Source organism: Elephas maximus, chromosome 9 (assembly GCF_024166365.1).
Source record: "Elephas maximus indicus isolate mEleMax1 chromosome 9, mEleMax1 primary haplotype, whole genome shotgun sequence".
NCBI lineage: Eukaryota > Metazoa > Chordata > Mammalia > Proboscidea > Elephantidae > Elephas > Elephas maximus.
This window is the reverse complement of record NC_064827.1, coordinates 98,416,232-98,488,320: the sequence shown is the minus strand read 5'-3', so window position 1 is coordinate 98,488,320 and position 72,089 is coordinate 98,416,232. Positions and strand designations below refer to the sequence as shown.

At 40.0% G+C, this 72,089-nt stretch overlaps 1 non-coding gene across 1 annotated transcript; it reads right to left on the bottom strand.

Moving 5' to 3' along the window:
• Positions 1 to 29,937: 29,937 nt before the first annotated feature.
• LOC126083468 (U6 spliceosomal RNA) lies at positions 29,938 to 30,043 on the bottom strand. The gene has a single exon (XR_007518814.1). It is a non-coding gene; the product is annotated as a U6 spliceosomal RNA (small nuclear RNA).
• Between the last annotated feature and the right edge of the window lie 42,046 nt (positions 30,044 to 72,089).

The window sequence follows — 72,089 nt, the reverse complement described above, 5'->3', positions numbered from 1 at the left end:
AATGAGACTGAAAGGGTGCAGCCTCAGTACCCCTCATTCTAGAAACAGAAGCAGGCTAAAATCTCCTCCTTGTGTTGGCTTCTCTGTACCTTACATTCTCACTTTTTGGTATTTGTTCACGCACTAGGGATTATTTTGTTGTTCTATACTTAATGCAAAAATGTAACATTAGTGATGTTTTTATAGCCGATTAATGAAGCAATTTGGGTAGGGTTCACTTTACAGAAATCCAGTGAGTGTTGCTGGGAGTTGCTGTTATGAACTAGTAAGACTGTGACACCAAGAAGTGAGAGATGACTTTAGCTTGGGTGAGGGAGAATCAGGGAAGTTTCTAGAGCAGGTGATGCTTAAACTAAGATTTTGCTGAATGATTGTGAGTGCAGACGTATGTTCTAAGCTGAGTTAAGAAACTTTAGAGGAAAGGTAAATATTTCAGGATGGGTTCTGTGGTGGGAAAAGGGAAGGGCTGTTTCAATATTGGATGAAGATGGTGGGTAGGTGGGTGGGGTGAGGGTGAGTGTGGGATAAAGGTGGGAACTTGAACATTTTCTGTGGGTTACAGGGAACCATCAGAACCTGGCCAGTTTTTTTCATTTTAGTCAGTTTACCATAGTGGCTCTGTGGAAGTGAACTAGAGGGAAAAGGTCAGTTAGGAGGCTTCCAATTCAAGTCAAAGGGGCTGTAGTCATTCACCTCTTAATATGAATTTATACATATGCATTGCTTCCCTGCAAAACCCTAGCTGACATTAGCAGAAAGGAGATGAGAGTTTTACTGAGGCAGTGAGAGGACCGCAAGACATTTTGGAGCAGTGAATACTGCTAGGGAGTTGAAGTTTGGAGGATGGGTGTGCCTCATTGCAGAGGGGCCAAGGCTGGCAGTGTTCAGCCACTGAGCATATAAAGTTGGGACACGGAGGCAGAGACAGAATTAAAGAAAGAATGGAAGGGGCAAAGACCACCCATGTCATGAGTCTACCTGGAGTGGGCATCTGTCATAGTGATGAGTAGGCCAATATGAGATTGTCAAATAATCTCAGAATCCAGGGTTACAAAGGTGTGATGTCTCCTGAACATTTGTTCTTGTATCTATCAGCATGTCCAGGAATGAGTACAAACGATGAAGAGAACAAATAGTTTGGAGATTAAGTAATCTAGCATTTTGTGGCAGTCCCCATGGTGTATTTAGTGGAAGCAAGAGACAGTAGTTTACAATTGCAAGGCATTAAAGCTGCTGTCCCAGAAAGCCTGAGTTCCAGCAGTGGATAAATGAGCTAGCAGGTTGGAAAGGTCACAAAGAGAAGTTAACCTGTAGCACGGAAAACTCAAAAATGACTTGCTACATCCTTTGTCATGGGTCTAATTTGTTTAAAATCAAACCCATCTGTCCATTTCACACTCCTTGTTCCACTTCCTTTCTGCAGTCTACGGTGGATTACTCCATTACTTTAAAAACTGGCTGCACTTACAATAAGCTAATAACTTATTTTGTGGTTAACCGTGTCAAGATATTCTGAAACACGACCAACCTTTATTCTCTCTCTCACTCTCTCTCTGTCCCTCTCAAGAATGAAACTATCAGGGTGGCACATTGACCAGGAAAATCCTGTAAGTCTCCTTTGTAAAACATACTGTTTACAGGCTCTGAAATGATACAGGTCAGGGGAAAAGGTTCCTGTCACTCTGCTAGGCCTTCTTCTTCTCAAAATAAGCTGCAAACCCCTATTTGCCTCCCACGTGTCATACATTACAAAGGACATCTTGGCTGAACTGATTCCATTTATGATCTCCAAATCTTAATTTCAAATGAAGCTTGCTCCTTTTCAGGAAAGAATTATCTTCTATGCAATAAACTAGCGTCCCATAAGGCAATCATTGGAGATGCATCAATTTCCTTAAGGTCTCCTAACCCATTAAGATATGTACAGTATTTCTGGTGAACTGATGGATCATTGGAAACACTGGGATGGCATGCGAGATATAATTCAGAGAAATGCACTTGGTGTTGTTGGCCAGTCCATTCACAGGAACGTTTGGTGATTGGGAAAATATTTTAATTTTTTTGGCTTCATTCTTTGCCAGACCATACAAACTAGTAACAGTCGTTACTTTTGGTTTGTTGAACCTAATTCTGAAGTCTGAGCAGCAATGGAATTCATGATTCTGGCATTGCTATTGATTAAGAAACAATTGGCTGGCATTTAAACCCATTTGGATTTGTACAATCTATGGGTATTACCATTATTTTCCTTGTGGAGTGTAAGCTATTGGTAGATGTTAGCTTGCATTCACTCCTGTTGCATTCTGAAGGGCTAAGCATTTTGGAAATATTATATTTATTAAATTAGATATTAAAATGGCCAGTGGTTTAAAGCTGAGGAATGAGCGTGGAAGGATCACAGCATTACGCTCACAGTAATTTTACATTTTTCATTACTGAGGTAATTAAAAAATTCCTCGGGGCTGAATTAGAGTGAAATTTTATGTATCCTTATACTAAGCATAAACTAATTCTTTTTCCCACTGGACAGTGTTAATTTAAGTAGGAAATATTTTTAATTCTATCTCATTTATCATCTTATGAAAAATTGCAAACATTATGAATTTTATTCAGCATTTCTTTCTAAATACTTTTAGATTCAGAAGCTGATATGCAGTTAGTTTGAAAGATGAAGGATACAGTTTTTTGTTTTGTCTCGTCAGTGATGTTTACTAGTTCATTCCAAACTCTTGGGTGTTCCCGAAAAGTTCAAGGGTCTGACCTGCTTGTATTTAAGTTCTACATAGGTCATTAAAACATGAAAATGTGCCCATAATTTTTTCTTTTAATTTTAAGATGGAAGAATATATAAAATGCTGTGTGCTCTTGGACAAGCCCTTAACTTATCTTTATCTATGAAAGGAATATAAAAAGCTAAATATTCTCCCTTAGCTAATCGCTGCTCTCGAAGTAGCATATGAAACACTCAGTGAAGATCTTTAGCTCATTCAAGCCACAAGGGTGCCATTTTATGTATTATTGTTCCAGTAGTATTAAATTCAGGGTTCACTTTTCAGTTACTTATGGAAAGAGAGACATGAACGTAGCATACAAGAAGTGGTACAGAATCTGATTAAAAACTATTATGTCTAGAAGTGACAAGAAGAAACTGAGGTGTCCACTTATGGAGCAATAACATTCTATAATGGCTCACCCTTTGGGAAATTATGCCCGTGAGAAATGCAATGATAGAGAAAGGGAGGGGGGGGGGTGGCGAGAGAACACTATACCCAGTACTTCTGCTGAATTCGTGTGGTACCTTGAAACCTGGGAGAGGGTTTGCACTTCATGTGTCAGGGGTTGGCTTGGGCAGAGGGGAACAGAACACCCATTGCTGTGGTGAGTTCAAGGATTTCAGGGCTGTTCAAGGAAATGAGAAAGCAGTGTTGCAAAACAAGCTATTTGTTGGGCGGTGCTTGGACATGGCTGTGTGAGAAGGAACATTCCTCCCAGCAGGCGACTTTTCAGAGACAATGACATGGGGGCCATCACACAGAAGGGGAAGTGAGTAAGGGAAATGCTAGGAGAGAGAGGGGACTTGAAAAGGGGAGATCGCTCAGCAGCGAGGTCACTCAGCAGCGAGGTCACTTAGCAGCAAGTCATTCAGCGGCAAGGTGGAACATCTGAGTTGGGAGCTCTGAAGGGCAGCAGTGCTTGGGAGTCTTTTATAGCTACAGAGCTTGTCTTACCTATGGCTAGCAGATGTTGGGTGCAGTTTTGTGAAGTATGCAAAGCAGACAGGCTCTAAATGGCTATAAACATGCTTATTTGGAGTATTTTAAAGCAATTGGATGTGTAAACATCTGAGTTTGGCATCAGCGGGCTTTGGGCTAATGGTTCTAGCCTTTTGTGAAAAAATAAACAACATAGGAGCCAACACATAGAGACCATCTTTGGCTCAATTATATAACAATTGCCAACCTGTAAGGGGGAGGAGAGGAAAGGCTGCTGTTTCTTGTAAGCATCCCATGTGGACCCACCAGCCTCTCTGTGGGAGACAGATGCCGCAGTCTGCTTTGGTAAAGATTTAAAGCCTTTGAAACCCTATGGGGGCAGTTCTACTCTGTCCTAAAACGCAGAAAAGGGTGGAAATCCACTCAGTGGCAACGGGTTTGGTTTCTGGGAAATCTTCACGGAAGTAGACTGCCACACCTTTCTCCTGAGAAGTGGCCTGCCGGTGGTTTGAACTGCCAACTTTATGGTTAGCAGCCAAGCTCTTAGCCACTGTGCCACCAGAGCGCCTTCAAAATGATAGCAGAGGCTACATAATCCTTCTTGCTACTTATTCTGGCACAGAGAAATTGGGTGGAAAGAGGTGTTTCCGCCTCACTTTTTATTAATCTGTGAAGATTAGGTGTTCTCAGCCTTCCGGAGTTTTTTCGTTTGTTAATTTATTGTTTTTATTTTCATTATCCCAGGCTTCCTTATGTTCTTCTTCTTCTTCTTTTTTTTTTTTGATTCCCTATATTGTTTTTTTTATATTCTTGGAAACCCTGGTGGCATAGTGGTTAAGAGCTACAGCTGCTAGCCAAACGGTTGGCAGTTCGAATCCATCAGCTGCTCCTTGGAAACCTTATGGGGCAGTTCTACACTGTCCTACAGGGTCCCTATGAGTTGGAATCTACTCAGTGGCAACGGGTCTAGTTTTTGGTTTGGTGGTCCGAATGGTTAGGAACTCAGCAGCTAAGTTAAAGGGAGAAAGACTTAACGATCTGCATCTATAACAACGATCTGCTTCTGTAAAGACTATAGTCAAGAAAATCCTATGGGGCAGTGCTACTCTGTCACATGGGGTCGCTATTAGTCAGAATCGACTCAATGGCACCTAACAACAACAACTTCTCAAATAGAAACATTTTAGGAAAGCTGAGTTGACTCTGAATTGCTGCTGCTTTTAACAACAACAAAAAATTTTTTTTATTCACCTGTGCTGTTTGACTGAGCAGTTCCGCCCCCCTCTTCAGTTCACTTTTGCAGGCAGTCTGTTTGCCTTCCTTCCACGGTAGCGTTCAGGCAACTGCGGCTGCAACGCGTTGCCATTTATCTGTTTACACGCCTGTCTACTCCACTAGACTGTGAAATCCCCAAGCACCAGGGATCCTGTCTTATTCGTCTTTGTAGCCCCAGAACTTACCTGGCCTGGCGCAGAGTAGGACTTTTAGAAATGAAGCTAATTAAAAAAAGAGAGAGAGAAAAAAAAAAAAAAAAAAGCTTGCGTTGATAACAATGACTAGGTTTTTCTTTAATCAGATTATTTTCCTTCTAATTTTTCTTGTCTATCCTTTTTTTTAATCCTTTCTAGATCTTTTAGTTTGAGCATGTATTATTTACATAACAAAAAAGATTTCAATAAAGATAAGAATGTTTTCTATTTAAGTCTATGCAAACATTTCCACTGTTATATTAAGGTGATTGGAAACTCTGGTGGCCTAGTGGTGAAGAGCTACAGTTGCTAATGAAAAGGTCTGCAGTTTGAATCTACCAGGCGCTCCTTGGAAACTCCATGGGGCAGTTCTACTCTGTCCTATAGGGTTGCTATGAGTCCAAATGGACTGGACAGCAATGGGTTTGATTAAGCCGATTTTTTTTTTAACCCTTTAGGCAAAGAATAAAGCAAGGTTTCAAGCATGTTTTGTAAACCTTTATATATACATATATTTTAATTGTAAGTATATAGGTAACAAAACATTTGCCATTTCAACATTTTTTACATGTACAATTCAGTGGCATTAATTATGTTTATCATGTTGTTCAATCTACCATTGTCTTTTGTATACAGCCCATGGACCTACCAGGTATAAGAAATAGCCTCTGTTTGCTGTTCAAAGGGCTGAGACATATTGCGCAGCACCTGGCGCCCTCTTCATTCCTTGTTGCCTCATCTTCCCAACCTTCCCACCCCATCAAACAGGACCACCTTAGCCCTAACTCTGTACAGCAAAAATTACGGAATGCTATTAATTTCTGGTAAGCCATTTAGTAGACATTTAAGTCACTAACATCTATCCCATCCCCTTTTTTTACTGCAATTTCCGGGGAAAAGGCCACTGAGTGATATGAAGCCATAACAAATTCAGAAGGAAGGGAATATGAAATTCAGCGAACAGCGTGAATGATTTGCTGTTAGCATGGGGCCCAATAGCACTACAAAGCTAGACACTCTGTCGATCTAGATTGCCCAGTTAGGTGGCAGAGATGCAATTTGTCTTTTCTGAAGCTGCCTGCTGCTTGCTAGCTCCATCTCCTGTCACAGCCTGTTAGCTCCCCAAGAAAATTGGTGGGAAATTGCCTGCAGATTGGAGGAAATTGCATCTCCAGGCCCTGGAAAAAATGCAGGATAGCACAACACTGACCCTCCCAGAGCAGCTATTAATACAGCAAAAACTGACCTTTGACTCGCTGGGAAACGACTTGGCTATTTGCTGAATAAAGAGTGTATTATATGTGGCTGAAGGAGGGTGCCGGGGATTATCCTGGTGAGGCCCGCAGCCAACCTGCTTTTGAAAGCTTAAATATTACTCAGAGGATTTTTTTTTTTTTTTCTTTCCCGTTTTGGTTTATTTGTTTGTTTTAGGTGGAGAGGGTTTGGGTGTTGTGACTCTGCAGGGAACCCACGGTCCAGTTAGCTTGTTTTTGAAAGCACCTTTTCCCTGAGTTAAAAAGAAAAAAAAGACTTTATCTCCAGGAAATGCTCGAGAACCTCAAAGGCAAAAATCCAGGAAGTGAATCTTGCAAAGACGAGATGAAAAAACAAAGAGGAGCAGATTCCAGCCTTGCTTCCTTTCCCCCTCTGCTCTACTGTGTTTACACCTGGGGCCTTTTTATCCCTCGTCTCCTAATTGCATTTTACACTTCCGTCTATTTCTACTCTCTTCTGAATTATTTTCTTTATAGATCATCCCCAGAAGTTCAGACATCAAGATAATTCAGTATTCCACAGGGGTACATACTGGGCATATTTCGAGCATCATTAACTTTACGTTACAAAAAAAAAATGAAGACCCTGACGTGGTGTTTACCGGCTGGCATTTCTACATAGAGGTATCTGAGCTCCCATTGACAAGGGATATTTCTGGAAAGGAAGGATGGCAGGTTAGCTGCTCCTCAGTGGGTAGGGTGCCTTTAGCTGAGCTGCATCCTAGCATTGTCCCCTGTGGACCCACCCTCCTCCCCATGACTGGGTCATTCATTCTCAGTGCCCTTGGGAACAAATCCCAAATGAGATGGTGGGGTACAGATCATTACTGCTATAAAACAATAAGATTTAAGCCATGTTGACAAGGAGAAAACCCACTCAGGGAAAAATAAATCCTAACAGTAGCTCCAGATTTATATATGACAGGAAGCATTGCCCATCTATTCATACTGTCATAATTTAAGATAAAAATTGCTCTTAGTTTTGATACAACAGCTCTTCTTCCCTTATGAACTTCAGGGTCACCCCCTTTATTATTTGCACAGATTAAAAAATAGCTGAATGAGATACCTCTCAGCTTTGACGGAGTCAAAGACCTGTTGCCGTTTTACACTTGGTTCTTGCTTCTAGAGAGAAAAACGTTGGACTTTATACAGTATCAGAGAGTACTGAATTCTGCTTGGGAATTTCTGAGCTTATATATGTGTTCTGGAGACCTGGTGGTGTAGTGGTTAAGAGTTTGGCTGCTAACCCAAAGCTTGGCATTTCGAATCCACTAGCTCCTCCTCAGAAACCCTATGGGGCAGTTCTACTCTGTCCTGTAGGGTTGCTATAAGTTGGAATCAACTTGCTGGCAATAGGTTTTTTTTTCTTTTTTTAATAGAGCCAGTGAATGAGTCCTGGTGGCACAGTGGTTAAAAGCTCGGCTGCTAACCCAAAGGCTGACAGCTTGAATCTACCAACTGCTCCTTCAAAACCCTATAGGGTGGTTCTACTCTGTCCTGTAGGTTCCCTGTGAGTCGGAATCCACTCAGTGGCAATGGATTTGGTATACATGAGTACTTGATTACTGTATAACTATTAAAAAAACCAAAGGACCCCAAAACTTCTGTTGGCACAGGACAGGAACCATCCCCGAAGACAACTCATCAGACATGAAAGGGACTGGACAGTGGGTAGGAGAGAGATGCTGATGAAGAGCGAGCTAATTATATCAGGTGGACACTTGAGACTGTGTTGGCATCTCCTGCCCGGAGGGGGGATGGGAGGATAGAGAGAGTTGGAAGCTGGCAAAAATGTCACGAAAGGAGAGTCTGGAAGGGCTGACTCATTAGGGGGAGAGCAAGTGGGTGTACGGAGTAAGATGTATATAAACTTATATGTGACAGTCTGACTTGATTTGTAAACGTTCACTTGAAGCTCAATAAAAGTTAATTAAAACAAAAAAAAAAAACCCAAAGGAGTTTAACACATGGCACCTGGAGATATACTGACTGCCAGGGTGAGTGGAGCTGGTTGGATGGGGCAACCATGCTGTGGTCAGGACATTGAGTGGTAGAAGGCCCATCCCAGGAAGACTGCTAGGCATTGGACTTTAGGTATAGAGTTGGTCTATACAACCTATGGAGCTCTGGGGGTACAATGATTAAGAGCTCAGCTGGTAACCAAAAGGTTGGCAGTTCAACTCCATCAGCTGCTCATTGGAAACCCTGTGGGGCAGTTCTCCTCTGTCCTATAGGGTTGCTATGAGTTGGAATTGAATTGACCACAATAAACTTTCTTTTTTTTAATAAGCCATGTTATAAAATATGGAAAGGAATATCAAAGGACATCTCATTAACCTCTGAAATACTACGCTAAGGGAAAGAACTCAAAAACAAAAGGTCACATAGTGTATGATTCTACTTATATGTAATATCCAGAATATGTAAAGCCATAGAGAAGGAAAGTAGATTAATGGTTGCTAGGGGGTGGAGGAAGGAGAGAATAGGGAGCGACTGCTTAATGGATATGACGCCTCCTTTTAGGGTGATGAAAATGTTTTGCAATATCACAGAAGTGGTGGTGGCACAACATTGTGAATGTACTTAAACGCCACTGAATTGTTAATTGTGAAATGGTTGATGCCATGTGAATTTTACCTCAATTAAAAACAAGAGAGATATAGTTAAATTTATGAATAGAGGAATAAATGTAAGAAGATAGAATTACTTAAAATTTAAAATGGCGACTCTAGCCCAGGCAGTATAACTCTTGCCACAGTGCAAACCACCTTCTAATCATTCTCACCTGCTTTTATTTCCTCTTTGGTCTTTGGCTGTGATGATGATTTGAGAAATGACTAGAAATTCTGACATGCCAGCACTGTAACTCTACAGCTCCAAAGGCCAATGCTAGGGTTGGTTTTGGATTTTTCAGTTTTCAGATGATTTATGAACAGCATTTTTCCTACAAGGTCCTTCAAAATCCAGTTCAGGTGCCATGTCTTTTCTGAACTTTCCAATTCTTCCAGCTGAAAGAGATCTCGGCCTTCTCTGAACAAATGGCATTTATCGGCACTTTTAGGGCTCTATTCACTTCTTATCTTAGATTATGTTTATTTTTCAGACACACTTTACTACTTGAGGCCAGAATCATATCCTCCTCACCTTTGTGTCCTGCCAGACCGCAGGGCAATATGTGCTCAGTAAACATTTGTGCTTTTGCTCCTGTTTTCCTCTCTATCTGAAATGTGCTCTGTAGGAGAATTTCACAGCAGCCTTTTGCCTCCTACTTAGAGCTGTTGGGTTTTCTTTGAAGGACCCACCCTTCTCTGTTCTCAGTCTCTGTGATTTGGGCTGACTCCACCGCTCTAACTATCTCCATGGGCAAGCTCATCAGAATAGTTCAAATCTTAAGACTCTTCCCACAGAGGTTGCTGATCTGGCCCATGTAAACCTGGAGTTGTGGTGACCATTTTGCCATGGCATGGGAACAGGCTGCCTAGGAATAAAATCAACATGAAGAAAAGTGGAGCTGAGCCATGGAGAGAGACTGGTTCCATGAATATTGTTTGGAGACCAGGGTCCTCCAGCCAGGAGCCGAATTTGTCCTGAGACTTCTCAGTTTCATGAGCCAATCATTCCCTCTTCTTGGCTTAAGCCAGTTTGAGCTGGGTTTCTGCCACTTGTAATTGGAGGACTCCTGTCTGATATACTCTCTGTATCTTCTCACCATGTCCAGTCCATCCTTCAATGCTTGGAGAAGGTCAGATGTCCTCTCAGAAGACTTCACTTCTCTCTATTCTTTATCTCATTCACACTATTATTTGTTCATTCCACCTTCAACAGAAATTTATTAAGGATTAGAACAGAAGTAGATACATAAAAGAATAAGATTGTTTTTGCTTCTAGGGAGTGATTTTTGTGGAAAACCTTACGGCTTAGACAATTTCACATAATTTTTATCTCCTTTAGTCCTTTTTTTTTAATCCTTACTTTAGTCTCGTAAAACGTGTAGTTGTTATGAGTTGGATTGTGTCCCCCAAAAATTCAGTGTTGTAAATCCTCACTCTTTTACCAGTGGATATAATCCCATTTGGGAACAGTGATCTGTTATGTTAATGAGGACATGCAGTGTAGGGTTGTCTTCAGCCAATCACTTTCTGATATACAAAAGAGCAGATCAGGCAAAGAAGCAAGCAAGAACAGGGAAAAGATTGATGGAAAGTGCAGATCACCAAGGAACTGAGGAAGAGAAGCTGAAAGATAAGGATTTCCCTCCAGAGTGGACACAGAGAGCTTTCCCCTAGAGCTGACACACTGAATTCGTGAGAAAATATGTTTGTTCATTAAAGCAACCCACTTTTGATATTTCTGTTTTAGCAGCACCAAGAAACTAAGACTATAGTACTACCTGCTGTTATAGATAGGAAAACTGAGGATCAAAGAGGATCAGAGGTTATAAAATAAATATTTTTGGCTGTGTATATGTGATAAGAATTGAGGAAAACACAAAGTTTGGCAGAGGACCTTGCCAGGGACCCGTGAGACTGAGAATCCCTGAACCCTAGCTTCATCTGCTTTAAAAATGCTATTTGTCTTAGTCATCTAGTGCTGCTGTAACAGAAATACCACAACTGGATGGCTTTAACAAAGAGAAGTTTCTTTTCTCATGGTAAAGTAGGCTAAAAGTCCAAATTCAGGGTGTCAGCTCCAGGGGAAGGCTTTCTCGCTCCTGTCGGCCTTCTCATCAGTCTTCCCCCAGATTAGGAGCTGCTCTGTGCAGGGACCCCGAGTCCAAAGGACATGGTCTGCTCCTGGTGCTTCTTTCTTGATGGTATGAGGTCCCCCTGTCTCTCTGCTCGCTTCTATCTTTTATATCTCAAGTGATTGCCTCAAGACACAATCCAACCCTGTAGGTTGAGTCCTGCCTCACTAACACAACTGCCGCCCATCTTCCCTCATTAATATCATAAAGCCAGGATTGACAAAATATAGGAAAATCACACAATACCAGGAATCATGGCCTAGCCCAACTGACATACACATTTTTTGGGGGGGATATAATTCAGTCCGTTACACTATTTCAAAACTGTTGTGCTGTGTAGAGGCGACCAAGGATGCAGACAAAATGTAGGGAAAGTATTATGGAGGTACAGCAGACAGCTAAAAATTAGGTCATTGTTTCAAGGCATTATGTGGTGCTGTGATAGTTCCCATTTAAAAAAAATTACAACGTGTTGTGACTTTTTTTGCTTCTAAATAAGTATTTACTAAGCACTCCTTTTATTAAAAAAATCCCCCCTGAACTCCCCAAAATAGAAGAAATATGGAAACACTTCAGGCCTCACAAAATCTTTATTTGCCCCTGCTGAGAATGACTATCAAATGGCTTTTGTTAGGTAATTTCCCGAAACACTTGTGAAATTCAGCTCATAATATTTCATATCCTTCTGGAGACAGATCCACTTTCACTTTTCCTCAGGGACAGGGGACGTGACATGTCTGTGTTTGCAAATTCCAAAGTGATAAGATTCCTCCTGCTTTCTAATTGTGTAGCAGTTTCTTTGGGCTCTGACTCAGAGTCTGGTAACCAGTTGTCATCACGCTAATTCAGACTCACGGTGACCCCGTGTGTGTCAGAGTAGAACTGTGCCCCATAGAGTTTTCAGTGGCTGATTTCCAGGATTTTCTTCTGAGGTGCCTCTGGGTGGACTCAAACCTGCAACCTTTCAGTTAGCAGCCAAGTGTGTCAGCCTTTTGCACCACCCAGGGACTCCCAGGGTCTGGTGGTACAGGACTGTTTTTTTTTTTTTTTTTGCCAATGAGCAGTCTACAAGGCAAGACACTCTGGCTTAGCATAAAATAATGAAATTGTGTATTGCAACAGAGTACTCTTAACTATAATTTATGCACACATAGGCCCAAGCCCAGGAAAAAAATTGCTTTACCCAAGTTCATGGGATAATGAATATCAGAGCTGTAATTACAATTTTCTGACTCCCCAACTCTACATGCAGTGTGCACAAAACAAAACAAAACAAACAAACAAAAGCCCAACAACAACGAAAAACGACAGTGAACACAGATGGGCTTCTAACCACCCCTGTCCCCCCGGTAATGAAAGCATCACTCTTTACTGCTGGAATCATTAAGCAAATATTTAGTGGTCAGAAACCCACCCAGACTTTAAATAACATCAGTCAAATCCCAGTCCTCTGGGAGATGTGGATTTTGCAATTTTATTTTATTCTTTAATGTAATTCCTTGGTTTGTGTATGTGTCTGTGTGGCCGGGGGTGGGGAGGGGAGGAGAAGATAGTTCTTATTTTTTATGATTTAAAGCATTATGCCTATCGAAAAGCCCCGTGGCCTATCAAGGCCATGCTTCTGATGCTCAAAAAGGACAAGGTCAGGAGAACATTTTATCTTTCTTGATTGCTCTCCCCCCAGCCTGAATTTTCCTCCTTCCTTATGGAATTAGACCCTTTAAGTAAACTGCAAACAGCTCCCCCCGTGTGAAGCAATGTGTAGCCTACCATCCTGTCTGACACGATCATTGACATTTCTTGTGTAAATAACAGCAGTGGATTCAGCACTTTCAAGAATGGGAGTTGGAAAAATAATGAACTATTCTTTCTAGATGAAACATACTGTACTCTCCAGAAATTAGAAGAGTCCAAGGAGTGAAAGAAGAACAAATTAATACATAACTCTTACATTATTTTCATTATAACCCATCCCTTCCACTTTCCACTACTGATTTCCTTACTCAGCTATACTTTTTTTTTTTCCTGTAGCGCTGACATCCCCTTTGAACCAACTATAGACTTTATTTATTGAGACTACTGTTATTATCTGTCTCTGCTTGCTAGAATGTAAGTTCTAAGGGGGCAGGGGTCTTTATCTAGGTACATCCCAAACACCTAAAATAGCAGCTGGCACATAAAAAAACCAAACCAGTTGCAGTAATATTGATTCCAACTCATGGTGACCTCATGTGTGTCAGAGTAGAACTCTGTTCCATAAGGTTTTTGGTGGCTGACTTTTTAGAAGTGTATCACCAGGCTTTTCTTCACAGGCACTGCTGGGTAGACTTGAACCTCCAACCATTCGGTTAGCAGTGCACTGCTTAACTGTTTGCACCACGCAGGCACATAACAGGCAGTCAGGAAATAGTTGTTGAATGAATGTACATATGTACTGTGTGTCAGTACCTGGAGAGCAAAAAGTGAACATGATACTATACAGTCCACTGAGAAGTTTAATTACTTTATCCATAGACCAAAATTCTAGAGTGTTGGCATTATATCTTTATGCCATTTTTATTCTTACTATCAAAACCTTGATTTGTTTTCAGTGGCAATTGGTGGAGTGAAAAGAGTCCATTTTTCTTGCAGCTTTTCTCTCAGTTCTGGCCAGTGAGACATAATTAAAATTCTATTAAGGACATTTAGAAAATTTTGCTTTCCTCATACAGGCATCCACTCTTCCCCTTCATCGCCTTTTTTCTTTTTCCTGTCTAGAATGTGGATGTGATGGCTGGAGATACAGCTGCCATATTGAGACACTGAGGATGAAAGGAAAATGCTAATGATGGCAGAGTGAAAAGCTAGCAGTGGTTAGAACAGGATGGTCTACTCCTGGACTTGTTATATGAGAAAAATAAAACTCTTTGCTTAATTAAGCCATTTTATATGGCTCATCATTACACTGAACTGAAAACAACCCTATAAAATATACCCATATCAATTCATGACTTAGCTAAATACATTTAATATTTTTTACTCTTCCAATCTTTCAGAAATTTAAGCCCACTGGATACATTCTACATTTTGGATGCTTTACTAACATGGACCCAAGAATCTCAGAAATAGAGAGGAGAAAGAAAGAAGTCCAGAGTGCTACAAGAAATAATTTTAACAAACATATCTGTTGTAACTGTTATTAGGTGCTGTTGAATCAGCCCCTGACTCACAGTGACCCAGTGTACAATGCAACAAAACACTGCCTGGTCCTGTGCCATCCCCATGATCAGCTGCAGATCAGACGGTTGTGATCCATAGAGTTTTTATAGGTTGATTTTCAGAAGTTGATTGTTAGGCCCTTCTTCCTAGTTCATCTTAGCCTGGAGGTAAAACCAGTCCAGCATCATAGCCACAAGTAACCCTCCACTGACAGATGAGTTCACTTAAAATGCTAAATGACAAAATATATCTACTACATCTGTTCTTGAAAAAGCAGCCCCTTTCTAGCAGATGCTTGTTTTGTTTTGTTTCACCCTTCTGGTGGCACTAGATAAGATTCATTGCTGTCCATGTTCCGAGACTAAGTATAAAACCAAAACCAAACCCACTGCCATCGAGTCGATTCTGACTCATAGCGACCCTATAAGTATAAATGAACAAACAAACAAACCCCGTTGCCTTCTGATTCATAGGGACCCTATAGGATAGAATAGAAGTGCCCCATAGGGTTTCCAAGGAGCACCTGGTGGATTCAAACTGCCAACCTTTTGATTAGCAGCCATGGCTCTTAACCACTAGGCCACCAGGGTTTCCAAGTATAGGTACTGAATTTCAGTTAATAGTGCTGACTCATCTGGAAATCTTTTGTGCTAATATAGTGGTTGCCGTGACTCACACACAGGTATGTGAGTGTGTGTGAGCATGTGAGAGTGTGTGAGAGCCTGCTTGTGGTGGTTGTTAGGTGCTGTCAAGTCGGTTCCGACTCACAGCGACCCCATGTACCACAGAAGGAAATCCTGCCTGGTCCTCTGCCCACAGGGCAGGGAAATCACACATGCCCCTTATTGTGGGTTCAGATTTGGTGCTGCGATTTTTGTTATTGTTGTTTTTAATGTAAAGTTAAATTCTATAAAGGGAAATTTACAATCTCTTTCTGCCGAGAACATTCAGCAGCATTAGCTATGTGTGTATCCGTGTCTAAGGTGCTACCTTTTAGAAAATGTCTCTTTTAAAACTTTTAAAAATTTAAGACCACAATTTCCCACGCTTTGGTCAGAAAACTTAAAAAAAGAAAAAAAGGCTTAAGCAAGACATTGCATCAAAAGGAAACATTCAGTTATTTCCTTGTTTCTCTAGCTTTGTAAGAGAGCCCTGCCACTATAATTTTTTGAGGAAACTTGTGTTCTAAGGGGCAAAATGAAAGGAAACAAAGAAGAAACAATAAGGCTACTTCAGTTCTAACCAGTTTCATTTATCCCAGGAACTTCATGTTCCCCTAGAAAAAGAATTTTAATTTAATTACGATTTGTATGATTTCTTGCTCTTGGCTTCTTATTTAAAAAATATATATATATATGAGAAATTAACTCCTAATTTGAAATATATTTTTTAGTCTAGTTGTATGTTTTAATGAAAAACTAAAACCAAACCAATCAAACCAATTTATTCCATAATGACTCAAAATTCCTTACTGAAAGGTTAGATGCCTAAGGAGCAAATACTACCTTAATTCTCTCTTGTGGAATCATCTTAATATCTGAAGATAATGGCAGAGCTGCCAGCTACTTCCCCAATATTCACTCTTCAATTTTTCCTTATCAGTAGAACCCTGGGACTCAGAGTAAAGACTACTTTTCCCAGCATTCAATACAGCTATGTGTGGTTATTTATCTAAGTTCTGGCCAGTGGGATGTAAGCAGAATTGATACGTACAACTTCTGAGAAATGGAGGTGGCTTGTCTTTCTCGCTTTTCTCCTTCATTCATAGAATGTGGATGTGATGGCTGGAGATGGAGCAGCCACTTTTGACTAAGAGTTGAAATTGTAAACGGAGGTCATGCAGCAGAGCAACAATGTAGAAGGAGCCCAGTCCTCAGCATTGTGGAGCACCATGCTAACTCTGGGTCACTTATCTCAAGACTTTTACATTAGGGAGGAATCAATTTCCATCTCATTTATGCCAATAATTTTTTTAGGTTTTCTTTCACACATGACTAAACCTAATCCTAACAAATACAGAGCAGCTTCTTTATGCTGGATTCTGCAGTTGCAATCTGAATTTTTTTTTTTTAATTTTTTATTAGATGTCTTTGGCCTCCTGCTCCTGTTTGAGGTCATTAGACAAAACGGAGTCTAAGTTCTTTTACCACTGAGAAAAATAAATGCTCTTTCTAAGTTTTTCAAGTAGGAGTTCTTTTATTAAGGATCTTTTGGTACTAAATGCTCAGCCTTTGTTTTCCCCTTACTCCTAAAAGATAATTTCTCTGGCTATAAAATTAAGATTGACAGTTCATTTCTCTCAGCACTTTGAGATATTATTCTTCTCTTTTCTATTGTCCATTATTGTGAATTTAAGAAACCAGCAATCAAATTGTCATTGCTTCGTAGGTCATCTCTGGAGAGTCTTGAGATTGTCTCTTTGTCTTTGATGTTCTATAGTTTCATTATAGATGTGTTCAGGGGTAGATAGCTTTTTTTTTTTTTTAATTGAAGTGAAATTCCTATAACATAAATTAGTCATTTTAAATGCCATTTTCAGTGGCATTTAGTACATTTGTAATGTTGTGCAACTTCCGCCCCATATTAGTTTCAAGATATTTTTATCACTTCAAAATACAACCGTGTACCCATTAAGCAGTTACTCCCCATTCCTCCCCAGCCCCTGGCAACCACCAAACTGCTTTTTGTTTCTATGGCCTTATCTATTCTGGATATTTCACATAAATAGATTCATACCAGAAGGGACTTTTTGTCTGGCTTCCTTTGTTTAGCATAATTTTTCCAGGGTTCATCCACATTGTAGCATGTGTCAGTACTTCACATTCCTGTATATGACCAAATGATATTCCACTGCAGGTACATTTCATAATTTGTTTATCCATTCCTCTGTTGTTGACATTTGTTTTTTCCCCCACCTTTTGGCTATTGTGAATGTTGCTGCTGTGAACATTTGTGTACAAGGATTTGTTTAAATACCTGTTTTCAATTGTTTTGGATATATACCTAGGAGCAAAATTGCTAGTCATAGGGTAATTCTATGTGTAACCTTTTGAGGAACTGCCAAACTTTCTCAAGCAGCTGAACCATTTTACGTTCCTACCAGGAATGTGCAAGGGTTTCAATTTCTTCACATCCTTGCCAACATCTGTTCTTTTCTGTTTATTTATTTAATAATCATCCTTATGGGTGTGAAGTGCTAAATCATTGTGGTTTTGATCTGCACTGGAAAATTGCTTTTTTATTTATTCTGCTTTGAATTCCTGAATCTGGGAATTGTTTAAAAAAAAAATTCAGTTATTATCTCTAAACATTACCATACACCCATTCTCTTTATTATCTACTTATAGAACTCCAAATAGACTTGTATTAGAGCTTTTAATTTCTGTGTCTTTTCATCTCTTTTGCATATGCTTCATCTCTCTGAGACTCTATGATGCACTTTGAGTAATCTTTTGAGGTTTGTATTAATTCCCTCTTCAGCTATGTCTTACTAAATAGCTAACCTATCTCTTGGATTTCTAAATTTAACTACTTCATTTTTTTTTAATTTCTAAAAGCTCTAATTGCTTCTTTTCCAAATTTCCCTGGTCAATTTTATTAATGTTTCATCACTATAGTGTCATTACCTTCTTTTTTATTTAAAAATAAGGTACATAATTTATATTCCGATACACTAATATCTGCAGTGTTTGTACATATATATGTTTTTTTCCTGGTGACATTTGCTGATGGTGTCTTGAGTCCCCATGGGTTTGGTGAGTTTAAATTTTTAATTCATGTTTGAACATTTGTGGGAGTTTCTAATGACCTGGGTTTAAAGCACGTTCTTTCCAAGGTCAGAGTGAGCTTCTGCAAGGAGCTTAGAGGCTAGCAATCTGGTACCACTTGAAGAAATTTGTTCTCAGTGTGTATTTTCTAAGGAACCACACAGACAGTGGGAATTCTGACGTCAAACCCTCTAAAGTGGGGCTTGTGGTTAGAAATTCTCAAGAAGAAGGTTTAAATTTTTTTCTACTTCACCCAAATTCAAGGCCAAAGCCAAGTGAGTCATACATGCCTAACATCTCCCTCTGTGAAGTGTGTGGAATGTTTTCTTCCCCCACCCTCTGCAAGTGTATATATTTGGGGGACCCAGTTTATGCCAAAGCTCTTCAATCTGACCTGTTCCCTCGCTTGTGCCTCAAGTTTTACTCGGTGCAGTCCAGTGGAAAAATGAGCTGTAGGCCTCTTGAGGATACTTAGATAGCCCTAAGACACATGTTTTCTCTATTCTTGCTTCCCTTCGTAGATTCATACTTTTCAGCTCTGGTCTCCAATTCGTTCCTATATTTTCTTGCCAGCCAAGCCATGCATTCAAATGACATTTTAAATATTTAATTCACCATTTTAGTTATGCCTGGAGGGACTAGTTTGCCATGTTGCTAGAAATAGAATTCTAGATTCTGTTGTGTTTCATCTTTCCCTCCAAAGAAGGTGCTTGCTTGATCACTCTGTATTCATCAATGTTAGTTCTTTTACTATGCCGTCATTCCTTATGTTGGACCCAGAGTTGTGGGGTTCCCTGCATTTCTTGCCTTTATTTCTCCTTTCCTTTCTTCCTTTGTAACTGTTTATTTTTTGCTCCTCTTCTTTCTCTCCTTTTAGGAAATCCTGAACCCGAGAGCCCAAGACACCAGTGGGGTTTAAGAGAGAAGTAAAAGAACCACGGTCCACTGCTCCAGGCAAGCATACATTGTGATATCTCAGTTTACAGTCATTTGTATTATAAGGTATACTGTGGTGGACAGCTTTGTGCAGATTAAAAGGTAAAGTTTACTCAATACACATCCATTAAGCACCTACTGTATACCGGCGACCAGGACCCAAGATAAATAAGGCATAGTCCCTGTGCCTGAAGCCCTTACAATTCAGAGAAGCTCACACATCAGTCCAGTCACTAAGTATTGGCCTCCTCCTAAGCATACGTCTCTCACTTGGCTTCAGGGAGTGAAAAAGGAGATTGCAGGAAGGAAGGATAGCCAGAAGGCCTGTCAGTGAAGCAGATGAGCTCATTATCACCCTGGACTCTCACCAGACGTAAAATATGATGGCATGGTTTCCTAGGCTTTGTCTCATTCATTCAGACAGCAAACATTTATTGAGTGCCTACTGTATGTCAGGCACTGTACTGGGCACTGGGGCTCCATGGATGTGGAAAGTCCTGCCCCTCAGTAGCTGGTTGTGAGGAGCTGTTGCATAGGGTGTTGAGTGCTGTGACAGAAAGGAGCATGGGTGCCTAGTGAACATAGGGGAGGGGCAGACTTGGAAGATTTTCTAGAGGAGTCTGTCATGAAACAATCTCTTCATGGAAGTCCCTCTTTAAGAGACACCAAGTGAGCTAATACTGTATTTAGGGAGTGAATGATTTAAGCACTCCAGTCCCTAGAAGTAGAGTTTTTTTTTTAGGGAAAAAACATCATATAATTATTGCTTAACTTACACATGTATGAAATCTTTTTAGCCTCAAAAAATTCATAGAACACTTTTCTTATGACAGTGTGGTTAAACTCTCATATCCAAGGAGAATGGGAAGAATTATCTCCTTTTGATTAGATTGGTAAACTGATCAAGGTACCCAAAATTCAAGAAATAGACCCCCAGTAAGTCAACATTGACATCAATCTCAAAGGATAAAAACACCTCCTGTGGTTCTTTTGGAGGGCCTGGGGGTGCAGTGGTTAAGAGCTTGGCTGCTAACCAAAAGGTCAGCAGTTCAGATCCACCAGCCATTCCTTGGAAACCCTATGGGGCAGTTCTGCTCTGTCCTATGGGGTTGTTATGAGTTGGAATCAACTCTACAGCAACAGGTTTTTTTTTTTTTTTCCAGGTCGTTCCTTTACTGTCACAGCTTGGTGACCTTAAATAACCCTTTGCCAAAGAGTTGGCACAGGCCATTACAAAAAACATATATTGCACTTCAGTATTTGAACACATCCTAATTGGGATGGGGTAAAATAATGACCTAGAGATAAGATTGTTTCTATAGGCAGGCTCATTTTCCAATTACCACAATCTAAAGTGGAAATAATTGCTTGGTTAACATCCAGTCTATTAGGATCATGCTTTGCAGTAGTGTCCTGAGACTTGTAAATTTTTATTAGTCCAAAAGTGCACAGAGAGAAAACCAACAAGTGATAGAACTGCAAGCTGATGGGCTTTTTTCAGTGTTTGCTGCCTCTTTTCATGGGTAAACCAGTTGCCTAGAACAGGGCCCAGCAGAAGACACACTGAATGTGTTCTTGGTTGTAGATCACAGCTGAACAAACTGCTCTGGAGTGTGAAGGGTCAGTGCAGTGTAAACAGAAATCAGCAGTGACCTATGGAGTTGTCTCAAGACATAATAAATATCGTCTTCATGCTCCCTCCTGCCTTTTGCTGATTCAGGTATTCTCCAGCACCGTGGGCCGCAGCTCCCAAGCAATATTTCAAACCCAGCAGACCATTGTATTTGGAGCAGAGTTTCTAACCATGCTTTTAATTTTGGCAAAATAGTTTTTAGCTCCTTCTGAAAATGTCATCTTACATGTGGAGCCCCATTAAGAAGGGATAAAACCCTTTTTAGAACACTGCGTTAACTTGGACTACCATTACTTCTGCTATTCTGGAAGGATTTCTCCTAGGTGTAGGGGATAAATAAATACAGAGTTCATTTTTTTAGTCCAGAATAGAATTTTGTGGCAGAGTAATTGTTTCCTCTCCTCGAAGTTCCCCAATGACATTTAGTCCTTCTGTACTGCTTTAATCAAGTTGTACCCAGGCCAGTATTACCTTTTGCCAAAGCAGGGTTGGGTCTAGATTTACCCCTTTCCTTTCTCTGGGTCGGCCACAAATCAGTCAGGAGAGCCTGGACGAGTGCGGGCTCATGTTGGTGAAAAGATCCTCTCAGATTCAGCTCTACTGTTGGTTGACTCACACCCACTTTGGAGATACTGTAAGGCAGAGCTGCTTACTTGGCGACTGGATCTGGTGAGAGTATAATGTACTCTATGTTCTCTGTACATTCCAGAGCAGAGGAGAAATAGGTTTAGCAAGTTGTATGGCTATATCTGAGAACGTTTTCCAATTTCTATCATATGCAAGATTCCTATAGATTTGCTTGTCCAGTGCGGTAACCTTGCATTAGGACTGAAGCCACTCATAGACTAATGATGTTTGATACTCTGTTGATAAACGTAAGTGTAGAAGGGTAATAGAGGGGGACACTTCTGTCTACTTCCGCCATCTCAAGCCAAACTGAATAGAAGGCTTAACCCATAACCTACAATGACTTAATCCACATGGTCAAGTTTTTACATTTTCCTTACATAGTAAACCATTTTCAGTGACTTCATTAGAGTCAGTGTTTCTTCTTTTCTCTTCTTGTAGTTAACATTTGGTTTGCCAATTTCAAGCCATTCAAGAAGAGGAGAGATCGGATGCTTAAGATTATACAGTTAAAAGTCAATGATATTTGGCCTACACAACCAAATGGGATAAAATAAACTGAAGACTGATAGAGCCAAAAGTTAGAACTTGTTAACTGAGGTCTATGCTAGTTAGATAGATGGTTGATTTTACTTGGAAGTCAAGTGGTAATGAAAGATAAATCTAATATTATCAGCAACATTGAGGAGAAGATTGGGCTGTGATGTCAAAGGAATGGTCCAAACCCACCTGTGTGTGGCATCATTTTAAATCTCAACAAAAGTTCCCAGTGAAATAAAACAGCAACAGCAACCACAAACTGAAGTAGTGAGCTAGACTACATTAGTTGTTATCCTCTTCAACCTAGAGGTCTGTGACAACTCAGGGGAGGAAATCCGATGAGAACAAAATTGAAAGATAAAAACAATGAGAACCCAAAGAATCCTGGCTTAGAGAACTATGTGCATATATTGATATTGTAGCAACTTTCCATCTTGCATTAGATGCAGTTAAAAAGGAAAAACAAGGGCTCATACAACGAGCTAAAAATAATTTCAAGGCCTTTCATCAGTCATTTTACCCAACGCCCACTTCATTTCCAAACTCATCATTTTGCTTTGCAAATAAGAGTGTTCTTAGCCTACTTTGCTTACTGTTTCTAGTCTAGCCCTAATATCTACTCTGTATTTGTGAAACTTTCCATACTTACCTCCTATTACTTCACTTTTTGTTGCTGTTAGTTGCCTTGAGTCAGCCGCCAACTCAAGGCAATCCTATGTCTAACGGAACAAAGCACTGCTCGATCCAGTGCCATCCCCATGATAGGTTGCAGATAGGAACATGGTGATCCATAGGATTTTCTTTGGCTGATTTTTGGAAGTAGATCACCAGGCCTTTCTCCCTAGTCCATTTTACCCTGCAAGCTCTGCTAAAACCTGTTCGGCATCATAGCAACACCCAAGCTTCCACTGACAGATGGGTAGTGGCTGTGCATGAGATACATTGGCCAGAAATCTAACCTGGTTCTCTTACATGGAGGGTGAGAATTCTACCACTGAACCACCAATGCCATCTCACTTCTTCACAGCACTGCTTAAATCTTGCACCTGGCTAAAATTTTACCCAATTTAGAAGACTTAAGTTATTCATCAACTCAAAAGGAAACTAACCTCTCTGTGGACATGTCCACATGATCTTTGTTGGCACGCGCACTTTGCAAGGACAATAACCAGGCTTTTTGAAAGCTTGTTTGGTTTCTTCTCTTGTGTTGTGACCCATTGGTGTGTTCAATAAATGTTGAATGGATGGGAATTACTTTCTAGTGCATGCGTTTATTGGCACTTGTAGTCCAGTGGGGCAAGATCTATCTCTTTTAGCAGTGCTCAGTTGTTTTCTTTTTGAATGCATTTCAGATCAGGCCAGAATTATTGGTTGTCTCTGAGAATAGTTTGCAGCTTGCTAAACAAGGAAGCCACATGATTGCATTATGGTATTGTAACCATGTCCTGGGTTTACAAACCAAGGAAATTCCACTTACGTTGTTCAAATTCTACTTTCTTTTTCATTTTCTGCTTTCTTCCTTCCTTCCCTCCTTCTTTCCTTCCTCCCATCTTCCGTTCCTCCCATCAAGCCTCCCTCCCTCCCTTCTTTGCTCCATCCCTTCCTTCCTTTTTTCTTCCTTTCTACAAAGCTTTTTTGTGAGGCTCAAATACTCGTAACAGGATCAACAGGGGTGAAGGGCTGTCTTTTTCAGCCCAGCAAAGCTGGAAAAATGCAACTCCAGAAACCTTGCCTCATAGCTTAATTGAGGAAAGTGTCAACAAGCATGAGATGAATAAGGGTTGGCCCACTCTCTGCCCGGTGATCGCGTTGGCCCCACCAGCGGGAACACCGCGTTTCCCTGCTTCAGGCTTTCAATTCTCTCTATAGCTTAATGGCTAGCAGCCTTTTTATGAGACAGCTGGATAACAATGTGCCTTTATGACAGCCTGACTCTTTTTTTCCCCCTTTTAAATCTCAAACTCTACTGTATAAAACATGCTGTCTCTTATCGCTCCATCAACAAGACCTGAATAGCCAAGGCAAGTGCCCCTACAGCACTGGCTTATTTCCTTGAAAAAAAAGATTTTTTTTTTTTTCCACAGTGAAAGAATAAGGGGAAAAGACAGTCCGGTGTGTAAAAGGCCTCTGTGTGAGGTCCTTGGCAAGATAATCTCATTCAAAAGATCTGGGTGACTGGAATTTCCCTTGCTCCCCTCTCCCGTAGACAGTGCCCCTGCCCGCCCCCCAACATCCTTCTAATACAAATCCTTAAGCATTAAGTCAGGCGGAAAATGAGTCTACTCTACATTTATCTTCTTGAATGGCAGTCAACTCCCGCTTAATCTTTCAACATATATTTGTTCAATGGATCAACAGATTGTGCAAGCAGCATGACGGTTGGGTTTAGAAATGTGTCTGCTCTTGTTTGGTTTGTGCTGAACCATTGACCATTTTGTTTGTGAATCTATCATAAATTATATCTGTGAGTTACCCAGCACCAGGCCTGGGGACAGAGGAGAGTGCTCACACAGGCAGAAAAACTTTGTTCATCATTGTTATTTTCCAGCATTGAGAAGGTGAACTTGCTTTATTTCGTGAAGACATTCTTTTATAAATCTTTTAAAACTATAAAACCTCAAATTCAATTCCTTCCTCTTTTCCCAAAGGTATCTCTTGTATATTCTTCAGATAGCCTTTCCCCCTTAAAATAAAAGCAGATTTTCAGGGTAATAATAAAATTGTATAAAATGTGAATAAAAAGATTATGAATTAAAAGCTTTATGACTCTCTTAATGTCCTCTATGGCCGTCTTAGTTCAAACCACTGTTCTTTAAAAATTAGGGGAAGAGTCTATTTGGGTCTTAGAAGATTGAGGAGTTAATCAGTCAAGTCATGACACAACTGATTTGACCTTCTATTTTTAAAAACTGAATGGTCGTTTTTTTTCACTGAATGTTCAGGTTATCATTCAACGGACCAACCTACTTAATGACCATCTACTGCACTAAAGGCGATAGGGAGAATATAAAAATGCAAAGACAATTTTTTTTTTTCCCTCAATCACTTAAATTGATTTGAAGGTGTAAAACACTTAATTTTTTTAGGAAGTATTGTGAGGATTCCTAAATAAAAACAACATGACAAACGTAATCATTGTCATCAAATTGTACCTGTAAAAAACGTTGAATCTGCATGGTTTTAATATATATTTTTAGCACAATAAAACAAAAAAAATTGATAATATTCATCCAGTGTTAAAAAAAACCACACACAACTAATGAGTGGGACAGAAAAAGTGTGTTATAGTAGCTTAGTTAATGTATAAGAAGGAGTAGTTTAGTGGAAGTTGTAGTTATTTATTTATTTGAATACTGTTCAACAATTTTAGCTGAACACTTAGTATTTTTTAAGCCCCTGGGCATACAATTCAAAGTGAGATTTACTGATTTACTCTCTATTCTTTGGACGCTTAAGATTGAAATTGGAAGAGAGGAAGTCGGGATGTAGACGAGGAAGGAAAACTGATGCCAGCCAAGTCCAAGTTCTGTCTAAGTCATGTCCTAGTCAGGAACAGCGAGACTTCACTTTTTGGTTCTCATGTATACGTTTTGTGTGTCAAATTGGAGACTTATTAGTTAAACTGACATTTCCGTATATCTTGAATGCCACATTCTTGCATCTCAAAAAGGGAACATAATCACCACTTTGAAATAATCAAGGCAGAATTTTACGTAGACCAGAAAATAACACATCATTTTTTAAAGCCCATTGTTGATGTTGCAGTCTAAACTATTCAGTCACCCCTATGCATCTGTTTTTTACTGAGTCCCTATAACGACTTGGTCAGCAGCTCAGGAAGGTGTTATCCACATTAAAGAGATAAGGAAACAGCAAGTACTGGGAGGCAAGTGCTCATAGTCACGGAGCTAGTTACCGGGAGATCTGACGTCAGCATCTAGTTCTTCTGATTCCCAGCTCTGAGTTTTTTCTTCTTCTACATTCAGCTTCCTCTGATTAAGCTTCACAATGAAGGGTAAAAACCCTGATTTGAAAACACATTTATTGATTCTTTTGTTCTGCTGGGAAACATTAATGAGTATTTTTCTTTAACCCAAAGTAGGTTTTCATATTTATAGGTGAACCCATTTGCAGGTGCCAAGACAAATTATTTGCAAATGGGGATAGCTCGTATGGTGATTCAGAACCAACTGATGCCTCCACGAACTTTGAATGTGGAATAATAGTAATAAATAAGTCACTTAACATCTAGTAAGCAAAATACCAACAAAAATCCTTTAGAGGATACTGGATTGAAAGACATTCAAGCTTTGGAGTGTTTCCTTCGTTTTGATGGCATTAAAAGCCACAGAAATGTTGCAGTCCGAGTCCCCAAATTAGTAGTGATGGTTCCCTTGGTTGCAGAAAGAGAAACTCACTCAAGCCAGCCCAAGGAAGAGTTCTTATAAGGTTGTAGTGGGTAGGCCAGGAAACAGGAAATAAATGGGCCTCACAGGCCCTGTAGCTGGTGAGACATGGGAAACATGGCCTTTCTTTGGTTTCTCTCTGTCTAAGGGCCCACAGGGTCATTTTATCTCTGATGCTCTGTATGTGTCTACTCTGTTCCTTTCATTCTGCATCAGGCACTGCTTGCCTAGGCTACATCCCAGACCCTCTCAATAAGTCCTTTATTTCCCTTTGCTAATTGGCAATGTTGCTCTGTGTCTCTTTCTTTAAATTCCGGAGAGAAGGGATCTGATCAACTTATCTTCTTGCACAAGTTTATAGGTCACAGATGTTTGATTAATGTAGGGCTAGGTAAATTTTGGTTAGGTATCCACCTCAGCCCAGTCATCTGAGGGCCCCAAGGTACTGCACATCGCTATGGTTAAAAAGACTGGAAACCCTGGTGGCATAGTAGTTAAGAGCTACGGCTGCTAACCAAAGAGTCGGCAGTTCAAAACTACCAGGCACTCCTTGGAAACCCAATGGGGCAGTTCTGCTCCATCCTATAGGGTCACTATGAGTTGGAATCCACTTGACGGCAAGGAGTTATTTTCTTTTTTTTTTAATGGTCAAAAGATTAGTTGCTAACCAAAAGGTTGGCAGTTCAAGTCCACCAGCTGCTCCTTGGCAACTCTGTGGGGCAGTTTTGCTCTGTCCTATAGGGTCACTATGAGTTGCAATTGACTCGATGGCAATGTTTTTTTGTTTTGTCTTGTTTTTTATGTCCACTTGAAGGAGCCCTGATGGCACAGTGGCTAAGTGCTCAGCTGCTAATGGAAAGGTCAGCAGTTTGAACCCAGCAGCTGCTCCACAGGAGAAGGGTGTGGCAATCTGCTTCCATGATGATTACAGCCTTGGAAACCTTATGGGGCAGTTCTACCCTGTCATATAAAACCGAACCCATTGCTATGGAGTCAATTCTGACTTATAGCTACCATATAAGACAGAGTAGAACTGCCCCATAATGTTTCCAAGAGGTGCCTGGTGGATTCAAACCGCCAACCTTCTGGTTGGCAGTCGTAGCACTTAACCACTACGCTAGCCCATAAAGGGAGCTATAAATCGGAATAGACAGTACGGCAACATTTTTTTTTTTTTTAACGTCCTTTCAGAAGAGGGTGTGAGCAGGGCTAGCAATGGTTTGTGTCTCTCATTAAGAGTATTTATTTTGTTTACCTCACACCACAGCTAATGGACTCAGTAGACTCTAAATGCTTCCCAAATTTGATTAGAGTTGATCTTATTATTCATAATTGCTGAAAAGCATAACATAGTTTTGTTTGCATTCTAGTTTATTATTCAATATTTGATTTCCTCTAAAAATAGAGGGAAATTGCAATATTCAAAATGATGACATTAGTCAATGACAGGGACAGATATTAGAATCCTGCATATTCTGGGTCACATGGACTATGGTTATCCCAGTGTTTCTTAATAAAATAGAAGAATACAATTATACATTATTTATCTCTGAGACATATAGGGTTGTGCTAATAAGGGACAGAGAACATATATGTACTAAGTTCTATTCTTCTTCACAGGGGCTTTCCTGAAACAACACTGTCTTGATCTGGCCTTCCCTCTGGCCTCTCACCTCCTCATGGAGTATGGAAACTCTGGTATCTTAGTTATCTGTTGTTGTCGTTAGGTGCCGTCAAGTTGGTTCTGACTTACAGTGACCCTGGGTACAACAGAACTAAACACTGCCCAGTCCTGTGCCATCCTCACAATCGTTATGCTTGAGCCCATTGTTGCAGCCACTGTGTCAGTCCATCTTGTTGAGGGTCTTCCTCTTTTTTGCTGACCTTCTACTTTACCAAGCATGATGTCCTTCTCCAGGGACTGATCCCTCCTGATAACATGTCCAAAGTATGTGAGACATAGTCTCGCCATCCTTGCTTCTAAGGATCACTCTGGTTGTACTTCCAAGACAGATGTGTTTGTTCTTTTGGAATCCATAGTATATTAAATATTCTTCACCAACACCACAATTCAAAGGCATCTAATCTTCTTCAGTCTTCTTTATGCATGGTCCAGCTTTCCCATGCATATTGAGGCAATTGAAAACAGTATGTCTTGGGTCAGGTGCACCTTAGTGCAAAGGCTTTTCAGCACTTTAAAGAGGTCTTTTGCAGCAGATTTACTCAATGCAATACATGGTTTGATTTCTTGACTGCTGCTTCCATAGGTGTTGATTGTGGATCAAAGTAAAATGAAATCCTCAACAACTTCAATCTTGTTTATCATGATGTTGCTTATTGGTCCAGTTGTAAGGATTTTTATTTCTTCATGCTGACGTGTAATCCATACTGAGGGCTGTAGTCTTTGATTTTCATCAATAAGTGCTTCAAGTCCTTCTTAGTTATCTAGTGCTGTTATAACAGAAATACCACAAGTGGATGGCTTTGACAAAGAGAAATTTATTCTCTCACGGTCTAGTAGGCTAGAAGTCCAAATTCAGGGTGCTAGCTCCAGGGGAAGGTTTTTTGTCTCTGTCAGCTCTGGGGGAATGTCCTTGTCATCAATCTTCCCCTGGTCTAGGAGCTTCTCCATGCAGGAACCCCGGGTCCAAAAGATACACTCTGCTTCAGGGACTGCTTTCTTGGTGGTCACTCTTCTCACTTCTCTCTTTTATATCTCAAAAGAGATTGATTCAAGATATAACCTAATCTTGTAGATTTAGCCCTAACTCATTAATATCATAGAGGTAGGATTTACAACACATAGAGAAATCACATGAGATGACAAAATGGTTGACAATCACACAACACTGGGAATCAGGGCCTAGTCAAATTAATACACATTTTTGGGGAACACAACTCAATCCATAACATCTGGGAATCATAAAACTCTTCAGGGTAGAAAAGGGTTTCAGAATTATTTCTAATATTTCAAAAACATAGGCTAAAGCATGCCATCTGATTAACAAGTTAAACAATGTATTGATATTTCATATTTTTGTTATATATTAAATTATGTATATTGCATTTAAAAAACTGGATAAAGAATGATTAATAAATACTTGAAAAAAATTGACCAATTCAAAATGTTTCTCTGAGATCCTTGACTTTCAGAAGCCTAACTGACAGCCCCAGATCCTGTATTCTGGAACCATCACCACATCACACTGAGGTCTTGTTTCCCATGGACCACTGGCCACCACTGGTGGAGTATGGTAGACATGCTAAGGCTGGCCCATGCTGGGAGATTGGGAACTGCTGGGATGGGAATTCTATCTCCAGAACCCTCAATAGGTCTTCATAAATTTTCTTAGAATATCTAAGCCTTTTCCAACCTAACCTGCCTTCCTTTCCTCTCTCCTTCACAGAAGTCATACTGGTCTGACGGTTCTCTTGGCCTCTTCCTGCTTCCTTCTTATTTTCTTTCAGAGGTGCTTTCCTTGGTAAATTCCATGCATATTTGTGTGTGTGTGTTTTAATTTCTTATTATGGCAATTTATATAACAAAACATTTGTCATTGCCATCATTTCTATGTGTACAATTCAGTGATGTTAATTATGCTCACCATGTTGTGCAAAGATCACCACAAAAACATGGAATCCTTCATGAGTTTTCGTGTCATCCTTGTACAAGGCTATGTTAATCTTCTCTGTAGCATTCCAATTTTAGTATATGTGCTGCTGAAGTGAGCACCCCACATGCGTTTAATTCTGCCTTGGTGTCTGCTTCTTGGAGGACCAAAACCAAGACAACAAATTTTTCCAACCATGAAATTCATGGTTGGGAGTGTGATAGAGATGTCACTTTGTCGCTTTGAGGACTAAGATGCACCTGACCCAAGCCACGGTGTCTTCAATCACTGCATATGCATTCAAAAGCTGGACAATGAATAAGGAAGACCAAAGAAGAATTGATGTCTTTGAATCACAGTGTTGGTGAAGAATACCGAATATACCACAGGCTGCCAGAAAAACGAACAAGCCTGTCTTGGAAAAAGTGCAGCCGGAATGCCATTTAGAAGCAAGGATGGCGAAACTTCCTTTCACGTATTTTGGACCTGTTATCAGGAGGGAGCAGTTCGTGGAGAAGGACATCATGCTTGGTAAAGTGGAGAGTCAGAGAAAAAGAGGAAGACCCTCAATGAGGTGGATCAACACAGTGGCTGCAACAATGGACTCAAGCATAAGAATGATTGTGAGGATGGCAGAGGACCGGGCAGTGTTTTGTTCTGTTGTACATAGTGTTGTTATGAGTTGGAACCAAACTGATGGCACTTAACAACAACATTGGAGATGTCTTCTATTTGTCTGGAATATATACCCTGAATTTGCCTTGGTAACTTTTACTCATCATATATAAATTCTCAGAAGTGTTATTTCCCCTGGAAAAAACTTCCTCTTTACATCCTTCCCATCTTTCCCTCAACTGAAAAAAAAAAAAAAAAAAAAGACATTTGGATTTGTTTTTATGCTCTTATAGCCCCTCTATCAGCTATGATTATCTGTTCATTCATCTTTCTCTCTTGGGACCTTGCATTTTTTCTCTAAATTCCCAGTGCCTAATACAGAGGCTGGAAACCCTGGTGGCACAGTGGTTAAGAGCTATAGCTGCTAACCAAAAGGTTAGTAGTTCAATCTACCAGGTGCTCCTTGGAAACCATATGAGGCTGTTTTACTTTGTCCTACAGGGTTGCTATGAGTCAGAATTGACTCAATGGCAATGGGTTTGGTTTGGTTTTGGTTTAATACAGAGGCTGTGTCTGGTAAGTACTTATTAATGCAAATAAAATGAATGAGTTAACCACTGAGCGTGTCAGGCTCCATCTCAGGAAGTAACCTAACTGAGGGCTTACAGAGAGTCATGATGGATAATTAGGAAAAGCTGAGTTTTCAAATCTTCGGACCAAAATCTAGTGAAGAAAGAGGTTATCTTATGGGGTAGTTTGGGGTTGAGGGAGGCTGTTTAGAGGAGAGGACTTTCTGACAGCTATAGGTACTGTCCCAGAAATAACCCCTCCCCCACAAAACAAACAAACAAAAAATGCAAACCACTTGCTGTTTAGTCCTACTCCAACTTGTGGCAACCTGTGTGTGTCAGGGTAGCAGTGGTGCTCCATAGGGTTTTCAGTGGCTGATTTTTTTTTTTTTTAAGTAGATCTCCAGGCTTTCCTTTGGAGGCACCTCTGAGTGGACTTGAACTGCCAACATTTCAGTTAGCAGAAAAGCACATTAACTGTTTGCTCACCCAGGGATGCACATCCCAGGAATAAAGCAAACCCATTGCCGTGGAGTTAATTCTGACTCATAGTGACCCTATAGGACAGAGTAGAACTGCCCCACAGGGTTTCCAAGGCTGTAATCTTTATGGAAACAGATCGTCACTCTTTCTCCCATGGAGCAACTGGTGGGTTCGAACTGCTGACCTGTCCTTAGCAGCCAAGTGCTTAACCACTGTGCCACCAGGGCTCTGTTCCAGGACATGTACCCTTCAAATACATTAGCCAGTTATTAGCACCACAAATGTGATACTGCTCCTTCTTCACTCCCTGACTAAGCTTCTCCCTCACTTAGGGCAGAGTAGCAGATGTGGGGTAAATGGCTCTACTTCCACACTTGCCGTTTTGGACTTGGGGTTGACATGAGTAAAACTTGTAGTTTTACTTTCTGAACTATATATATTCAGTGTCATGGAACAACAACAACAACAGAAGCCTGTTATCTGTAAATTTGTTTGGCATGAAGGGGAAGGGAAACTTATTCAACAAGCATACAAAATTCTTGACAATATGCTCTGTGCTTTTCATAGGTTGCCTCGTTTAAATCCTATAATAACTTTTGATATTGTTGTCACACTTTTAGAGATGAGGAAGCTGAAATGCAGAAAGATTAAGTAACAGCCCACAAGTTATTAACTGGAGAAACCAGAATTCAAAAACAAGCATGTCTGAATCCAAGATGATGTTCTTTCTACCACCTGGTCTACCTATTTAATTCTCTAAAAGCCCTTTTTTTCCCACTGCCATTGAGTTGATTTAGACTCATAGCGACCCTGCATGGTTTCCAAGGCTGTAAATCTCTAAGGAAGCAGACTACCACATTTTTCTTCTGTGGAGCCACTGGTGGTTTTGAACCACTGACCTTTTGGTTAGCAGTCAATTGCTTTAACCACTGTACCACCAGGGTTCCTTATAAATACGTATAACAACACCACCACCACCACCACCAAAAACCTGTCGCCATCAAGTCGATTCTGACTCATAACAACCCTATAAAACAGAGTAGAACTGCCCCATAGGGTTTCCAAGGAGCAGCCGGTGAATTCAAACTGCCGACATTTTTGTTAGGAACTGAGCTCTTAACCACTGCAAGCCTTAGTGCTGAAAATTCTTATTGGCCTTAAATTTATAGGCAAATCAAAAAATTTGGCAAGGCCACTGGCAGGTAGTGAAATACTGGGTGAAGATAGAAGTAGCGAGGGAGAAAAATACAGAACCTAGACCATCTCTCTAGTAATTGCAGGATGGCCATGAGGACGGAGAAAAGCGACTGTGCTGGAGGCCGTCCTCTGGGCAGACAGATGGTGTTGACTTGAGTCACAGCAAAGAGGATGTTTCTTTCAAGGGAAGTAGGGAAAATGGGACCATTTTAAGATCATCTGGGAACCACGATCATGCTGTCCTCCTTGGTTTCCTCCCTAGTCTAGTAGTTTTTCCAGAGCGAGGAGTTCCTCAGAACTGGGGAAGATGAGAGAAAGTTAGAGAATCTGCAATCTACCTCTTCCTTGTATTCAGGTGGGATGGAATTGAGACAGTGTGGAGTTGTCCAGGAAAAAAAAAAGTCACATGGGTTTACTTAGCCTTCATTTGTATTTGCTAAGCAAAGCTTATCACCACACTTTCCTGTTAATTTTTTAACCTTCCTTGTACAGTGTTCAATGTTGAATTTCATCAGTATTTTCTTTTTATCCTTCTGTGATGGAAACCTCCAATTTTTTCCCCTTTACTTTAGAGACAGGAGTAACGCTTAGAATTTGCCCTTGAGATACAATGTCTTCCAAATATTAGCTCAGGGAATAGAAAGTCTCTGAGTTGCCCTGTGCTGTTGTTTGCTGGAATAAATAATCATACAAAGGCCTTGCTATTTTCGTCTCTCTTTCAGCAGAGTTCAAACAGGGGTTATTTGCAGGTATCCTCTTGAATCCAATTGAAAGACTGAATATCTTGGCTTTTCCACCTTGCTTCTGCTCTTTCTTTTCTATCACTGTGCCCATTTTTTAAATTTCTTCCTAGGTTCCTGGTCTTCTTTATTTCTCTCAAACAATAGAGAGCTCTTTTCTGTCTATGTGTATATGCACGTGTGTCTCTGTGTGTACATGTGTGTCTGTGTTGTGTGCCTCTATTCATATGTGTATATGTGTCTCTATGTGTACCTGTGTCTCTGTGTATGACTCTGTGTGTGTGTCTTTATGTGTACATGTGTCTCTGTGTGTATATATGTCTGTGTATCTGCGTGTGTGTGCATGTGTCTCTGTGTGCATGTATGTGGATTTTTTTTTTTCCTTTGAAAACCCCACTGATCCTATAGTTCCTGAATTCCCCAGGCTCTGCCATTCTTAATTATAATCTGCTAAATTTTGATAAACCAAAAGTCACATAAATGGGTGAACTACTGGATGCATCTTGTATATAAATAAAGATCTTAAATATTTATTCCCCAACTCTGTTGTCATTTAGAAAGTTAAATGTATAATATATACCTTACGATGCCTTGAGGAGCAAGGGTTATGACACTCTGGGCTCGGTTATCTCAAATGTTCACTCATGCACCTGCTTAAAAAAAAGGCATTTCTTTTCTTTTTTGAAAGAATAAATGCCTTACAAGCTGAAAATCATCGCAATTCCGTCTCTCCCTATTCATCAGACATTATACTTGCCAAGCACAGATTAAGGCACAGTATTAACCTACTCAATTACAATGGAACTCCTATGGAAATGTCTATTACAACTGCATTAATATCTCATTAGTTCATCATGTTAATGTTATTACAATGGTTACCAAAGGAATTGGCCCTGATTGGTACCTAATTTTGAAGGGTTGTTGCCCCGAGCATCATTGGAGAGGGAAGCTCAAGAGTAGAGACGGAAACCTGCTTTCTGTCTTCTTCCCTCAAGAAAAAAAAGAAAAAGAACAAATGAATATTCCTGGCAAAAACACGCTGCAGAGGCTGTCTGAGACTCAAGATACAAATCTGTTTTGACAGGTGCAGTCATTATTCTTATCATCTAGGATATTCTTTTGTTTTAATGGCAAAGATAGCAAGAAGACAAAATTTGCCTTCGTGTGAATGCATAAAAATGAAATAACCAATTAGCGAATATAATTAAATTATTACTAATCATGATAATACCATGTCTGTGTCTTTACAATGAACATGTAGCTTATTTACATCTTTCCCCGAAGGAGTTCAAATAGATTTACAGAAGAGTTAAGCTACTCCCACTTCCTCATCATTTGCATACATTAAAAGAAATAGAGCTTAGACGTTGACAGTAACATTTTATAAGAAAAATAGTGTTTCTGCAGTTTCCTGCCTTTCATTTAGTTGGTAATTCTCTGTGTTTAGATAGTTAGATTTGTGTGGAAGTAAGGTTGGTTGAAGCAAGACTAAGGTCCAGGTTCCATGCCCCTAGTGGAGTATAATCCATCCACAATATCCCTGGCTGGATGGTCCTGTGCAACAAACAAGGGCCAGTCTTCATGACAGATGTAAAATAGACAAGAGGACATTGGTGACTCAGTGGTAGAATTCTCCCCATCCATGCAGGGGGCCCAGGTTTGATTCCTGGCCGATGCAATCATGCACCACCCATCTGTCAGTGGAAGTTATGCTAAATAGGGTTCAGCAAAACTTCCAGACTAAGACAGACTAGTAAAAAGGCCTGGAGATCTCCTTCCAAAAACCAGGTAATGAAAACCCTGTGGATCACAATGGTCCAGTCTGAAACCAATCATGGGGGTGGTGCAGGACCAGCCATTGTGCCTGGGTCACCATGAGGTGGAGCCTGACTTGAAGGCAGCTAACAGCAACAACAAAAGTAGATAAAATGTGTTGCAGGTGATGTCTTAATTTCTATATTTCCCCCCACCGGTATCCCTCCTTTTCTTTCAGACATCCAGAACTCTCATCATCTTTTCAATGAAATTTGGGGGCTGATTGTCATAGCCGTTAACCTTTTGGCTGCTTCTATTTTCTTATCAAGATGAACAAGCAAAAACAAACAAACGCCAACAACTGAAAGTGAGGTACTGGAAAGAGTTGTGGAGGTTTGCAGAGGAAGGAGAGGGTAAATCGTGTCAGGAAATGTTGACGAGGGCTTGTCTGGAACGCTGAGGTTCCATCTGAAGTCTGTTCCTACGTTTAATGTCTGAGCCCTCAGTGTGGTGGTGAAGCTTCCGCCTGCCAGGCTCAGGTGATTGGGTGCAGGATGGGAATTTTTCTCTGTGTGTAAGACTGAAAGAGAGAGGATACAAGGGTATCAAAACTATATGGAAGGGAAACATAATAATGGATTGTGGAATCTGAGTAGCATGAGGATGTAAATCAGGTGGTGAGGGGTGTAAGGGCAGTTTATGGGATGTTCCCATGTGGTTGAAGAATTATTGGATCGGAATTGTTGAAGCAAGTAAGCACGAAAAATAGGAGATAGTGATCGAAGTGAGATGCTTGAAATAGAAATTTTGGAGGTAGTGCAGTTGTTGGTAATGACAAGGGTTAGGATATCAATATGGGGGCAAGTGGAAGATTGCTTATTGCTGCAAGAGTGGGTTAATCTGGTTATTTACTCTGATAGCTTGTGCTTCAGTGTACCAGGACATTTTAGAGAGTGAGAGGAAACATTAGTTTGGAAATAGAGGTAACAGTAAGGGGGAACCTAACCCATCTTCAAGTCCAGTTAAATATTGGGCATGAGACTAGAAGCAAGCACTACTTAAAAGGGCTGCCCTGAAAATGGTACTTGGAAGCTCCAGGTAGAGCAAGGAGGGGAAGGAAAGCTTCAGAGAAGAGGTTATCAGCCTAGGGGATTTTGAGCCAGATGTTAAGGAGTCATGGAGGGCTGGAGGATTGAGTCAGATTAGAGTAGGCACAAGCCATGTGGGGATAGGGTTTAAGTGGTGAAAGAAGAATCTGGAGATCTAGACTCCTTGTGGTGACTGGAATCATGGAAATCTGATGCATGATGCATGCAGTTCCGGTAATTTTAGGGAGAGGTGGAAATCAGTCCTTATCAGAGCTTCCACCTTGAGAAGAGTCTGTTCCATATGTGTAGTGGCGAAGCTGGAGTGTGTGGCAGTGAAAGGAAAGGGTCTTGCCAGGAACGCAAAGGCTTCTGTGGGTCTTTCATGAATCTTGTTGTGGGCAGTTTGGAAGTGGGTGAGAATGGCAACCTTTCTAAAAAGTGGAGAGTTTTGCTTAGAAATTTGGAGGTAAATATTCAAAGAATTATAAGAAGCAGCTAAAAGTTATTTTAAAATTTTTATAATAAGCTTTTTGGGGCTATTTAACTGAAAAAAAATGTGTGTTTATTCCTTTGATAAAAATTAAACAAATTAATAGAAAATAAGTGAAATTTTCTAGAGAGGATGTAATTATTCTAATCATAAAAACTGGGTAAAAAAGGATGTGAGCACATGTAATTGCCTACCCCAATGTTCATTTACATCTTATTCCTTAACAATTTCAATTTTTAGCAGGACACATTGCTACAGAGAGACTGTTTTTTCAGCCTCCTTTGAAGTTAGATGGAACCAAATGACTCCCTTCTGACCAGTAAGATGTAGGGGAAGTGGGATGTACTGACAGTGGATTAAAGATGACCATGAATTCCTTGGCGCTCCTTCTATTGAGAGATGGGGTTCTATGTCCCCTCCCTTTGTATCTGGTTGGGCTCTAAGACTGCTTTATATCTTCCATACTGTGAGAAGCCCAAGTTTCCTGAAGAGGCCATGGGGAGGTGTCCTGGTAGACAGCCCCAGCTGAGATTCCAGCTGTGTGAGAGAACCATCCTGAATGTCTTGTTCAGGTGAGACTTCTGATGACAAAGCTGCATCTGACTTCAACTGGCCCCATGTGAGAACTTCCCAGTCGAAGCTTGTCAATCCATATAAGAGAAAGCATAAGAAATTTAGCTATGATATTTTGGAAGTTGTCAAGAATTTCGTTCTACTTGGATCAAAAATCAACATTCAAGGAAGCAACAGAAATCATTCAATGTATTGGACAAAGCTGCTTCAAAAGACCTTTTTAAAGTTTTAAAGAGCCAAGATGACAGTGTGATGACTAAGGAGCACCTGACTCAAGCCATGGTCTTTTCAATTGCCTCGTATGCATGCAAAATCTAGATGATGAAAAAGGAAGACAGAGAATTGATGCACTGTAGTGTTGGTGAAGAATGTTTAATGTGGACTGTGGACTGCCAGAAGAATGAACACATCAGTCTTAGAAGCAGTGACGTCACTAGGAGGGTACAAGCCACACTGGGTGACATTGTCAGAGGGGGTGACACCAAAACAACCGAATATAAAATTTTTGCAGAGTGTTTCAACAGAAATTTATTATTTTTTATAAAACTGTTCCTGTAGTTAGTTATAACAACAAAAACATTTTCTGTAACCCCAGCTTACGTGTAATTAGTGATAATAACAACATTGTTCATAACCCCAGCTTAGATGTATCAATATACCTACAAGGCTAAAACTCTATGCTGATTTACTTTTTGACCATTCTAATGCTCTCTGGTCAGAGTTGTCATTGTTAGTCAATTACAGTGAAGCTCTGAGTCACGTGGTTTCATCTGCACGCACTACAAGCACATGTGGTTGTTTTCCTTGCTGCCAGTGTTTTTATAGTCATTGATTTTGTTAAATTTTTGATGTTTTAGCTACAAGATTTTGGTAATTAGTATCTGTGAACCTATATCAATAACTTTTTTGAGAATGAAGCAGTAATTGAAGAAAAAGGAGAAGTGATACATGAGAATTACTATTTATAAGTAACAGTACAAAAAACATTGCTGAAGATTCTGTAAGGTCTGGAATGAGAGGAACTTCATGGAGGGGGGTGACAATATGAATTCTCACAGTGGGTGATGCCAACTACTGACACCACTGCTTAGAAGATATATAACCAGAATGTTCTATAGAAGTGAGACTGGTGAGGTTTTGGCTTGCTTACTTTGGACACATCATCAGGAAAAACCAATCGGTAGAAAAGGACATCCTGTTTTGTAGAGTAGAGGGCCAACAAAAATGACAGAAACCCTCAATGAGATGGATTCACCCAGCAGCCACAACAATGGACTCAAACATACCAGAGATCATGAAAATGGCACAGGGCTGGACAATATTTCATTCTATTATACATAAAGTTGCCATGAATCAAAGCTGACTTGGATAATGGCAACTAACAGTGCCACTATGTTTCCGGCTTGCTTCTTCCATAATGATAGATAACCAGAATGGCATCTTTGCAGTAGTTAATATTATCATTTTTATTATTTGCTCTAAGAGGATCATATATCCCTCTTCTCATTGCCATGTGACTTGAGGCGCCTTCCTGGGCGGGGGGAGGGGGCGAAGCTTCACCTCTAAATTAATGTAAAGTTTGGCCGATGGAGTATCAGCAGAAGTAACAAATACCATATCCAAGTAGAAGCTTTAAAAAAAATTGCATGGCTCAGCCATTGTTCTCCTTCCTCTGCCATGAGACTGAGAGCAGCTTGGATCCCCAAATGGGAAGGAATGTAGAACAAGATGCAGCTGACTCACACGTAACCCATGATGAGAGTGAGAAAAAAATGCCGTTGTAAATCCCTGAGATTTTGGAGTTTGTTATCATAGCATAACCAAGCATAAGTTAACTACTAATGCAGTCCTTTAAAGGGAGGACCCATTAATCCATCCCCCTTCCTCCCTTCTACTGTTTGGAATATGGACAAGAAGGTTGAAAGTCTTAGCCAACTCAGTCCATTAAGTACGCACTAAAGATTACTGAACTATAAGAGAAAAGAAGCTTGAGTTCTCAGTGACTATAGGGGTGCCACATCTACTGTGGATTAAATTCCTCTGGACTTCTTTTTTGTGACAAAGAAATTTTTATCTAACTCAGGAGAGAAAATGATGACAATACTTCCTTAATTAGAGTCATGCTGCAGGGGGCTCTTTGATGTCTGCACTATGAGAGGAATAATGAAACTGGACAAGGGTAAAGAGATTCTAAAGAGAGAATAAGGCATCTCATTGCTGTAAGTGTGTGTTTTCTTTAAATTGCATTTCAACATATTAAAAAATAAAACAAACAAACAAAAACTTGTAAATGAGATTGTTGAGTAATCCTGGTAAATATGAGCAATGCTAGAAGATCAGATATGGGCAAATGCCATTTTCCTTTCCAGTTTTCAAAAAGAGGAAGGGAGAGATTTTGCAAACTATTGAATTATGAGCTTTATTTTATTTCCTGGACTTCCAAGAAGAGGAAGTGGTTGTGTCATCATTACAGTAACCTCATTTCCTTCTTTGACAGATATATTGGACTACAGTGCCAGGGGAAATGTGGCAGAGAGAGTCCTTTTGAACTAAAACAAGGCATTTGAAAAGGTTTTCAAAATATCTTCATAGATCAATTAGAGGAATTCAGTTAAATATAAGGCTGAAAAAGTATGAAGGATAGCATCTGTTGGACAATGAGTACCCTGCCATGGTGTGAGCTTCATCATAAGGGTTGGCTCCCCCGTGTGGCCAGAAGACTGCTGCACTGATACTTGCCATGAGCAAGAAGAAAGGTTTCCTGGATCTTCTCTCTGAGGAGTCAAGAAGCTTCTTTCTCAGATTCTAACAAAAATATTTCCTCATTGTTGTTTCCAATTGGATCAGAAGTCCATCCTCTAACCAATAACTGTGCCTGGGGAAAGGAATACTTGGCTTGGCTTAGGGCTGACTTGAATGCCTCAGCTAGGGGTGGAGTTGGCTTCCTCCAAAGCACATGGGCTTCAAAAGGCAGGAAGTGTGTGATAATGTACGAATGTGGGTATTTAAAGAGAGTTGAGTAGTTACTAAGAGAAGAGGGAGTTGAATTTTTTCTGTTAGGTGAAAGCTGCATTAACTCTCTTTGGGAGGTTTTGAGGGTAAAAATTCTTCAATTCTTTTATGTAAAAGTTTAAAATTTGACCAGAAAGGCAGTCTGATGCATTTGGCAGAAATATATTAGCCACAAAATATACCCCGGTTAGTCAAATGACTGAACCAAGGAACAAAATTGTTTAGTATTATCCATCTTGTGGCAGAGTCATGTTGGCCAAAAATGATGGTTTAATTGTAATCAAGGTTAATTCTTCTACCTGATTATAATTGACCAGCATGTTTATCTTCTTTAGAATATCAGAGGAGGATTATGTGATTATGTTCTCAGAATGGATAAGAATGACAACCTTTCTTTTTTTTTTTTTTTTGGCAGGAGAGCATGCAACTCATTTATCTGAAAATCTGCATCAAATTGCTCAGGTGTAAATGAAAAAAGGAAGTGGCTGGAATGCAGTCCATTTTTATGCTTTTTGACATAGTGGTTTGAAATACTTCATTAAACTTCAGTGTGATCCTCAAGATTATATTGAAAAAAAATCTCCCGTAGGATTGTTAAGTATCTTGGATCATTTTACTGAGACCACAGAGATAGAGTCCACTTAACACAAAACAAAACAAGCTTAGAGTTGTCCAAAAGTTGCTATTTTCAACAGTTTCTCTGTTAAGTGAAACAGAGTGGCCGATGATAAAAATAGTTTATCCTGAAACTAGCTTATTCCTTATGCCAAATATTTAACTGAGAAATCAATGTGTGCCGTATATTGAATAAAAAGAGGCCAAAGTTTGGGGAGATGTTTGGTGAAATGATAGATGTGTCACTTTTGGAAAGTTGAGAGAAGACTTTTTTGTAGCTAAATTATTATTTAGGGTATGTTCTGTCTGATCTAAATCTGAGGATTAAAAAAAAAATAGTTTTGTAAATTAAGACTCCATCATTAATGCAAAACAGGGTTTAACGAGTACCTGGGACCATCTTCACCTGAAAATCATTAAGTGTTCTACAACTTCAAACTCAAACCTTGTCCATGGACCAGCAAGATCATTATTATAGGGAGATTATTAGATATGCAGAATCTCCCCTCAGTCCTAAACATGCTGAATCTGCCTTTTAACAAGATCCCCAAGGTATTCATGTGCTGCTCATTAAAGTTTGATTATGGGTTAGTAAAACTCAATTAGGGAGATTTCCACAGTCCACAAAGTAATGGGAGGACCCAAAGGGCAAAAGGGTTGGAAGGAATAGTTCAACTGTAGATATAACTGGGAATTTGGGTTTCTACAGGTGCTTCACAAAAGCCCTTCAGCTTTATCACAGAATTTCCGTTTCCATTTATGTAATGACTACGCATAATATTTCCTGCTAAAATTTGTATTATTATTTAATTAGATATCTATAGAACAAAGGCTTTGAAGCTGGGCAACCTAGGTTTGAAATCTGGATTTTTCATTTCTCAGCTATATGACTTTGGTCCTGTTTACTTAAATAGTTGACACCTAGTTTTCTCATCACTACAGTGGGGAAGATATTGATCTCATACTGTTGTGAGGATGACTTCAGGTGATGTGGGTAAGGCTTGCAGCACAGGGCCTGACATATACAAGGACTTCTGTGATTTTACTTGCCTTCCTCCTTGCTGGAACATGCAGTAATGGAAAATGTAGAGTTATCTACTATAAAGGATTTGAGGACCGCAGTCATCCCCTATGTAGCAGAAGTGTAATGTGGTTCCCACAAAACATTAGATTTTAACCAGCTCTACTTCCCAGAGGAAGTGATTCACAAAATGATGCTTAAATAATTAAATAGAATTGAATTGTTTCATGTGACTCATCTGGCTGCCAAAGTGCACCTGCTACAATGATCATTTGGATATTAACATGATTGATACTCTTCTGTTCTTTCTGACTCTGATTTATCAGCAGGAATTTGCTACTTAGCTTTTACTCAGTGGTCTGTTAAAAGGCCACACAGTGGGTCTTCTTAAAAAGTTTTGATATTGCTAAGCTTTTTTTTTTAACTTCCCTGCAATTGTTGTCAAATGAGGAGTCAGAGTGGTTCATCCCCTGTTTCTCAGACGTGTGGACAGATGTGTCTTGATGAGTTGATGAATGAATGATTGAAAAATTGCTAATGAAAGACATTTTGGGCTGAAAAGTGTAAACTCCTTGGATCATAAATAGTTCTTTACAGTTAAGTTGTTGCTGTATTTCAAACTCCCTGATTACACCATCCCAGGATAAGTGAATTGTGAAATGGTAGCTAGACTGCCTGGCACTCGTTAGGACACAAAGGGAATAAAGGATGATGCATAGGCAAACCCTCGTGACTGTTGATGTGGTGTTCCCTGGTAGATCCTGTCTCCATATGTGCTACAGGTCTCCAGAATTCCTGCCCACCCAGAGAACTTTTTGAAGTAGCTTCTCAATACGTTAGCATTTACTTTAAAACATTTTCAAGAAATTTTGAAAATATAATAAAATACAAAAGATAACATAAACACTGGTATTACCATTGATTATTAATGATCAATATCCCATTTAACCATTACTACCTGTCCCGTTTCCCTTCTCCAGCCCATCAAAGGTGGTAATTATCATCAAGAATTTGGTGTGTCCTTAACCCTTAAACACCTTTATAAAATCTATCTATCCATCTATCCATCCATCTATCATCTATCCATCCATCCATCCGTCTATCATCTATCTATCTAATCTGTCTAATCTATCTGTCTGTCTATCATCTCTGTCTATCATCCATCTATCATCTCTCTCTCTCTCTCTATCATCTATCATCCACCCACCCACCCATCCATCCACCCATCCATCTATTTTTCTATCTATCTATCATTAACTCTGTGTCCATAACCAATATATACTCTTATTTTGGAGTGCTCTTGGAATGTTTTTAAATGGTATTGAATTGTATCATTCTTTCCGAGCATCCCCTTCAATATTATGATTTTGAGATCTATCCATCTCAAAATGGATGGATGGATGGATGGATGATTTTGAGATCCAGCCATGTGATAGAATCAGTTCATTTGTTTTAATCCAGACCTAATCAATTTCTTTGAACAGCAGTAGAGTTTTCAGTCTTAGAAACAGACAACGTTTACTCCTCTCTTTTCAGGAGTGTAGATGTGGCAAATATCTAGCAGCCATCAGTAGGCCTGTGGATGCACTGGCATTTCTGCTCCCACACTAGGGATTTGCTTCTTTAATTAATGGCTACTGTCTTCATTAGAGATTAGCATATTAATTGAAGCAGTACTTATCCCTCCAGATAAAGTGATGGACTTTTGTTCTCAAGGCTGAGAGGTGATGTTTGTATACCCTTTGGTGAGCTCAGAAACCCTAAATAAAGGACATTATATTGAACAGCCCATTTGATAAGGACAGGAGTAGTCTACTTAATTCGTTCTCTACTTTGTTGGCTACTGTTAGACACAGGCCAGTGAATAGATTACTTCCATGTTTAGGTTTATTCCAGCATTCACAACCTGCCTCTCTCTTTCGAGGCTGGAAAAAAGAAGCTTCTTGACTTTTGCATGTCAAAGAAAATCTGTTTACCCTTATTAGCAAAGCCAACAGAACAGTGACACTAAGGTTCACATTGAGGTCTTTAAGGTCATCTTCATGCCACACTGAAATGGATCAGTTATTTAGTGAGAACATTATCCTCAATATAAACTATACTTTCTAGTTGCCTAAGTCTCTTCATCTTCTGACACCTTTTATTAAGAACTTATCCCAAATTGTCAAACAAAAATGTAGTTGTGTAAAGTTGTACACTGAAGGGAAATACAGTACAAAGGAATTAATGGCCCTAGAAGTTGAGTGGAAACCCTGGTGGCATAGTGGTTAAGTGCTATGGCTGCTAACCAAAAGGTCCACAGTTCAAATCCACCAGGCGCTCCTTGGAAACTGAATGGGGCAGTTCTAGCCTGTCCTATAGGGTCATTATGAGTCAGAATCTACTCGATGGCAACAGATTAGAAGTTGAGTTAGGTTTCAACATCAAGGGGAGTGAGTCATTAAGCAGAACCAAGAGTATGGTGTGTGTGTGTGTATGTGTGTGTGTGTGTGTGTAAGGGCATACTTTGGGCGATTGGAGAAACAGGCACATTATAAAGGACCTGTGTTCTGACTACCCTTTCTAATCATGGATATTTCACTTTCCATTCCAATCAGTTTCTCTCTTTACGGCTCCACTGTAATCCTTCCAGGCAAGTTCTCCAGTGAACTATACACTGCCAAATTCCACAGTCAGTTCTCAATCCACATTCCACTCTCCCCCTCAGAAGTGTTTTCCATAGCTGACAACTCCTTCCTTGAAATACTTTCTTCCTTTAGTTTCCAGGAACAACACTCTCTTCTCCTTTGATTATTCACTCTTTGTTAGTCTCTTTTGTGAGATACCCTCACTTTCTAGACCTCTGAATGTTAGTGTGTGCCCAAGGGTTCTATCCTCCTCTTTACTTTTTTCTATATATTGCTAACCTAAAGGCTGACAGTTCAAACCCACCCACCTGTACTTATATCTCCGGTTCAGCCTCTTCCTTGATTTCTGACTCTTATGTCCAATTTGCCTCTGTGGCCACTTCTCTTGGAAAACACATTGGCAACTCCACTTTAAAAGTGTAAAGCGTAAAACTGAAATCTTGAATTCCATGCCCCCAGTATTCCTCATTTTAATAAACAGTACCTCCATTTATCCAACTTCTCAGGCCACAAACCAAGGGAGCGTCTCTGATTCCTTCCCCCCCGCCCCTACACTCCACATCCATTCTACCAGCAAATCCTATTGTTTCTACCTTAAAAATATATCCAGACTGTGACCATTTATCACCATCTCTATTGCTACCATTCTAGTCCGAGTTGCCATCGTCTGCATGGACCATGCTAATAGTTGTAACCAGCTCCTCTTCCACTCTTGTCACTTTACAAACTAGTCGCTGCACGGCACCTAGAATAATTCCTTTAAAGTATAAATCTGACCATGTCATTCTCTTGCTATAAATCTTTAGATGACTTCCCTTCATCCTTGGAATGAAATACAAAGTCCTTAGACTGCCTATCAGCCCTAGAAGACCTGGCTTTGCTTGGAGCCTTGCGCTTGCTGTGTTTTCAGTCTTCTCATGCTCTTTCAAGACATTTTCATGGTTTACTTTCTTCATTTAGATTTCTGCACAAATGCCATTTCAGTAGTGAAATTTTTTCTGAATACTCTATGCAAATAGCATATTCCTCCCACCTCTCTCTTTCCCCTGGATCTGCTTCATTTTCTTCCTGTTTGTTTACATAGTGTCTATCTTATTCTACTAGAATATGAGCTGGAAGTGGGTAGGAACTCTGTTTTATTCACCTGATGTATCCCCAAGCCCTAGAATGATGCCTGGCACATGTATCTGTTGAATAGATCAACGAGTAGATTCTATTTCATACCACCACCTCCTGTATATTTTCATTATAGTTGTAATTATTGAAAGCATGTCATTTTAGAGAATATTGTCTGAGGAGACCATTTGATTACCTTGTTCTTATCTCCATCCTGCCCTTAACTAGCCATATTCTTTCACAGACATTAAGAAATTTGCTCAAGAAGCATTACTATTTCTACAGACTTTTGGGAAGTCATGATGCTTTATTCACATCTCAGGTTCTGTCCTTTTTACTAAATGTTTTGTTTTTAAGTTCTATTTTTTTCTCCAAAAATCCCCGGTGATGTAATGGTTAAGCAGTCAGCTGCCAACTCATATGTTGGCAGTTCGAACCCACTCAGTGGCTCCATGGAACAAAGACCTATCAATCTTCTCCCATAAAGATTACAGTCTAGGAAACCCTATGGGGCAGTTCTACTCTGTCACATGGGATCACTATGAGTTGAAAACCAACTTGATGGCATCCAACAACAACAACATTTTTTCTCCTAAAGATTTTGTTCAACTTCTGATCATTTACAACTTGGTGTTCATGAGGATAACATTGAAGTTTGTTGTAAGTTTTGTACGTGAGTATTTGGTTCATCATCTAGTTTGATTTTATGTGGTGATTCTGAGAAATCCAAAAACTATGTCACCCTCTCTGCATCAATCTTCTCAATTTCCTTAGTCCATGAGTTGTACTGATGTTGTGGTACTTTGCCTGGTGGATGTTTATGTTTTGTAACCTTTACAATGATAAACTTTTTAATGCTATGAACCCATTAAAAATATATTGAGATCACAACCTCCTTTTTCCTCTCTCCCCTCCTACTTCAAGGAGCCCTGGTGGCTCAGTGGTTAAGCACTGGGCTGCTAACTGAAAGGTCAGCATTTCAAATCCACCAGCCACTCTGTGGGAGAAAGATGCGGCAGTCTGCTTCTGTAAAGATTTACAGCCTTAGAAACCATATGGCACAGTTCTACTCTGTCCTATAGGGTTGCTGTGAGTCAGAATAGACTCGACAACAATGGTTTTGGTTTTCTCCCAACTTCCCTCTTTATTTCCTGCTTTCTTTCCTTCTTTCTACCACATCTTCCCATTTTTCTTGTTCATTTTCCAGGTTTGCTTTTGCCATTTTGGAATCATGCTATTTTAGAGGTAGATCTTGTGTAACTTTTAGAGTTGAGTTTTGTCTTGTTATCTGAGTATATGAGTATATTTTGAGTATATGAAATGATTCCATTTATAATTATTAATGACAGATTTTTGGACTTATTGCTGGCATCATATTGTGTATTATGAAACATTAATGTTTTCTTGGTTGATTTATTTCTTATTTATTCTCTGGTTTGTTTGCTCTTTGTGAAATATATTTATCTGATAATTTGGAAGTTTTGTATTCTGTTTCTATATGTCATGGCTAGCCTTACAGCTACAACCTTATGTAATATGTTTAATCATCATTAGTATGAACAGTGACAAATAAGTATTCTTGCAATTTTTTCTACTCCCTTTTCCTCTTTGCATCTCTTGCTTTAGCTTGTTATATTAACTGAAGGGGAAAACAGGCTTTGGAAGGCTGAATGTGGCTGCCCTCACAATATCTGCTGGTTCCCTGCTGTTTCTGTTAGTTCACTGTTCTTTTCCAAGCTCCTGTTAAGTGACCTTGCTGAGGCAGTCTTATGTAACTCCCTAGCTTGTAGACACTTTTGTCCTTGACCACTATGAAAGCTTTGCATCCCTACTGCTGGGTGCAGAGATCTGCTTTGGTCCTGCTGCTGCTAGGGCCCACTGCCTTATATGTGAGTCTCCCTAACAAAACTCCTTTGCTGTCACACTACTACAGTTGCTTGCCTCTTTCTTCAGTCCGTTGTCACCCTCCAATTTTGGAGGCAAATTTCATGTTACTGGCCTGAACCTGGACATTAACTTTTTCTGTTTTTCCACACTTTAAACCTTTAAATACACTTAAACTTCCATATTGGATTCATCAGAATTAAGTGAGATATTTTAATTTCTGCCAAAGTTATACTACATTCTCATTCTCTTAGCCATTATCTTCAAACATTTTTTATTAGATGGAACCAGAAGAAATTGTTATTTTTCATAGTTTAAAATTATAGAATATCTGCAACTTCATATGGTCCAGTCTAATAGTTACATTATTTCTACATTGCTGCAGTTTATAGTATCTGCATCTTTTTTTGTGAACATAATTCCCACAGTTCTTTTGGAATTAGGCCTACATTTAAAGAGATTCAATGCTTAGTGTCTGTAGTGGGCTGAATGGTGGCCCCAAAGATATCAGGTCCTCATCCCTAGAAACTGTAAATGTAACCTTATTTGGAAAAAGAGTCTTTGTAGATGTGATCAAGTTAAGGATTTTGAGATGAGATAATCCCGGATTATCTGGGTGTTCCCTAAATGCCATCACACATGTTCTTGTAAGAGAGAGGTAGAGGGAGGTTTGACACAAAGAGAAAATGCAATGTGATCAGGGAGGTGGAGATTAGAAAGACGTGACCATAACACAAGGAATCTCAGCAGCCATTAAAGGCTGGAAGAGGCAAGGAATTGATTCTCCCCTAGAGCCTCTGGAACAAGTGCAGCATATTGACACTTTAATTTTGGCCCAGGGAAAATGATTTTGGACTCCTGGCCTCCAGAACTATAAAAGAATTAATTTCTATTTTTTTTTTTTTTTTTAAGTCACCCAGTTTGTGGTAATATGCTACTGCAGCCACAGGAAACTAATACAGTCCAATCCTTTTGCTATATAGTTTACCCCCTTTTATGTTTGAGCATTTTATTGTTGTTTACGTGAAAGTTTACAGAGCAGATTAATTTCCTGTTCAACAATTTATGCATAGCTTGTGTTGTGACATTGGTTACAAACCTCTGAATGTGTCAGCACTCTCCCCACTTCTTTCCTGGGTTCCCCTGGCCCATTCTCTCAGCTTTCCTGTCCCTACCATCCTTCTGAAATTTGCTTTGAGGAAAACGTTGCCCTTTAGGTTTCGTACAGTTGATTTTTTTGAGGTATACGTTCCTCACTGGTGTTATTGTTAATTTTATAGGCTAGTCTATTTTATGGCTATAATGTGATCTCTAAGAGTGATTTCAGTTGCAAGTTTGAAGGATGTCTAAGGGTCATAGTCTTGGGAGTTGCACCAGCCTGTATCAGACCAGTAAGTCTGGCCTTATTTATTAATTTGAATTTTATTCTACATTTCTCTCCCACTCTGTCCACAACCTACTATTGTGGTCCCAGTCAAAGTGGTCAGTAGTGGTAGCTTGGTGCCATCTAGTTCTTCTAGTCTCTCTGTATCTGTAAATTGCTCTATATAGTATCATCATTTTCACAATGTTAAGTCTTCCTGTTTGTAAGCATGGTATGTTTTTCTATTTATACATGTTTCTTTTGGTTTCTTGCAGTAGTGTTGTTTTGTACTTTTGTTTGTATAAGTCTTTTACATCTCTAGTTAGTTTTATCCCCAAGTATTTTATCTTTTAGCGGGCTATTGTAAATGATATTGTTTTCCTGATTTCCTTTTTGGAGTTCTCTTGGTTAGTGTAGAGGAATCCAATGGATTTTTGTATGTTGATCTTGTATCCTGCTATTCTGCTAAATCTTTTAGTTCCAGTAGTTTCCTTGTGGAATCTTTGGGTTCTCTATGTATAGTATCATGTCATCTGTGAATAGGGTTGCCTATTTATATCTTTTTCTTGCCTTATTGTTCTAGCTAGGACTTCCACTACAATGTTAAATAGGAGTGGTGATAAAGGGCATCCTTGTCTTGTTTCTTCTCTCAGGTGGAATGCCTTCAGCCTCTCTCTGTTGAGAATGATGTTGGCTGTTGGTTTTGTATACCCAAAGCCCAATGCCGTCGAGTCGATTCTGACTCATAGCGGCCCTATAGGACAGAGTAGAGTTGCCCCATAGAGTTTCCAAGGAGCGCCTGGCGGATTTGAACTGCCAACCCTTTCGTTAGCAGCTGTAGCACTTAACTACTACGCCACCAGGGTTTCCTGGTTTTTGTATAGATGCCCTTTATTATGGTGAAGAATTTCCTTTCTATTCCTATTTTATTGGTGGTTTTTATCAGGAATGGGTGTTGGGCTTTATCAAATGCCTTTTCTGGGTTGATTGAGATGATCATGTGATTCTTTTGTTTTATTTATGTGATGGATTATGTTGATTGATTTTCTAATGATGAACCATCCTTGCATAAAAAAAAATACTTGGTATGAATTCCACTTGGTGGTGTATTATGTTTTGATGTGATGCTGAATTCTGTTGGCTAGAATTTTGTTGAGAATTTTTGCATTTATATTCATGAGAGATACTGGTCCATAATTTTCTTTTTTTGTGGTCTTTGCCTGGCTTGGGTATCAGGGTTGTGCTGGCTTCATAGAATGAATTCGGGAGTATTTCTTCCTTTTCTATGTTCTGAAATAGTTTGATGATACCTGTGTGAACACTTCTCTGAATGTTCGGTAGAATATTCCAGTGAAGCTGTCCGGGCCAGAGCTTTTTTTGTTGGGAGTTTTTTTTTTTTTTTATTACCTCTTCGATCTCTTTTCTTGTTATAGGTGTTTTCAGAATTTGGACTTCAGTTTGTGTTAGTTTAGATAGTATGTTTAGAAATTTGTCCATTTCCTCTAGGTTCTCAAATTTGTTGAAGTACAGTTTTTCATAGTACTCTGTTCTGATTCTTTTTATTTCAGTTGGACCTGGTGTAATGTCCCCCCATCTCATTTCTTATTTGGTTTACCTGCTTCCTCTTCTGTTTTTCTTTTGTCAGTTTGACCAGTGGTTTATTGATTTTTTCTATCTTTTCCAAGAACCAACTTTGATCTGTTGCTTCTTTCTAATGTTTTCCTGTTTCATTTTTTTCCGCTATAATCTTTACTGTTTCTTTTCTTCTGGTGTCTATGCGCTCCTTTTTCTGTTCTCTTTCTGTTTGTTCCAGCTGCAGGTCTAATGTTTTGATTTTGGCCCATTTTTCTTTTTTGATGTGTATGTTTCATGCTGTAAATCGCCTTCTGAATACTGCTTTTGTTGTGCCCCAAAGGTTTTGGTATCATGGGTTTTCATTCTCATTTGATTCTAGGAATTTTTTGATTGTCTCTTTGATTTCTTCTTTTACCCAGTTGTTTTTAAGCAGGGTGTTATTCTGTTTCCATGTATTTGACTTTTTTTCCCCCTGCTCTTGCTGTTATTGATTTCTACTTTTATGATGTGATCAGAGAGAACGCTTTGTTTTATTTTGAGGGTTGCTTTGTGGCCTAAACTGTGGCCTGTTCTGGGAATTGTTCCACGTGTATTGGAAAAAAAAAATAAACTTTGCTGCTGTTGGGTGGAGTGTTCTATATATGTCTGTGAGGTCGAGTTGGTTGATTTTGGCTTTTAGATCTTCTGTATCTTTGTTGAGTTTCTTTCTAGATGTTCTGTCCTTTATTGACAGTGGTATGTTGAAGTCTCCTACTATTATTGCAGAATTGTCTATTTCTCTTTTCAGTGCTTTTAGAGTTTGTTTTATGTTATTTTGGAGCTCTATCATTGGTTACATAGGTATTTATTAGGGTTATATCTTCTTAGTGGATTGTCCCTTTGATCATTATATAATACTCTTCCTTATCTTTTATGGCTGATTTTGCCTTAAAGTGTATTTTGTCTGAGATTAGCATTACCACTCTTGCTCTTTTTTGGTTATCATTTGCTTGATACATTTTTTTCCAACCTTTGATTTTTTTAATATATTAATGTCTTTGTATCTAAGGTGCATCTCTTGTAGACATCATGTTGATGGGTCTTTTTTTTTTTTTAATCCATTCTGCCTTGCTGTGTCTCTTTGTGGGTGCATTTATGCCGTTTACATTCAGTGTGGTTATCAATAGGTATGAGTTTATTGCTGCCATATTATGCTTTTTTGGGGGGGGGGTGCTGACTTTTCCTTGTTCCTCTTACTTTCCTGTGCTGAGCTCCTTTTGTTTGTGGATTTTCTTTACTTTTTCTTCATTATTACAGATTTTGTGTTTACTGAGTATATATTTCTTCTTTTTTATTTTAATAAGTAGGTTTGTTAAATTTCTTTGTGGTTACCTTGAAATTTATCCTTATCTTCCTAAGTTTGAACCACTCTTTTATTACTTTTTATCATCTTCACTTCCTCTCCATTTGAAAGTTCTATACCTACACCATTTATTCCCCCTTTTATTGTTTTGATATTGTTATCATTTACAGAGTGATGTCTCTGCTTACCTGTTTTAAGTTTTTTAGCTTTGTTTTATTATTGAGAATTCTTTACCTAGGTTGGTATGTGTCTGATGTTGTCCTGTATCCTAGACTCAGGTTATCTGATGTTGGTTCTCTAACCCAAGGACTCCTTTTAATGATTTTTCCCTGCTTTTTCTTTTATTGGTTTCTACTTTTATGGCTTTATGGTTAGAAAAGATGCTTTGTAATATTTTGATGTTTTGGATTCTGTTAAGGCTTGCTTTATGGCCTAATATGTGGTCTATTCTGGAGAATATGCCACGTGCACTGGAAAAGAAAGTATACTTGGCTGCTGTTGGGTGGAGTGTTCTGTATATGTCTATGAGGTCAAGTTGGTTGATAGTCACATTTAGATCTTCTGTGTCTTTATTGAGCTTCTTTCTGGATGTTCTGTCCTCTCTGAAAGTGGTGTGTTGAAGTCTCCTACAATTACTATGGAGCTGTATATCTTTCTTTGCAATGCTTTTAGAGTTTGTTTTATGTACTTTGGAGCCCTGTCATTGGCCACATAAATATTTATTATGGTTATGTCCTCCTGGTGTATTGACCCTTTAATCATTATGTAGTGTCCTTCCTTGTCCTTTGTGGTGAATTTTACTTCAAAGTCTATTTTCTGAGAAATTACTATTGCCACTCCTGCTCTTTTTTGATTGTTGTTCGGTTGATATATTTTTTTTCACCCTTAGAGTTTTAGTTTGTTTGCATCTTTGAGTCTAAGGTGTGTCTCTTGTAGGCAGCATATAAACAGATCATATTTTTTAATCCATTCTTCCATTCTCTGTCTCTTTATTGGTGCACTTAGTCCATTTATATTCAGTGTAATTATGGTTAGGTATGAATTTAGTGTTGTCATTTGGATGTCTTTTTTTTATATATTGTTGACAGTTTCTTTTTTCCACTTAATTTTCTGTGCTGAGTCATTTTTCTTTATATATTTCCATTTCATCTTTTTCATTGTTGTTGATTTTGTATTTGCTCAGTCTATGTTTTTCTTGTTTTTTATTTTGATGTGTAGGATTAGTAGTTTCCTTTCTGATTACCTTAATATTTATCCCTATTTTTCTAAGTTTAAATCAATCTTTTATTTCTTTATATCGCCTTGACTTCCTCTCCATATAAAAGATCTATGACTACATTATTTAGTCTCTATTGATTTAATGTTGTCATTATTACAAGTGACATCACTGTTTCCTTGTTTTGAGCAATTTTTTTTATCTTGATTTATTCTTGTGACTTCCCTATCTGGGTAGATATCTGGTTGCTCTGTCCTGTGTTCTAGTCTTGCGTTGTTATTGGATGTTATTGATTTTCTAACCAGAGAACTCCCTTTTGTATTTCTTGTAGTTTTGGTTTGTTTTTTGCAAATTCCCTAAGCTTGTTTATCTGGAAATGTCCTAATTTTGCCTTAATATTTGAGAGACAGTTTTGCTGGATATATGATTCTTGACTAGCAATTTTTTTCCTTCAATTTTTAAAATAAGTCATCCCATTGTCTTCTTGTCTGCATGGTTTCTGCCAAGTAGTCCAAGCTTATTCTTATTGACTCTCCTTTGTAGGTGACTTTTCATTTATTTCTAGCTGCTCTTAAAATTCTCTCTTTATCTTTGGTTTTGGCAAGTTTGATTATGTCTTGGTGACTTTCTTTTGAGATCTACCTTGTGTGAGGTTCGATGAGCATCTTGGATAGATGTCTTTCCATCTTTCATGATATCAGGCAAGTTTTCTGCCAACAAATCTTCGTCAATTCTCTCTGTATTCTCTGTTATCTCCCTCTGTTCTGGTACTCCAATCACTCATAAGTTATTCCTCTTGATAGATTCCCACAGAATTTTTAGAGTTTATTCATTTTTTAAAATTGTTTTATCTGATTTTCCTCAGATGTGTTTTTGCCAAGTGCTTTATCTTCAGTCTCACTAATTCTAACTTCTATTGCCTCAGTTCTGCTCTTATAACTTTCTGTTGAATTGCCTAATTCTGAAATTTTATTCTTAATCTTCTGAATTTCTATCTGCTGTCTGTGGATTTTTGCGGCCTATTAAATTTGTCATTATGCTCTTGTCTAATCTGCTTAAGTTCCTCTGAAGCTTTGCCTGTGCATTCCTTGGCTTGTTCTGCGTTTTGCCTGATCTCCTTCCTGATCTCTTGAAGAGTTCTGTATATTAATCTTTTACATTCTATCTCCAGTAACCCCAGGAAGTTTTCTGGAAGATTTCTTTATTCTTTGTTGTGGGAGCTTGCCAAAGCCATTGTGGCCTGCCTCTTTATGTGGTTTGATATTGACTGTTGTCTCCAAGTCATCAATAAGTTATTGTATTTATTTATTTTTGGAAACTCTAGGGGGCAGTTCTACTCTGTCCTGTAGGGTTGCTATGAGTCGGACTCGACGGCACTGGGACTGGGTTTACTATGTCCTAGCTTCTTGTTTTGTTTTGTTTTTGATATGCCCAAATATACTGCTCAAGTGAGCTAGTTTGAGTACTGGCACCTCGAATCTCTACCATCCTGTCACCAGGTGGTTAGAGCTGTTACTAGGTGTGTGAGCCCAGGAGTCCATTCACTTTTCTTGTATGGATTCAGCTCAGGTGTCCAGATAGTCATTCACTAAGTGCATGGTTCAGGCTCTCACCTACAGTCCTAGATGAGCAGGGATGATTGGTGTAGGCGCAGGTATCTGTGTGCAGTAGGGGGTCATGTGCTGAGCAAGGCAGGGGACTGACAATTGCCCCTGAGTGTCTGTCCCTTCTCCCTAGAGCATGTAGGCGGGTGGGTTTTGCATCCAGACTATGGGCACCCAATGCTGTAAGCTGTAAGGACAGAGAGGCACCACTTATTCTTGAACCCCTGTTGTGGGTGGCTAGGTGTCATGGGTGGAGCCACCAGTCTTCAGACCCCTGATGTGGGTAAGTGAGGACCCTGCTTAATAGGCAGAGTGGTGTCAAATGACACAAACTTGCCTCTCCACCTTGTAGCTCAAACAGTTGAAGTTAGACTTCAGGAGTATACTGTGTTGTACTGTGCTAATGAGGGCCTACGCTGTTGAAATGGGCTCACACAGGTCTATGCAGGGGTGAAAGGCATCCAAAGTTACATGAACCCCTTATGCCTGTGCCTAGGCAAAGGAGCTGTTTCTGCCTTGAGCTCCCAGCTTGGGGGAGCCAGCAGATTATTTTTCCCCTGTTTGTTAATTTGTTCCCTCTCCAAGGCTGGGAGAATGGCTCAAGGCAAGTACAGGACTTTTTTTTTAAATTTTTATTGTGCTTTAAGTGGAAGTTTACAAATCAAGGCAGTCTCTCATACAAAAATTTATATACACCTTGCTATGGAGGCCTAGTTGCTCTCCCCCTAATGAGACAGCAAACTCCTTCTTTCCACCCTGTATTCCCCTTGTTCATTCGGGCAGCTTCTGTCCCCCTCTGCCTTCTCATCTCCCCTACAGACGGGAGCTACCCACGTAGTCTCATGTGTCTACTTGAGCGAAGAAACTCACTCCTCACCAGTATCATATTCTATCTTATAGTTCAGTCCAATCCCTGTCTGAAGAGTTGGCTTTGGGAATGGTTCCAGTCTTGGGGTAACAGAAGGTCTGGGGACCATGACCTCCAGGGTCCATCTAGTCTCAGTTAGACTATTAAGTCTGGTCTTTTTACAAGAATTTGAGGTCTGCATCCCACTCCTCTCCTGCTCCATCAGGGGTTCTCTCTTTTGTTCTCTGTCAGAGCAGTCATCAGTTGTAACCAGGCACCATCTAGTTCTTCTGGTCTCAGGCTGCTGTAGTCTCTGATTTATGTGGTGCGAGTGCAGGTTTTTCTCCTGGTCAAGGGGATGCTGCCAGCTGTGACACAATGCAGAGCAGAAAGGAGCAGGTAAGCGGGTGAGAGGTTTTTCCTGAAGGGGTATTTTTGGATCGTGGTAGGTTAAACACGGGTACTTATTGTTTGCCAGTTGTGGGCCGCTTCTCACTTGTTCTAGAGGGTTGAGCAGACTCTCTGCCTTTTGGCCTCCCCTGGTGTGGAAAATGCATCCTGAACACCTCTACTTGCCTCACCGCACTCACGGCAGGAGCAGAATTGGTCTGCAGGGTGCCAGTTCCTGCCGTGTCAGGTCTGGCAACTCCTTGCTGCTTCTGAACCATTTCTGCCTGCCCCTGCCACTAAGTCCGATTCCTCAACTTTGCCTTTGGTGTTCAGGGCTCCTAGCTTGTCATATATAACAGATTCATTTGTTTTTTCATGTATTTGTTGTAAGAGGGAATACAGGAAGTGTCTGACTACTCTGCCATCTTGGCCCCACCTCTCTTCCTTTAATGATTTTTGTAAGTGTGGCTTTGTTTTTATGAATTCCCTTAAATTCTGTTTATTTAGAAGTTTCCTAATATTGTCATTGCATTTCAGAGAGTTTTGCAGGATATATTATTCTTGGTTGGAAGTTTTTTTCTTTCAAGGTTATGTATATGTCATCCCGTTGTCTTCTTGTCTGTATAGTTTCTATTGAATAATAAGAACTTAGTCTTATTATTTCCCCTTAGTATGTGACTTTGTTTTCATGAGCTGCTCTCAGAATTCTTTCATTGCCTTTTGTTTTGGTAGTTCTAATTATGATCTGTCTTGGGAAATTTCTTTTGGGGTCTATTCTATACAGTGTTTATTGAGTTTCTTGAATGGTCATTTTTTCATCTTTCATGATATTTGGGATGTTTTCTGCCAGCAAATCTTTAACAATCTTCTCTGCATTTTCCATCCCTTCACCTCCCATCAGTTCTGGAACACCAATGATGCACAATTTTTTGCTCTCGAATGTTTCTCAAATAATCTTAGGTTTTCTTCATTCTTTTCACTGATTTTCCCTCAAATAAAGTGGTGTCCAAGGATTTGTCTTCCATCTTGCTGATTCTTTCATTGGTTCAAATTTGCTCTAAAAACTTCCTATTGAGTTTTCCGTTTTTGAAATTTTATTATCTTCTGGATTCTAGTTTTGTGTGATTTCTAATTGCTTACTTATTTTGACACTTTGTTCTTGTATTACTTTCCTGCATTCTTGTATTGCTTTGTATTTGTTTGCCTTGATTTTGGCTGTTTTTGTTTGTTTTGTCTCTGTTTTACTTGATCTCTTACCTAATCTTCTGGAGAGCTCTAAATATTAGTCTTCCAAATTCCATATCAGATAGTTTCACTGCCTTTTCTTCTATCAGAAGGTTATCTGATTCTTTGTTTTGGTCACTTGATAGAGCCATCTTATCTTGCTTTTTAAAATATTTTTGTATTGTCTGCTGTCTCTGAGATATTAGGATATTTTCTTTATTTATTGATTCTATGTTTGTTTCATCCTGCTTTTTTGTTTTGTTTTGATATGTTAGGGTGGGTTGTCTGGGCACACTTTGCTGCTTGCTTGTCTGTGGGCACTGTAGTTCTCACCATGTTGTCTGGGTGGGCAGAACAACTGCTGAAAGGGCAAGCCTCCTTCACTGTTCATTGATTTAGTGAGGTGGCTGAGGGCATACTCGGTGGGCACTGTCTGCCTCCTGATGTTGGTCCAATGGTGTGGGAACATTCAGAGCCCTTTGCTTGATATTGGGTGTGTCATATGGGGAGTGATATGGGTTTGCTTCCCATTCAGCAGTTGATCAAGTTGCAGGAGGGGAGGGGCAGCGGGGCCTCAGTGCAGTGGCAGACCTGAGTGCCAGGGATGCTGTAGCCATGGTGGCATGGTGGAGGCCATTGGGAAGTGGGGGGAGGTGGCATATGGGGTGGGAGGGGCAGAAAGAAAAGAGAGAGTAAAAAAAGGGGGTAGCATTGGTAGCTGGTGTGCTGGTGGCTCTCTAGCTGTGGCAGTGCTCAGGGGCTTACAGGGAGGAAGGTGGTGTATGGGGTTAGGTGGTAGGGAGAAAGAAAAGGAAGAAAGAGAGAAAAAAAAAAAACTGGCAGCATGATAGGGGCTGGCCATTGGGGGCTGGGGCAGACCCGGTAGTTGGTCAGAAGGAACCGGAGGTGACATACAGGGCTAGGTGAGTGGGAGAAAAAGAAAATAAAGAAGGAAAAGAAAAAAAAAGAAAGAAAAAAGGAAAAAAATGGTGGGCCAGTGGGGGCAGGTGGGTGGGGGTTGGGGAGACCCAGGGCAGTGGTGGGGTGGTGTGTCAGTGTGTCCCTAACCATGGTGGCACAGTGGGGGTCAGTGGAAGTGGGAGGGCGTGGCATACAGGGCTGTGTGGGAGGGAGAAAAAAACAGGAAGAAAGGGGAGAAAGAAGAAAAAGAAAACAAAAATGCCAACGTGGTAGGGGAGGGGGCAGAGTGGTGGGTTGGTGGGAAAGGCAAGAAGGTGACAAACAAGGCTAGGTGGGAAGGAAAAAGAAAGAATGAAAAAATAAAATAATGGAGATATGGTGGGAGCCAGTGGTTGGGAGGTATAGTGGACCTGGGGTGGTAATGGGCTGGTGGATCTATACCTACAACAGTATGGCAGGGACTGTCAGGAAGGGAGTGAAGGTGGCACACTGGGCTTGGTGGGCAGAAGAAAGAAAAGAAATAATTAGAGTAAAAGAAAAAATACTACTAATAAAAAAATGTGGTGTTGCGGTCAGGGCCAGCAAGTGAGGTGGAGAGGACCTGGGGGCAGGTGAGAAGGGAGTTGTTGTTGTTAGGTGCTGTTGAGTCAGTTCTGACACATAGAGACCCTATGCATAACAGAATGAAACACTGCCCAGTCCTGCGCCATCCTTACAATCGTTGCTATGTTTGAGCTCATTGTTGCAGCCACTGTGTCAATCCACCTCGTTGAGGGTCTTCCTCTTTTCCGCTGACCCTGTACTCTGCCAAGCATGATGTCCTTCTCCAGGGACTGATCCCTCCTGGCAACATGTCCAAAGTATGTAAGACACAGTCTCGCCATCCTTGCCTCTAAGGAGCATTCTGGTTGTATTTCTTCCAAGACAGATTTGTGGCTTCTTTTGGCAGTCCACGGTATATTCAATATTCTTCACCAACACCACAATTCAAAGGTGTCAATTTTTCTTTGGTCTTCCTTATTCATTGTCCAGCTTTCACATGCATATGATGCGATTGAAAATACCATGGCTTGGGTCAGGCATACCTTAGTCTTAAAGGAGACATCTTTGCTCTTCAACACTTTGAAGAGGTCCTTTGCAGCACATTTGCCCAATGCAATGCGTCTTTTGATTTCTTGACTGCTGCTTCCATGGCTGTTGATTGTGGATCCAAGTAAAATGAAATCCTTGACAACTTCAATCTTTTCTTGTTTATCATGATGTTGCTCAGTGGTCCAGTTGTGAGGGATTTTCTTTTCTTTATGTTAAGGTGTAATCCATACTGAAGGCTGTGGTCTTTGATATTCATCAGTAAGTGCTTCAAGTCCTCTTCACTTTCAGCAAGCAAGGTTGTGTCATCTGCATAACGCAGGTTGTTAATGAGTCATCCTCCAATCCTGATACCCCATTGTTCTTCATATAGTCCAGCTTCTCATATTTGCTCAGCATACAGATTGAATAGGCATGGTGAAAGAATACAACCCTGATGCACATCTTTCCTGACTTTAAACCAATCAGCATCCCCTTGTTCTGTCTGAACAACTGCCTCTTGATCTATGTAAAGGTTCCTCATGAGCACAATTAAGTGTTCTGGAATTCCCATTCTTCACAATGTTATCCATAATTTGTTATGATTCACACAGTCGAATACCTTTGCAAAGTCAATAAAACACAGGTAAACATTCTTCTGGTATTCTCTGCTTTCAGCCAGGATTCATCTGACATCAGCAATGATATCCCTGGTTCCACGTCCTCTTCTGAAACTGGCCTGAATTTCTCGCAGTTCCCTGTTGATATGCTGCAGCCGTTTTTGAATGATCTTCAGCAAAATTTTGCTTGCGAGTGATGTTAATGATATTGTTCTATAATTTCCACATTTGGTTGGATCACCTTTCTTGGGAATAAGCATAAAAATGGATATCTTCCAGTCAGTTGGCCAGGAAGCTATCTTCCATATTTCTTGGCATAGACAAGTGAGCACCTCAAGCACTGTATCTGTTTGTTGAAACATCTCAATTGATATTCCATCAATTCCTGGAGCCTTGTTTTTTGCCAATGCCTTCAGAGCAGCTTGGACTTCCTCCTTCAGTACCGTCGGTTCCTGATTATATGCTACCTCTTGAAATGGTTGAACATCAACTAATTCTTTTTGGTATAATGATTCTGTGTATTCCTTCCATCTTCTTTTGATGCTTCCTGCGTCATTCAATATTTTTCCCATGGAATCCTTCACTATTGTAACTTGAGGCTTGGTTTTCTTCAGCTCTTTCAGCTTGAGAAACACCAAACATGTTCTTCCCTTTTGGTTTTCCATCTCCAGCTCTTTGCACATGTCATTATAATACTTTACTTTGTCTTCTTGAGAGGCCCTTTGAAATCTTCAGTTCTTTTACTTCATCAATTCTTCCTTTTGCTTTAGCTGCTCAATGTCGAGAAGGGAGAGGAAGTGGCATATGGGGCTAGGTGGGAGGGAGAAAGAAAAGACAGAAGAGAAACAAACAAAAATAAAAGAATGTAGAAAAGAATTAAAAATGTTGGTATGGCAGGAACTGTTGGGTGGGGGTGGGGAAGGCTGGTGGTTTTCTAGCCATGGGAGCACAGTGGGGTTTGGGGGGGAAGAGGTGAGATGGCATACAGGTTAGGTGGTAGTGAGAAAGAATAGGGAGAAAGGGAAATAAAAACAAAAACAAAGAAAAATTGTAGCAGGGCTGGAGGTGGTGGGTGAAGTTGGGATAGACCTAAGGTGGCAGTGGGTCAGTGGGACTCTGGCTGCGGTGGTGTGGCAGGGGTCTTCAGAAGGGGGTGTACAGGGCTAGTTGGAAGCGAGAAAGAAAAGGAAGAAAGAAGGGGAAAAAAAGCTGCACAATGGAACGGAGTAGGGTGGGCCTGCGGGGCGGGCTTGTATTGTGGATCCTGGTGGTGGGGACTTATGGGCTTTAGGGGTTTTTACTGCTACTCACTGGAAGGGAGAGGGGTGGGGAAGTATGTTTCACTGCTTTGCAGATGCCCTGTCTCCTATTGGAAGCTCCAGGGAGTTGTCTGCCCGTACTCCCTGTCTGTTGTTGCTGGTGTTTTCAAGATGGCAACTCCATACGGTTTTAGTTGGCAGGGGACCTCCACTCTGTATCTCTCCTTGTTTTCTGTTTTCTCCGTTTCTTCTTCCATTTGGTGTTTGATCTAGTTCTTTATCCCTTCATTTGATGCTTAGGGTTCCAGGATTGACATTTGTATCTGTTTTACTTAGTTTTTCAGGTCTTTGCTGCAGAGGGAGGGAGGAGGCTGACTAGGGTGCCATGTTGACTCCACCTTGAGTATAAGATTCTTGGTTCATAACTCTTTTCTCTGAGATCTCTGTAAGTCTTGTCCCACTGTCTTCTAGCATTGCTATCAAGAAGTCTGAGGTTAGACTTACCTCAATTTGATATTACTAGATCGATACTCAAAGAACTATTTCATTCATTTTGAATTTAATTACTTTTCTGAAGTATGTCAATGTTTATCTCTGAGTAATTATTTCTTGGGCTATAGTATAACCTTTCAATCTACAGTTTTAAATTTGCTTATATTTTAGGACAACTATCTTGAGTTACATTCTTGAATGCCTTTCTTTTCTTCAACTGATTCTTTTTTTCAGGAACCAAAATTATTTAAATTAAGAATGATCTCTTTTGATTTACAATTGTATCTTCTATTTTCTCTCTAATCCTGTAAAATTATTTATTAAATTTTTTTGTTTGTCTTTTTTTCAGTATTGTGTTTTCTGTAGTATATTCTTTATGGTTTTTCCCAAACTGGCCTTAATTTCTGTTACGGTTTTACTTTTTGATTTAATTCTTGAACTCTGGGCACTTCATATTTAACCTCCTTCAGATGTCTCATCATTTTTCTCCTTGAATGTTTGTATCTTTTCTTTGTGCTTTTGTTTTAAAAGGACACTTATTTTGTTTAATTCTCTGAGATCCTGGAGATATAGTTGATATTTCCATCTAGTTCATGGTAGTATATTTCCTGATATGTATTGCTTTTTTGGCATTATTTTTTCTGCTTCTTTTCTTTTTTGTTTTGCTATAGTATCATTGACTAGATCTTTTGATAATCTCTTTATATTGTCTCTTATCTTTGAATGAAACCAGGTATTTGCAGATGGTTTATGTTGTCAGTGTTCTAGGATAGCAGGAAGTCTTAATGGTTTACAATGAAACTTGTGATTTAGAGTTTTGAGTGTCAGTTGGTTGATTTTTACATCTCTGAAGCTGACAGAGTTTAGCAGCTCCTCAAACTTCACAATTGCTCCTGCCTCAGCAATCTACTATTTTAAGTAATGAAGGAAAGTATAGTGTTTCTCTCTCTGTTCTGGCCAGTCTTGTAATTCCTTGCTGCTAAAATGGGTCCAGGGAGTTTTCCACTATTACTGCATAATCTTATACTATTCCTGCAAATAAAGGCGATTGCTTCTACCTTTGAGGGACTACCTACATTGGGCTTTGTGATCTCCAGGTGGAGTTGTCCCCTTTCAGCATTGTTTTGTGCTCTACTCTGATATCCACTAAATTTGGGAACACTTTCTCACACAATTTAGTTCTCTATCACAGGTATATCCAGGTTTCATCAGAGTTGAGGTTTGTCTTTCTGCTTTCAAAAGTCTTGTTGTTTCAGGTGATTCCAGGTGTTGTTATCAGGAGAAGGGAATGGAGATATCTTCATTTTGTCCTTTTAAAATGGGAAGTCTCTTTATCATTTACTTTTGAAATTTGTTATGTGAGTTTAAAATAGGATTAAGAGGACAACCCAGTCATTCTCATTAACTACTTCAGACAGATAAGTAACCATTCAGGAATAGAAGATATTTAGTAGAGTAGGCAAAATGTTTTTTAATGTAAATATGACTTGTTGGCTAATTCTGGCTAATAGTGGCTAGCACACTTGCATTAATGAACGTTTTGAGGGAAATCCTAGGTGTTTTTTCTTCCAGAATAATCTCATTTGGGGACGCCAAACTGTTTAATTACATGATATTTAAGCTAATTGAAAAGTTTTCAAAAGATTTTAATTTCTTAAAATTGTATCATGTTGTGATACACAAGTGACTAGTGAGAGTGCTGGCTTTCTTTTCTATGAAAAGAGTTTACAAGTGAAGCTTCACTAGAGTTATGAGAGATGTTCAAGAACATTTAGCCCAACTCCCAGATTTTATGGATGTGGAAACTGAGACCTGGACAGCTTATTGTTCCACATCTAGAGAGTAACAGAGTGAGTCCTAGCCTAGCAATGTTCTTAAATTCAAGTACATGTATCAGCTTCACACTAGTTTTACTGTATCTGCATACTATTTTTACTATTATTTACCAAATATTTTCTCTAACCTCACTCATTCATTTTATTTAAAAAAATGTATTTAAAGAGGGAATTTTGTGTAATTATTTTGCTGTTACTCAAAGTATGGTCCTTTGAATAGCAGTGTTGATAACATCTGGGAACTTATTAGAATGCAAATTTATGAGCCTGGTCCTGACCTAGTGAATTAGAATCTCTGGAGATGGGGTCTGTTATGGATTGAATTGTGTCCTCAAAAACATGTGCTGTAAATCATAACTCCTATACCTATGGTTGGAGCCATGGTGTCACAGTGGTTAGGAGCTATGGCTGCCAACCAAAATGTCGGCGTTTTGAATCCACCAGCTGCTCCTTGGAAAACCAGTTCTTCTCTGTCCTATAGGGTCACTATGAGCAGGAGTTGACTTGATGGCAATGGTCTATTTGGTTACACCTGTGGTTATAATCCCATTTGGGAATGACTTTTCTTTGTTATGTTAATGAGGCAGTACTACTGCAGGGTGTGTCTGGGTCAATCTCTATTGAGATATAAAAAGAGCAGATTAGGCATAGAGAAGAAAGAAGAGTTACTTTAATCCCTCTCTGTCTCAGTTTCTCCGTCTGTAAAACGGGGATGAGAATATCCACTTCATTAGGTTTGCGGGATTAAGTGAGCCATTAATGTAAAGCACTTAAACTAGGTCGTGGGACACTGTATATGCTATATCAGTGTATGATCTCATATTTTAATCATCGTACCTTTAACATTCTGAAACTGCGATGAGCATGAGAATGGCAGAGGACAAAGCAGGGATTTTTCTGTTGTGCATGGGGTTGCCTAGAGTTGGGGCAGCTAACAACATCAGCAATAACCTTTAACATTAGGGTTAATCACTGAGTCTTAGTTTGAATTGACTGATGAGTTTAGATCAGGAGATTAAGGCTTTTGGGAATAGGACATGGGATAAATCCTGCATATTGTAAGATTTTATTGAATATTTAAATAACAGATTATTATACAATCATACACATATAAGTGCATACACACATGAACACACACACCTTCGAACTTAATGAACTTACTCTGATTACAATCAGTGGTCAGGAGCAGTGTGCTCTGGTGGAATGGAAAGGGGGGGTACAGGGAAAGCTCAGGCATCTCAGGGGATGCCCAGAGGGCCAGACAGACGTCTGTGCACCCTAATTAGGATAGAATAGAGTAGGGGACAGAAAAAGAAAGAGGATGGGATATCAATGGTAATAATGAATAATCACATTTATTTGTGTTGGAGTTTATAATATCCTGAGTGCTTTTTCTCTATTTAAATTTTGCAATAACTCTGGAAGGTAAAGAAGAAGCGGGAAAGGGAAATGGAGACGGGATGGGGCATGGAAGAAAAAACTCATTTCCTTCACTGTTTTGTTTCATAGACTCCTGGATATTTGCTGGTAACAACAAGGATTTCTGTGTCTGGGTGGTACTTTGGGGCTTTTCTTAAATATTAGACATCGATGACCAAATGAGATTTTGAGAAAAGAAAATCAAAGCATCCCTTAAGGTTTTCATATTTGTCTTCCTATATATGCTCATCTACTTGCCATTTTAAGAGAACAAATCCCTTTCTTTGCATTTCTGCATAAGTGGGTATCATGAGCATCAAGACCTTGACTCCTCAGTTGTGTGAATAGATTTAAATAGCCCTTGTCCGTCTGAAGTCCGTCAAAGCCCGCTGCCTGCCCTATTATTAGCTTGTCCAGAGATACCACATAACACATTGAAGAATGGAAGCTTTTTAGGGAAAATCGAAATAGTGGTCTGATGCACGATTGTGTTGCCATTCCTATCTCCCTCCACCTTAGTCTCTTCAACCAGAGGTCATTGCGGGCTTACGGCCATGGGCCCATTTGGTCATTCTTTGGATCTTGGTAGCCTCACTGAGGGGGTTCACCTGAAAAGGAGAGCACAATTGGATTTGCTACTTTAATATTAAACTACTTAAACATATTTTGATAGAATATCTTATCTGCCTTGGAGTTCAAAAATCCCTTAGGAAGGGTCATCAGGTCCCTGGGTGGCACAGTTTCCAGTCAACTACTAATCAAAAAGTTGGCCATTTGAACCTACCCAGTGGTGCAGTGGAAGACAGACCTGGCAATTTGGTTCTGTAATCATTACAGCCAAGAAAGCCTTATGGAGCAGTTCTATTCTGTAGCACCTGGTGTCACCATGAGTGGGAACCGACTCGACAGCAAGAGTTTTTTTAATTTGTTTTTTAAGTGGTCACCAAGTCTGTCCCTCCATCTCTGTACTAGCCTCTCATTTAACAGTGCATTCTCTTGGCAGCAGACAACAGAAGCATCCCCACACTTTCACACATTTCAGCAATATGCTGTACTCTTGCTAAGTCTCCCAGAGAAAACGTTTACAGACTTTGCATCAGGCCCATAAAATCCAAGCCTAAAAAAATGATGGGCGGGTCAAGAGAAGCTATTTCCAAGAAAACAGTTGGACTCCGTGCAGAGGATATTTGATACAGGACATACTCTTCTTTTATGACAATCAGTGGGAACGATCTGGTTCCCAGCCCTGCATAAATCTGTCCATGTACAACTGGTAAAAAGAGTTCCTAATTGGGGAAAGAGAGGGAGGGATGGACTGGGGTAGAGGGAACTGAGACTAGCGGACCTGGATGAGCAAGGAGGAAGCGGGAGGAAGGCCTGCCACACTGCTGCCCTTCCTGCAGTCCTCCACCATGGAGCTGCACTGAGCAGAAAGCATCATCTTTGCTGAAGCTCAAGAAAAGAAGGCCATAAATAATGAATACATGCACCCCAGTGCATTGAGGAACGGCTGGATATTGAGAGCAGAACAGGAAGTGAATCTTTAGGCTTGAGAGAAGGGCAAAATAGAGCAGTCTTTGCTGAATATGGTGAAACGCTGAGCGGTCCAATTAATTTTTATGAAAACTCCTCCCTTTACCTGGCCTATTCAGCTTGGGCTCGCAGATAGGGGGAAAAGAATCAATACGCTTGACTCTTGGTGGTTAATGTATTGTAAGTAGCCTTGGATGGGAGAATTCATAGCTGTCTGGAAGGCTAATTTCCAGGGGTTGGGCTCAGTCTCCAGGCTTCTCCCTGTGAGTTTTCTTTCTCTGTGCTGGAACACTTAGTGCCACCCTTGGAAAGTTTCTTTTGTAAATTTTTACTCCATTATGTTGCAATTTTAACATCTCATGCCTTTGGCACTTAAAACATTTTTATAATGGTCTTTGGTTTATTTTTGGCCCTGTTTTAGGGCTTACTGCCAGCCTCAAACTTCTGCTGTGTCGTTGACCCAAAATAGTTTCAAAGGCTCAGAGGCAACTTGATATTGAAATTCTCTGCACATATATTCAAGTTAGCCCTTTGATTCTGAAGGCCCTGCAAAAGTTTTTTCTGTTTATTTATTAGACCATTAGGACATGACGTACCTTTGCTTCGTGAGGTGGGAAAGGCAGGTGTCCATGTCACTTGTAGATAAATTCAAATAAAAGATGCCTCTGCAGTGAAGTACTTTCTACAAGTCGGTAGACATTCCAGATGATTAGAAACTGTGTTGACATTTAAAGGGCTCTCAATAAGCTACGTCTGCCACGCGTCTGTCAGCTTGTCATACTAAGGTGGCTTGCATGTTGCTCTCATCCTGGAAGCTATGCCACTGGTATTTCAAATACCAGCAGGGTTACTTATGGTGGACAGTTCTCAGCGGAGCTTTGACGCTAAGACTAGGAAGAAAAGGCTGGTGATCACCTTTTGAAAATTAGCCAATGAATACCTCATGAATCACAGTGAAATATTGTCTGATAAAGTTCTGGAAGATGAGACCCTCCAGGGTGGAAGGCACTCAAAATACGGCACAGGTCTGGGCACATTTCCTTCTTATACATAAGGTCACCATGAGTTGGAGCTGACTTGGTAAAAAAAAAAAAAAATAGCAACTAACAAAAACAAATATGTAACCAATCACATGTGGTGGGAGAGAGTTCTTGTCTTGTGAATCTTCATCATCTGGCTTTGCATGACTATGTACTATTATTTCCACCGCCACCAATCAACAGTAGTAACTATCACTCTCTTATCACTTATAATATAGCAAGCCATTTATGATCTCATTAAAGCATCTCATTAACCCTTTATAATTGGGACTATTTTCACCATAGTTTCACAGATGAGGGAATTTGTGGTTCAGAGCAGTGGTTTCCAAACTAGGCTGTAGAATCCCCCTGGGGCCCTTAAAAAATCCCAATGCGTAGGCCACAATCCATACCCATTACATCAGAATTTCTAGGGGGTGAAAGCCAGACCTTTACATTTTAGCAAAGCACTAGCAGAAAATACAGGTGATTTCAATGTGCAACCATGTCCGGGAACCAGGGGCTTAAGGAGATTTAAGAGATTAGCTAAGGGTCACCCAGCCAAAAAGCGGTAAAATGAAGGGACCATCTGGGTCCAAAGCTTATACTTTTTCTAATTACCAGGATGGATATTTCTAGTATTTATCCTCCTCCTGGGAAAATTGTAAAATATGTACAAAACAGAGTCTATGGACCATGCTCTCAAGGAATGTATAGTCTGAGGAGGAAAAATTACAGATGATGTGAGTAAAGAGTAAATAAGTGTTAAACTATGCAGTTCTGTGAGCTACTGAGCTAGCCAACAGCATGGGTGTGCTTGGATTTGGTGGTCCTATTTAAAAGAAACACTGAATAAACCTATCTTTTTAACTGTATTAGTTTCTTAAGGCTGCCGTAACAAAGTACCACAAAATGGCTGGCTTATAAAAACAGAAATTTATCATCCCATAGTTTTGTAGGCTAGAAATCTGAAATCAGGGCATCAGCTATGTTTATTCCTCCTGAGGGCTCTGAGGGAGAATCTGTCCCATGCGTGTCTCCTAACTTTTGGTGATGGCCGGCGATCCTTGGCATTCCTCCACTTGTAGATGATTCTAATCTTTGCCTCTGTCTTCACAGGTCCCTCTTCCCTCTGTCTCCTCTTCTCTTTGATAAGGATTCCAAGGATATTGGACTAGGACTCATTCTACTCCTGTATGGCCTCATATTAACCTAACATGCACAAAGACACTATTTCCAGATAAGATCACGTTTACAGGTAGTGAGGCTTAGGAGTTTAACGTATTTTTTAGAGGGACACCATTCAGTCCATAACACTCACCAACAAAAGCTATGGAGATAGGTTAAAAGCAGGGGTACAGTCTCAAGAGAACTGAGACTGATTATCTCAGCATCAGGGAAACGACATCCTTTGGGAAATTATAGTATTTGTTCATTTATCAAACAATAATTTATGTATTACTACCTGCAGGGTACTTTATGCATATCTTATTTCATTTCCACAGTAATCTTGAGAAGTGTTATCACCCTTAACTTACAGATTAAGAAACCAAATCTCAGTGAAGATAATAACTTGAGCTCACATAAATATTAATTGTCAGACCTAGGATTCACACACCTCGATCTATCTAATATTAATAAAGCCCCTCCTCTGTCCCAGGGAGAGGGAAGTAGTGGTTCAGTGGTAGAATTCTTGTCTTCTGTGTGGGAGACTCAGGTTCGATTCCCATCCAATATACCTCATGCTTAGCCACCACCTGTCTGTCAGTGGAGGCTTGAGTTATTACTGTGATGCTGACCAGGTTTCAGCAGAGCTTCCAGACTGTGATGGGTTAGGAAGGAAGGCTTGGTGATTTACCTCTGAAAATTAGCCAGTGATAACCCTATAGGTCATGATGGTCCCATCCACAACTGATCATGAGGATGGTGTAGGCCCAAAGAACATTTTGTTCAGTAGTGCCTGGGGTCACCTTGAGTTGAGGACCGACTGGACTGCAGCTAACAACAACAGCTGTGCCAGGGAGTGAAATAGATGCTTGGAATATAATGGTGATTAGAAGCATTGCCCTTGACCTCAATGATCTTCGAGCCGAGTGGAGAAGACAGACATCAATCATATGTTCATATAAAAAATGGAAAAATGCAAATGAGTTGCCATGTATAAGGCAAGGTGCATTGTGGAAGCTAACTAGGCAATTAAGAGAAGGACAGACAAAGGGAACAGCTTATGGAATATTTCTATGGCAGGAGGGAGTGTGGAAAGCAGAAGAGCCTGAAAGAAGGCTCAGGAAAATGAGGGGGAGTGTGTTCAAATGGAGCTAGGGCTGAAGCAGTAGGGCTCAGCCAGATAGTAACCAGTCTTAATTGTTGTTGGTGGAGGAAGCTATGGGAGGTGACATGAAATTTATATATTGAAAGAACTGCTTTTTTTGCCTTATAGAGAATATTTTGCAGGAAAGTCAGGATGGATGAATGGATTGTGTCAATGTCTGTCAAATATTTTGCTGGTGATCCCCTGTAAAACCAAAAAAAACACTCGTTCCTATTCAGTCAAATCTAACTCATTCATAGCAATCCTCTTTGAAAAGTATATTTTACATTGTAACTCAGTATACACCGCACATAACACACATACACACCAGAAATGAAAGTGTTAAGAGAATGCTTATCCTTTTTACGGGTAATGCACGTTCATATTTTCTTTTCTGGTTTATCTAGACTAGTGTATTTCATTAAAAAAACTGCTGGTTGACATCCACTAAATTTGTTTCACCGTCCGCTAATGGTTTTCAGTTTGAAAAATACTGGTTGAGGTGCAACAGCTGCTGGTCTATTATACTAGGCTCAGTGAGAGGTTGGCAGAAATAAAGAAAAGTTGACAGTTTCAAGAAATAGAGGCAAAATCAACAAGATAGGGAACAGAGAGTGGGATGTATTAAGGAAGGCTTAGTTTTCTGGCTTGAGAAGCTATATGGACTGCAATTTCATAGAGAAATGATAATGCTGGGGGGAGACCATGCTTGGTGGGAGAAGATTATGAATCCAGCTTTGGACATGTAGGGTTTATGGTGCCTTTGAGACAACTAAGAGGAATTGTCCATGGGAGGGGTCTGAAGCAGAGACGCCAACCTTTCATGCCATCTACACATTACCAGGCTATTGAGGGAGAGTCACGGGTGACATTGCCAGGGGACAAGGAATACAGAGTGAGAAGGTAAACGAATACTTTCTTTTATAAGGATCAGCACAAAGTTGGTTCCTATGAAGTGGAGGTTAAAGATGTCCCAAATGTACAACTTTTCCAAGCTGCTGTACCACTCCATCATCTCTAACACCGACTACTCCTTCTCCCCTCAGTACTTTCTCGCCCCTCTTTGGGTTCCCTAATTCACTGCAACGTCTCACAGAGCTCACTAACAATATAAAGGAAATGGCTCACAAGGTTGTGGAGGATGGCAAGTCCCAAATTCGTGGGTCAGGCGTAGGCTTCTCCCTGGCCCTCAGTCTCTGCCCAAAGGCATTCAGGTTTCTTGCTCTGTGGGCTGGGAAGCTCAAATGCACTGTCTCCTGCCAGTCTCTCCTGGCTTGGTGGTGGTGGGCTCTTCTCTCTGCTCTGGAATTGGCTTTTTTTAAGGCAAACCTGACCAATTCTCTTGGTGGGCCAGAATTATCATATTTTCACAGCCTCACCCAATCAGCTGGGTGAGAGTTTCAAGACCATGGTGAGAAAGGCTGCACTAAGTAATCCATCACACCACAGAAGGGGAAACAACCCAGATCTAAGTACTGAGGAACTCCGAAATGTAATCGTCAGGTAGAGGAGGGTGATAAACCTGTGAAGAGAGCAAGATAGAGTCATTGGTAGGAAGAAAACTAGAAGTGTTTTGTGTCACTTGAAGCCAGAGAAAGAGTGTTTCAAAAATGAGGAGGTAGTCGATAATTCCAAAGGATCACGTGGAAGAAAGAAAAACATCTGTTGTTTTATGGACACATGTGCCATTGTTGACCCGCAGGAGAGCTGATGTTTCGATGGATCAGTGATGGTGGAAATCAGCCTGGAGCAGTTTGAGGAACTGCAGAGGGAGAAAGACATTGGGTTCTTGAGCGATCATCCCGCCATCTTAGTGAGAGAGGCGGAAGACCAAATGCGTGGGTCAGGAAAGGCAGTCTTGGGCAGGCTTGTCATCACAGCATGAGGAGAGCTCCCAGCATTCTCACAGAGTCCTGGGACCCCTAGCTGCTCCTTCCTCTCTGGAATCTCAGGTTGCTCAAGTCACTCTCAGGCTAAGTAAGTCAATTCTCCTATTGAAATGTGCTATCAATGTGGCTATACTTAAGAGAACAGGAAACTTAAAATATAGAATGCCTGAGAAAATCTGGGATATGGAGTAATTGTGTTTACTGACATGACTAGACCCTTGAAAGATGGGCCTTTGAATATCTAACCTGTTGTCACTGAGTTGATTCTGACTCATGGTGACCCTGTAGAACACAGTAGAACTGCCCATAGGTTTTTCAGGGCTGTAATCTTTATGGAACCAGATTGTCACATCTTTCTCATGTGGAGCAGATGGTGGGTTCAAACTGCTGACCATTTGGTTAGCAGCCGAATGTTTAACTACTGCACTACCAGGGCTCCTTTTTGAGTATCTACTA